We start from the raw sequence: 64,854 nt of genomic DNA on the forward strand, positions 1-64,854 counted from the left end.
TCTGGAGTCCCCAGCCACAATCATACCTTAGAATCACAGAATTGTTAGGGTTGGAAAGGACCTTAAGATGATCTATTTCCAAACCCCCTGCCACGGGCAGGGACACCTCACACTAAATCGTGTCACCCAAGGCTCTGTCCGACCTGGCCCTCAACACCGCCAGGGATGGAGCATTCGCAACTTCCTTGGGCAACCCATGCCAGTGCCTCACCACCCTCACGGTAAAGAACTTCCTTCTTATATCCAATCTAAACTTCCCCTGTTTCAGTTTTAAACCGTCACCCCTTGTCCTGTCACTACAGTCCCTAATCAAGAGGCCTTCCTCAGCATCCCTATAGGCCCCCTTCAGGTACTGGAAGGCTGCTATGAGGTCTCCACGCAGCCTTCTCTTCTCCAGGCTGAACAGCCCCAACTTCCTCAGCCCGTCTTGATACGGGAGGTGCTCCAGTGCCCTGGTCATCCTCGTGGCCCTCCTCTGGACTCATTCCAACAGTTCCATGTCCTTTTGATGTTGAGGACACCAGAACTACACACAATACTCCAGGTGAGGTCTCACGAGAGCAGAGTAGAGGGGCAGGATCACCTCCTTCGACCTGCTGGTCACGCTCCTTTTGATGCAGCCCAGCATACGGTTGGCTCTCTGGGCTGCGAGCGCACACTGAAGCCGGCTCAAGTTCAGTTTCTCATCGACCAACACCCCCAAGTCCTTCTCCGCAGGGCTGCTCTGAATCTCTTCTCTGTCCAACCTGTGGCTGTGCCTGGGATTGCTCTGACCCAGGTGAAGGACCTTTACTTGGCATGGTTAAACTGCCTAAGGTTGGCATCAGTCCCCCTCACAAGCATGTCAAGGTCCCTCTGGATGGCATTCCTTCCCTCCAGCGTATCAACCGAACCACACAGCTTGGTGACATCGGCAAACTCGCTGAGGGCGTGCTCGATCCCACTGTCCATGTCAGCGACGAAGATGCTGAACAAGAAGATATCATCACTAGGCTGTTTCAAAGCCCTTGTTGTCATCTTTGTTCTGTTAGAGATCCTTCGATACTTAGTGAGATAGCCTTCCTGTCCAGTAGGGTCATGCCTTCACCCTGTGGCAGCATAACTTTGAGGTGATACCTGAATATTTGTCTCTTTAGCTCAGTCACCAATTAAGAAATTCATTTTCTAATTTGTGAGTTCTAGAGCATGTTGTCCTTTCTAGGTATCTGCAGCAGTGTTGCTGTGTATGTGGCAGCAGTTTTTCTTCAGTGGATCCTTAGGACTGCCCGAAGAGGAGAGAGAGTGCAGCGTAAGTGGGCAATGAGCTGTGATAACTGGGAAACGGCAAGCTTGATTGAAAGGAAATTTGCCAAGAAATAAACGTGGATTGATTTATTTTTTATATAATTCAGCATCCCATATAATAACGTGGGGACTCAGGGGCTGGTGTGCTTGAAACCAAAACTGCACGCTTAAAGGTGAGGAAGCAGAAAATTCCACACTCATTAAACCTTGGATTTTCTTGCCAGTGACTGCAGAAGTTCAGGCTGGGAACCTGGGGTAGGTGGAAAGAGGCTGGGCAGTATCTCCTCTAGGCACAGCATTTGGTTTCTAGCAGCCCAAAGCCGCTGTTGAAAATTGGCTTTAGTTGTGTGAGGTTTTACAGAAAGCTCCAATGAGAAATGAATACTCCAGAATTAGATATGTACTAGAATTGTATGAACCAGAATTATATTTCCCCATCTCCTCTTCCCCACCACCACCTCCACTGTATCTGAAGATCACACTGGAGCTAAGGGGATTCTCAGCTGCAGTCCTGGTGGGTGAGGTGTGAGTCCTGTTTTAACTCGAAAGGAAGGCCAAAACAGCCAAGCAGGTGAGGAACAGAAGAGTGTCGGGCAGACTCACTGAGTCTGTTTCAGCTCCTCCTCATAAGGCAGCTGCTTGTAAGTAGGTCCTGCCACGTGTTGTTATAACGCATGTCACAAGCAGCATTTAAGGTAGACTTGACGGTCACATGCCAGTATTAAAGGAAGAAAGGTGGAGAAGCCCAGAACTTTTCCTAGAGGAGAGCGCTGACGTACACGTTTGGCTTGATACGTGTACTCTGCAAGCGCAGGGTAACGGTCTGCAAAGTCAGATTTGCAGAAGGGCACGCCGATTCTTGCCATAATCTGTGTCTCTGCAAGCTCTTAAGCGCACAAGTTCAGGCTGGGAACCTGGGTTAGGTGGAAAGAGGCTGGGCAGTATTGTGTCCCCAGTCAGTACAGGCAGCAAAACGGTTACTTGGGCTTTCAAGTTGGAAACGACGGTGCAGTTTTGATTCCGAGTTCAGTGCTGTTTGATGGATCTCAAGTCTCCTGTAGGAAGTGGTATACTGAAGATCCATAAGCTCCACAGGTTCAGCTGCACCAAAATGAAATCATTCAGGCAGTATGTTTTGGTTCAGGATCTCGTGCCTGCGGCTCTTTGAGGAAAACGCAGAAGAATGTGGAGCTGTGTGTGGGAAGATTGAAAATGAGGCAGCTGAACGCATTGCACAAGGCGTGTTACGCTAACCTCCCATGGAACAGGCTGGAAGCTTGTTTTGGTTTGTGCACGGCTGATGGGGAGAAAGATCTAGAATTCTTGTTAATTCCTGTGCCTTTTGATACGGTATCCTTTTTGTGAAATAACAGCATTCCACTATTTATGTGTGCAGAGCCTGCCCCTGGAGACCAGTCGATCACCCACCAGCGCTGTAGGGGATCAGGCTATCGTGACGGAAAGCTTTCTTCAACAGGAACCTGACACAGGATTCGCCCTTTCCACAGAAAATCTTCAACCAAACATCACAGAAGACTGTGGAAGTGGCAGGGAATCTCAGAAATTGAGTTGCAGGGATCAGCTCTCACCAAGCAATCACCTGGTGAGTAGTTTCCAGCGTAGGGTTGAGCAAATCCTCTTGTTCAGCGCATGAGCAATTTGTGGAACTGGTAACTCGCACCGCATCAGAGATGTGTTCATTTATTGTGTTTTAGATTAACAGAGTGTATTTGACTGAGATGATTTAATACTGCACTCACAAGCTAAGGGGGTTACTCAGCAAAGCCTGCAGGAGCTGCAAGGGCTGCTATGAGGTCTCCACACAGCCTTCTCTTCTACAGGCTGAACAGCCCCAACTCTCTCAGCCTATCTTGGTCTGTTGTGGCCTCCTCTGCACTTGCTCCAACAACTCCATGTCCTTCTTCCGCTGAGGACAGGGGAACCGTGCACGGTGCTGCAAGTGAGGCCTCACAACCCTCCCCTTCTATTTTTGTGGGGTTCTGTTGTGGGGTTTTGTTTGCTTTGCTTTGGTTTTGGTTGGTTTTTGGTTTTTGGTTTTTTTTTGGGGGGGGTGTGGTTTGGTTTTGGTTGTTTTTTGTTGGTTTTTTGTTTTTTTGGGGGGGGGGTGTGGTTTGGTTTTGGTTGTTTTTTGTTGGTTTTTGGTTTTTCTTGGGGGGTGGGTGGTTTGGTTTTGGTTGTTTCTTGTTGTTTTTTGTTTTTTTTGGGGGGGTGTGTTTTGGTTTTGGTTGTTTCTTGTTGTTTTTTGGTTTTTTTTGGGGGGTGTGGTTTGGTTTTGGTTGGTTTTTGTTGTTTTTTGTTTTTTTTTGGGGGGGTGTGGTTTGGTTTTGGTTGGTTTTTGTTGTTTTTTTGGGGGGGTGTGGTTTGGTTTTGGTTGGTTTTTATTTTTTTTTTTGGGGGGGGGGTAGTTTGGGGTTTGGTTTGTTTTTGTTGTTTCTGTGGTTTGCTTTTCTCATCCAGTTCCCAAGGAATTTAAAAATGGCTTCGAAGCGCTCGCAGGCTCAGTTCTGCACTACTGCCCCTTAGCACGTTCTGGAACCCCCGGGCACGCCGCGGCGCGACGGAGCTCCCATTGTTAGCTCACGTTATTCGCTCCCCCTGCGGCGGTGCGGGGCGGCTTATCCGCATCAGGCCGGAGCGCCGAAGCGCGGCCAGCAGCGGCGTCACGGAGGTGCACGTTAAGGCGGACGGGAGCAGCTTCCCGGCGCCTGCCTGCAGCTGCCGGGGACAACCCGCGGGGAAGGGCGGGCCGGGGCCAGCAGCCGTTGGTGCTCCCCGCAGCCCGTCGCGGTCGTCGCGCGGCGACGTGAGCTCTGCCACCTCCCGTTGTGTAAGTTAATAACGGAACAGTTGCTTTAGAGCAAGACGGGAGCTCCTGACTGAATTAACCAGCTAGGCCAGAAGCCGTCGGGGAGGAAAGCTTGGGTTTACATACACAGCTTGTTTGCAGAAAGTAAAAGCAAAGGCGTTTGTACCTTGTTGAAATAGGTTACAGTAGTAATGCCCGTGCACCCTCAAATGGATGCTGCATCAGTACGGTTGAAAAGCTGGCCCTGTCAAAGGCACCTGCAAACCCTGGATTGTTCAGGGAAATGTAGATTTTACTGCTGGCCGCTCACATGCTTCATAGCCCTGTCAAGGATAAGTTGGTGACAGAGCAGGCTTCCCCAGCAGCCTGTTTAGTCAAACATGGGCATGCATCTCTCTGCATATGTTACTACCCTGTGACATCCGTGCAGTGGCTGAACGTTTGGAGACCAGGAATGTAGAATTAAAGAAACAGGAGTTAAAAAGAAGTTGGAATTCTTTCAGTATGTGCTTCCTGCTTCTCCTGCCTTTGTTTATTTTTAAATTCAAGTGGACCTCTTGTTCTTTTAAGGCTGTTTATTTACCAGCAAAAGTGACATTTTTCATGGTTCTGAGGAGGGAACAAATATTAAGGGTTGGTTTGCTTTCAGATCTGTAAACTTAGTGTGCACATCTACTACTTAGTCTCGCTAGCTGCAGGTTGAGGTGGGATTAAAACCATGACCCAGAGATCAGCTCCTTCATCTAGTCATCAAAGCATCTGTGCTCCTGTTGACTGTCACTTGCTCTAAGTGGGTTCACAAGGTTTCACATCATGCTAGTGTGGCCTCTTCCCCAGCCGTAAATCATTTTGCTCACTCAGGAGTGTGAGATGCTGCAAATGAATGTCACAAACTGAAACAGGAATGTTTTTAGTCGCATTTCTTCCTGTTGGAGATTTGTTGCTTCTACTGAGGTGTTCCTGCGCTTTAATCTAGGCTTGCTCTCCATGTCTTTGTGTTTCCAGGCTTGTTTCTTTTCTTCTGCTGTTACAGGGATGGGAGGGGGTCGCTCTCTTGCGGTAATTGATGCAACGTCCTTCCCCTTGTTTTCTCCTTGCTTCCTCAACTCTGCTGCTTTGAATTTGTATTTGGAGTTACCTTTTAATCTGTAGCTGTATTTTTAATGCTTGGTTTTTTTCTCTCCACTCCTTCCCCTTTTCACAGCTGTTTCCATTCATCACAGGGCTATCTGGCTGTCTGAAGGGAGTGCCCTGATGGCATATTTGAAGTTGAACTAACTGTAGTGGAGCCTATAGCCTGGCTTGTCATACTCTTGGCCAAGCCTGTAGTTCTCTTTAAGAGCTGCCCTGAAATGCAGCATCACTGCTGGGGGAAGGGGAAAATGGGTATCTTGGTTCTCCCATTCATCCTGGAATTCCTGGGATGCCAGTGGGACAGCTCAGGCTCTGTGCATAGCTCCCTGGAGATCTTGACCCAGACCCCTTGCTTTAGGCAGGTATTCAGAACAGCTGCCATGTAGCTCGCTGGGTTGAATGATGAAGGGCTCAGCAGAGATTGGCACAGATGCTGGCTTCGGTAGCTGCTAGTCCTTTGGGAAACCTGCCGTGAGAGCCAGCGTCACGTGGGGGCTCCTGCTGCCTTGCTGTTCCAGGCAGGTGAATACTGAACATATTTTGTTGTTCCTAAACATCTAAGGCCAATCTCTGCAAACACTCGTTACAATATAGTGATGAGTGCTTGTGGCTTGTTTGTGGCTCTAACAGGTCTCTCTGAAACCAGCAGAGGTGTTTACGGGAGCATTCCCAGCATTTACGAGCTTTTCCAGAAGTCGGTGTCTTGAACTGTAGGTGTGTTTGATGCAGAGATTGTGCCTCAGCCTGCCAATATTGAGGATTGTGCAGAAATCTGTCAAACTAGTGAACCTCAGAAATTCAAAGGATTTGTTGTCTTGCGGAAGAAATCTGTTCTTTAGGTTACATCTAACCTTCCTGTTGTGTAGTATTTCACACCATCGTCCTGAACGTAACTGAAAGACGATTTAGGCTGCTGGGGAGAATTGAGGGATTCACACAGCTCTGAAATACCTGCAGGAGAGTGCAGAGGGGTGAGTCTTAAATTTTGCAGTGAAAAATAACTTTGGAGACTGTGTGCACCGAAACACACAGACAAAGGAAATTAACAGTTGGGGTTTATGTTTTGTTTGCTGTAACAGGCATTCTGGCCATCACTGTACTGTAATGAGTCGCTGCTCTGGAGACCCAAGATTTTTCACGTTTGCTCGTTTGACTTTCTCTTTTTTCTCTCTGCTGACTCTGAGGAAGGACGTTCCTGGGTTGGCCTTTGTGACCCTTGAAGCACAGCTTGAGTGACATCTTGATATCTTTTTTTCGTCTTCCAGTTGAAGATACTCCATTAGTATTGACGTGACTCACCTGAAGGCGTCATAATGGACAAGAGCAGCAGCGACAGGTATGGATAATTTGATGTATTCGTGGCTTCCCAGGTGCTGTGACAAATTCTGAGAGGTTTGAAAACAATAGTCCCCCCATCAATGCAAGCATCATAATGACTGAGTGGGAGAGGAGGAGTCTCATATCTAACATTCTGTCTTTACGAAAGGCATCAGCTCTTTGGTAAACCAGAATCTGCTGCAAAACGGACAGTGATTAACACTGGATATCAACGTGACCCTCGTGTAGATGTAGCGCTTAGGGACACCTTTCAGTGGTGGACATGGTAGTGCTAGCTAATGGATGGGCTGCATGATCTTCATGTCCTTTTCCAACCTAAATGATTCTGTGATTCTCACGGATGAGAGCAGTCCCTTGTCCCATGGAAACTACTCATCGCAGGGAGGTGAGGTGTTTGTTTACAACATACCTTGCCTTGATACTTCCTGCACCAGCCCCACTGCTTCGCATCCTGTCCTTTTCACAGCCTCAGCGTAGCAGGGGGCAATGTTGCCATCCCAGTGATCTGTGTGAAGCAAGCCAGCCTTTAAAGTAAGGATTTCTGCACTCATTTGGATTTCTGCACGCATTTGGATTGAGAAAAGCAGTGCTGGTTCATATGGTTATGGAATATTTTATGGCATTCGGAACGATAAGTGGATAATGCCAAGGAAGATGATGCAAATTGCTCCTGATGGCTGTCAAAAGCTTGTAGGGCGCAGCCTCTGCTGCGGTCTGGTTCCTGGGAGAAGGTGATTTCTCTTTGAAATCTATTTTCATCAATTTAAATATTGAAGGAGAAAGGGTTGTTTCAATTTCTTTTCTCAGAAGTGTTCGATTCCTAACATCTGTAAAGCAGTTTCTTTCGTAACAGGCTGCATCCAACTTAGTCTTCTGTTGTTGTTAAAGTCGTTGGGTTTTTTTTTTTGATTCTCTCAGGTATTTTACTCAGTTTCTTCCCTTTGGCCTGCTGCTGCTCTAGCCTCACCGTAGCTATGCTGTGTGGTGAAATCTAACTGCTTTTCATGATTTGCCCAGCAAGGATGTGCTGCTGGCAGTCAGCTTTGGCTCTGGAAAGTGCCAAGTTTAAGAAGGTGCTATAAAGCAAGGCTATGTAAAAGTGCTTTGCTGATTCAGGGTCAGCAGAGAATTTTGCTGCCTCAGCCTTCTTCAGACTTGCCACTGCTTACAGCACACATCTTCATTCACCTTGTTAAGCTGGTTTTTGTGTATGCTTCCACGTATGGGTTTCTGAATTTTTCTTGCCTTCCAAGTGTATTTGGAAGCAGAAGTTCGGGGATCAGGTGAATCTATTTCTCCAGGTACATGGAGCCCTTAAAATTGTGTGGTTTATGGTTTATAACCTGTGCTTTACAGTAGCACAGGCTGCATGGCTATTCCTGGACTACTGGTGGAGAAAGACGCAAGATGTTCTACTTTACAGCAAAGGGATTTTAGGAAAGCTTACTAGCCATGCATTTAATGATTTTAATATCGCTTGGTATCTATTCCTTCTTCATTGGTACTCTGCTTGATTGTTTCACAATACTTAAGCTTCTGGGATTTGTGCCAGAAACTTAATGGGTTATCATATCTTTATTAGTGTAATGTCACACTGCATTTTTTCTTGAGGTAAGGGATGCTGTATTCCCCTTTGAACAGTCCCTGATTCGGTTTTGTTGGAATCTTGCAACCAACGCTAGGTACTGATTGCTACTGTTAAGTTTTTCTTTCTGTTGGTGTTTGTTTTATTTAATGCTTCTTGAAAACACAATGTGCAAAGATTTATTTCGTAATATTACCCCCATGCGTGCCCACCCAGCCAGCCCCCTAAGTAGCATTGTAACAGAAGAGACCCAGGAGCAAGGAAATTTCACAGCAGGTGAAAATTACTGACTTCCCCAAGCTCTGGGGACATGTGGAAAACTCTCAGGTGCTTCAGGAGGACTCAGTTGAACAGAGGAACAAGGGAAGAGATTTGAAAATCCATGGGTGTGTGAGGTGAGTAGGACTGAACCAACACTCAGGGCAGACACTGTTAAATGGAGAGCAAAGAGATGCCACACTTCCGTCTGGAAGTACTGGGTTGGGCAATGTATCAGCACCTGCACTTTGTATGGAAACATTGTCACTTTAGGCTTTAAACCTCTGAGTCGTGTTTTTTGTTTTGTTTTTTTTCTTTCTCCCATGTAAAATTGTAAGTATATGGCCAGGTAAGATGGTGCTGTGTACATAAAATACATCTAATGTTCCCACCACCTGTGCTTCATCGCTGATGCCTGAGGTCAGTAGCGCGGCATTTTCAGGAATTCAGAATTGAGAAACAACGGCATCCAGTTTGCCTGCACACCTTTGCTTGTTCTCTTGGATTTGAATTTCTATGCAGTGTTTATTTAAATGAGAGGCTTTCTCTGGAGACCCCCACTTTTATTCAGTGCATAAGTAGGTAAGAATGGATCTTCTAAAATTCACATGCTCATAAACAGCTTAAATACATTTGGAATTAGGATCACCAGTAGGAAGCTTGTCCTGTTAGGTTTTTCAGAAGTATTACTCTGGTAATCCTCTTCACCTCAGAAGTGCCCTTTTGAGTTAAGGATAAGCTGCAGAGTACAAGAAGCTTATGTTATCGATTTGTTTTGTTTGCATTGTACCTAATGGGGTCAGTTTCCTTCACTTGCAACACATCTGTCAGAGACAAGGACCTGAAAAAGGGGACACTTCTATCCCTGATCAGTGAATAAAAACACAGGTGGGAAAAGCTGCAGTGTGCTAATGTTGAAAAGAGAAGCAAGGTGGGGGGGGGGTCTACAGGTTACAGGGTATGTTCTGGCAGGAAGCTTTCTTCAGGGAAACGCTCATTTATCAGACTTGAAATGTTCCCCAGGAACTTAGCGTTTTTCATCAAGTCTTGCAATGAAAATGGCGTTCATTTTGTTGTTGGGGCAATGACAGCACTGGGGTAGAGGCTCGAGGAGCAAGACCCAAAGAGCTTGTTACGAACACTGACTCCCCTTCTCTTGTAAGCAGGTATTCACTGCCAGGATAGGTTTGTCCTGAAGACTACCAGTGGTTCATGGTCATGTCTTGGTCAGTGCCTGGGTGTCAGTGATTCTAACATTTCTTAAGTGCCCTTTTCATCACAGTGTATCTGTTTAAGGAATATGTTCAAAAAAAGGCCAGCAGGTACCTCTGTGCCACAGTTCTATTGGGTCATCCTCTTGATTATTTGCAGGTTTGCAGTCTCTTCAGAGCCTCAGCAGAAGTCTGTGCTCTGTGCTTTGAAGAAATGGATGGTAGGCAGCGTGAAGCAGGGTTAGGTTTTTTAACTGTCTCGCAGGGTTTCATAGGCATTAGTGAGACAAGCACTGAAATACAGAAGTTGAATTATGGCATGGAGAAATAAGAAATGTAACTGCATTCAGTATCATAGTGAAAAGCCTTCTTTTCAATGGCTTCTTCCATGACTACAAGACTGATTATGCAGGAAAACATTAAAGCATTGACCCGTTAAGAAAATGCGTGTTTAAACCTCATACCGCAGAGCAAATGCAAGACTGCTGCCTACATCTGGGGGGGGGGTGTAGATACAGTTGGCTCGCTGCGGTGCAGCGCATTTCTTCCATGCTGTGATATTGGATAGTGTACGTTATGTCCACATCTAGCATTGGAACCTGCTGCAAGCCATATGACTGACATATGCTGCAAGCCGTATGACATATGCTGCAAGCCATATGACAAGTCACACCCCTTGAAATTCCCTAAGCAGGGGGTCTGTGTAGCCTGCACAGGCAAAAGCTTTGCTGAGTTGTATTGGGGTGGTGCCTGCAGGGGTGGCTTCGGTGAGAAGCTGCCAGGAGCTTCCCCCGTGTGCAGTGTAGTCAATGCCAGCTGGCTCCAAGACAGACCCGCCAAGGCCAAGCCCATCAGCAACAGCGGTAGCGCCTCTGGGATAATGTATGTAAGAAGGGGAAAAAGAAAATCCTGGCCCCTTCCGTAACCTTCGAGTTTGCTGGCAGGACTTGTGACCCTATGGGGGCCCCACGCTGAAGCAGAGTGTTCCTGAAGGACTGCACCCCATGGAAGGGGCTGATGCTGGAGCCATTCCTGAAGAACTGCCACCTCTGGGGAGGATTCACATTGGACTGTGTGCCCTGGGAGGGAGCCCACGCTGGAGCAGGGGAAGAGCATGAGGAGTCCTCCCCTGAGGGATCTTTCCTTTCGGGACAAAGATGTGGAATGGGAAGAACCCAACCGTTTTCTGGTTGTTTTTACATTTTTAAACTATGCACTTAAAATTATGTAGCTTTATGTAGAAGCTTTCTGTAAATGGCCTCTAAAATTGTAATTTACTATTTGCTATAAATGGGGTATAAACTGTTCCCTGGTTATCTGCCCAGTGCTTTGATGGGAGTTGTGCCCTGAACCAGAAAATGAGGAGTGTAACCTTGTTTCAGTGTTGGTTTAAATCTCAGCTGTTCTGAAAGAAGTTGGGTAAATGTTTGGTTAATTACTGGAGGAAAGGAGTTGCAGGCGCAGTTTGGTTTTATCATTGTGCACGCAGAGCAAAGGCCAGCAGAGCTGCTTTCGAGGGAGTCTACAAACCGCCAGCAGGCCTAGAGCCCAGCAGAATTTGGGTGAGAGGCTTTATTTTCCCCAAGTTTCTTAGCCTGCAATTTCAAGCATGGGTACTTGCAAGTTTAGCAGCAGCAGCAGCAGCCGCCTCGGCTTTCCATTCGCTACACCTGCGTAGCCACGTGCGTCCTGTACTTGCTTTTGAAAACGCTAAAAGCCACGCGAGCCTCTTTTCCTCTACAAAAGCAAGCAAACGTTGCACACCCATACGCACACGCGCAAGCCGCTGGGAGGGATGCGGCAGCGGGCAGGGAGCCGCCGCTCGCAGCGCTACGCCCGCTGTCCACAGAGCGCCGGCTGCAAGCGGCCAGGTTGAAGAGACTCGTGCGCGGCGGCGGCGGCAGAGCCCGCCCACCCGCCCGCTCCTGTCCAATCGCGCCGCTCTGCTGCGCTGACTGACAGAACCGCCTGCCCAATTTAGGAGGTTGGGTCGTACCATGACAGCGCTGCTAAAAAGGGTGGTGGGCGCACCACAGTGCGGGTACTCGTGGGGGCAGTGAGCTGCTGCCAGACCCGCTCCCCATAAAGCGACAGAGGACTAAAAGAGCAGCGGGCCGCGGTTGATGTTGGCACGCTGCGAGCCAGATCTTGTTTTTTCACAGAGGGCCGTGTGGTCAGGTCCGGTCCCCCCCGTGAGTTCCCCCCTCCCAGCTGAAAGTGCCGAGGCCCGCATCGTCCTCCTCGTCGCCGGCCGGGCATGACTGGCGCCGGAGGAGGGCGCGGCTGCCCGGATGTCTGTCAAGATGAGTGTGAGGCAGGCCGGGCTCGGGGCGCCGGGCTGCGGGGAGCGAGGGCTGCGGTGCGGTGGCCGCTTGGAGCCGCACGCTGACGGGCGTCCGGAGGAGGGCGACGCGGCACCGCCACATGGACGAGGAGGCGTTGGCAGCCGGGTAGAGCCTGGGTAGCTGGGGAGAGAACTCATGGAGAGAAGACACTTGGGGCGTTAAACTTGGCGACGGCTGCCCAGTCGAGGTAGGGCGTTAAAGAGCTTGTGTCGCTGTTGGTGTGGTAATGATGCCTTCGCTCCTTGCCGGGCAGAGTTTGCTGTTGGTGCGGTGTGTGTGGAGAGGCGTCCTGGCTGGATTCCGTTGATGCGTTTCGCTCACTGAGGCGCCGCTGCCTCAGCTCAGCATAAAGCTGCTTTTAGCTGGATACCCAGAGTCCTAATTCTCGCTGTCAAACCCCTCCCCAGCAAGTTAACAACACTGGGAAACTGATTTTCTCCTCCCCTGGGGGCTTGTCCGTATCTCTTTTGGTGGTTTTCTCTTGTAGCCAGCCCAGCCTAAACAGGTTTCTGTGGTTGCCCGCAGCGCTGTTTGAAGGGGTGGTAAATGGTTTCTGTTCTATTGGGTTGGAGAACTGGCAGTGTAAATGGGAGGTTGCGTCTGCCTGTGTGCAGGTCTGCTGGATAGGTGGGAAATGGTTGTAGAGAAGAGTACGGAAACGAAGGGTCCGATGTCGTTGCTGTCAGGCAGTAGAATTCAAGCGAATGCAGCAGTGGCGGTTAAATCGTTTTCGGGTGACTGTGTTCTGGCTGCTGGGGGGCGGGGGGCATCCTGTCTAAAGTCAACTTCACCCTCGGCATGGGGGAGGCAGCTTTTCTGAAGTCACGGTGTTTGATGACGCAGTGCTGTTTAAGGTACCCGTTAAATGCCTTGTTAGCTTTTAGCTTTTAGGATGCTTTAACGAGCATGTCAGAAATGCCAAGGGGAGAAACTCCTCTCGTTGCTCTTTAGCCCCCCCCCCCCCCCCCCCCGCTCCCCTGTGCTTCAGGCGAGGGATGATTACAAGGAATTAAAACTGGTGGTATATCCTGCACAGAAGTTTGGCGCTCCGCAGTGTGTTTTCACAGTGGTGCTTTTCGACAGGCTTGAAGCCAAGAGGTGGCTTTACGTTGCAGACTGCAAGATGACAGAGCCCTGAGCTTCGGGGAAGCAGGACGGGAAGGTTGGCTGCTTCGTTAACAGCTGACCTCTTCTCTAGCTCTGACTACCTGCTCTCTCTGCATGTGGGGAGACTGGGAGCACTTCAAGTGGCAAAGGCTTAAGTTTGCGGCATCCTTTCCCTTTCCTTTGTATGATGACTTACTGGCATGATTTACTGGCCTGCTGTATCAGCCCGTTGCTTTAATAGGCTGCGTGCTAAGAGGGGCTACAGCATAAGTGTTAGTGCACTGGCTGGCTGTGAAGCTTGGCTTGGCTCCAAGGCTAGGGACACGCTTGATGTCTTGGAGGTCACACAGCTGTTTTCTTGGGTGGCAGGAGGGCACATGGGAGCAGGGCCTAGCAGGAAGCTTGCCATCAGACAGCAGTTTTCCATAGCTCACATTGTGTCAGGAAGCCACTTCTGCAGGAATTGGACCTCTTGATTAACTGTTTCAGGAAAGCCAGGCCTCTAGCTTGACCTTCAGTAGGGGATCATCGGTGTGGTATTTGAGAAAATGTCAGTGGTGGGGAAGGCAAGGCTCTTCCCTTCCAAACTGGGACGCTCGAGAAGTTGAGTGTACTAAGAAGAATATAGGAATTGCATGTATGCAGTAGACTGTGCGGTAGGGTAGAAAGAGGAGGGAAGAGAGAAAAATAATGCATCCACATAGTGTGCCTGTGAGTAGAGTAGAAGCAGGAGAGGAGGCCAATGCCTGCATCCACATACTGTGCTGCTGCTTGACAAATGTCCATTAATAGTCCCAGATTTTGCAGGAGTATTTCACAGAGATGGTGTAGTTTAAAGTATCTGGCTTTCCGTGAAGTTATTCTGCTGCGCATGTGACGCAGCTTTATTGCTGTTTTGATGTGGGGCTGGCGGAATTGAGTGTATGCGTATGTGGTTGAGGAGGAACAGGGGGATTTGACCTGGTGCTTTCCAGATTTCTGAGACCACCACTTTAAATACATTTGCACGATTGCTTTAAATGGAACTGCATGGTTTGGCAGGTAAGCAAGCAGCTTTCTGACTGCCAATTTAAAGTAAAGACTAAGTTTTCAAGCCTCTTTATAAAGCTGGCAAAGTTCAGTCTCTGAAAGTGGCAACACCTTCAAAATAGTAGATTCTTTTTTACCCTCAGGTGAAGAGTTAGACAGAATCACAGAACCGTGAGGGTTGGAAGGGACCTCTGGAGATCATACAGCCCACCCGCCCTGGCAAGGCGGGGCCACCTAGAGCAGATGACACAGGAAGGTGCCCAGGCAGGTTTGGAATGTCTCCAGAGAGGGGGCCACCACTACTCTCCTGGGCAGCTTGTTCCAGTGCTCTGCCACCCTTGATGTAAAGAAGTTCTTCCTCACGTTGGGGTGAAGCTTCTTGACTTTTAGTTTGTGGCCATTGGTCCTCATCCTGCCGTTGAGCACCACTGAAAAGAGTCTGGAACCAGTGTTTGACGATTCAATGGACGGATAGTTTTTCCCTTCCCACCTTTCTTGATGTATGGTATCAAGAGTAGAAAGCCCCGAGAAGGATGCTTGCTGTACCTTGTATGTATTATAGCACCATGCGGTGACATGACGTAACTGATTTGCCAACTGTAAGCATCCTGTTCAAAATGACTTTCATGCTGGACATGCACTGTTGTCTGAGAAGCACAGTAGGTACTCGTTGGTAACAGTGGTGTAAAGCGTTAACCATCCTTTCTTTCTCTCTTTCCTAAAGCTTATGCAATGAGGACAGAAACCTGCTGCATGCTAGAGAGAGAGAGAGACGAATTGGGGAGGCTCAGCAGGAGAAAAACAAGCTCCCTGAGAAGCCTCCCGTCTTTGCAGCACCCTACAAGGTAATGGGGGGGGGGGCGGTGTGGTGGAGGGAGAGGAGGAAAGATGGTTGGAGCGTAAGAGCAGAGCTGTGGCTTCTGCATATGGTGTAGCAGAGTTGAGTGTGACACGTGCAGAACCAGCATCTTCCCATCTGCTTAACTTAAGCTCATCAGAGTATGTGTTTAAAGCTCTGAAGATGGTGCAAGCGCAGTAAGGTCTTTGGGCTGGGCAGATTCATTTGGAGGCTACTTCCTGTAGTTTGGGAATTTGAGGGAGAGCACCCAAGAGCAGCTTGGCTGCCTGTCTGTGTGCAGCTGTGATAGAAACAAACGGGTCTGCTGTTAGTGTTCCTGAAGACTGCAGGCACACCTAAAAGTTTGGCTCAGAAGAACTAAGAGTGAGCAGAGCAGTCCCACTTGCTTTGGAGGGACTGCACTGCAGGATCAAGATGAGCTTGCCTAACTTTGCTTGTGGTGATACACGGTGATGCAATTAAGGTCCTGACGAATCTCTCTTACAGAGCTGAGTCTCCTGAAGTTGAGGGTCCGTGCTTTTTCCATTTCTGCCTCTGTTCTTCTGTTGCAGACTCATAAAGGAGATGACTTGTCAAACCAAATTCGGAACGTGCTGGGCAATTATGAGGATGTCATGGGGCTCATCAACTCCAAAACCCAATGGAATTTCTTAGGGCTTCAGGAAGTCCTTCCTCCGGTCTCACCTGAAGCACCTCATTTCCCACACTCCCTTGATGAAAATACCAGCCCTACATCATCACCTTCATTCCACGACACAGCCCACCATCCACCCACTACGGCTGTAAGTGCTCCTCCTGCTCACCGCTCAAGTCCCTGCGAAAAGGCACAATCAAGGACAAAACCGCATTCAGGTTTGCACGTGCAGAGCGGCAGCTCATCCAACGGTCAGAGCCAAAGTCGCAAACGCAGTTGTGGTGACAAGGAAAGTCACGAAGGTCTTCATCGCAAGGGAAGTGACAGGCGTGCGGCTGGTGAAGGTCGTGCTCATGATCTGGACTACTCCATTTTCTCATTTTCTTCATTTCTGACACCTTTGCCTCCTCCACTGGAACCTCTGTCACCTCTGCGTTCCGACCTGCACGTCAGTTCCAAGTCAGAAAAGAGCAGCAAAAGCCAGGAGCTGACCTACAGTCAAAGAAAATCGTTTCAGGACCTAGTGACAGGATCAGAGGAAGAGGAAAGTCAGGACGGCTCAGACATTGACCTGAGCAGCAACACTCGGCCTTCCTCTCGGACGGTTCCTACAGCTTTGCCATCAAAGCCCAGCGCGATGCAGCAGAAACCAACTGCCTGTGTGAGACCAATGGATGTCCAAGATCAGGCGCGAGAGGAATCGCCAGATCTCAAACCTCTCCTGGAGGAATACCATAGAGAGCCCTTTGAAAAGATCTCAGATCTGAAGGTGAATGCCAGAGCCAGACTATTCAAATCAGAAATCCCTTCTGAGCCCGTAAAGGTGAGTTAGGAGACTCTGTTGCTGGCAGGGTAAGCTCAGCTATGGGAGGACAGGTCACCAAAGGGCAGAGACTACGAGCAGCATTGATGGCTGTGCACACTTTATCACTTTTAGAAGGTGTATTTTAAGAGTGCCTTTTGCCAGTACATCTGGGGGAGATACCTGGATGGTGAAAATGCAGCACTCGCCATGATTCCGTGTCTGTTTTATCAGTGAGGCTGCAGCAGGCCTTATGGTTAGAGCGACTGCTTCTGTTGCTGTGACTTTTGTCTTGCCTGTAAAGATTGTTGAAAAGAAGAAGGGGGGAAATGATACGCTGAGAGGTCAGGGGGTGATGTACCTACAGTCAGTGCATGCAGAGCGTTGGTACTCGGTCTGAGTGCTGGTGAGTAGAAGTCCCATATGTTTGCTGAGTACTGGGACAGCTGACTGTGCAGGGAGTTCTATGGTCACCTGGTAGGATGAAGGTTTTTGGGCTTTTTGGGGTTTTGGGTAGTTGTCTGTGAACACCACAGGGCTCTCCTAAGTGAGTTTGTACGATGTAACTGTAGACCCTCAGGGAAGTATCGATGTAAACAAAAAATATCCTGAAGATTTCTACCAGATGGACTTAGCCCTTGGGAAGCACGAGACCATTCTGTTTCCCGCTCCATGGAATGTTTTTTGAGCAGTTTCTCGAAGGAAATTTAGTGCAGAAGTGGGATTGTAAATCATAAGCAAGACCCTGAAAGCCCTCTAAAATTCTGCATTCAGGGAAAGACTGTAGGCTCTTTCTTGTCCCCCAGCTATGAGCAAAAGGAGCAGAGCTCTTTTGTTTGTTGTTGTCAGCAGAAGGCATCCTGGGCAGCAAGCTCGAGCATATCTTAGTTCTGGTCACTGCACTTGTCCTTTCTCTGCCAAGGACTGAGACCTAAGGCAGCTGGGCAAGGAGAGAGGTGGAGAGAGTTTTAAGATTGTGTTTTGCCTTTGTAGGAGAAAGGGAGAGTGTGGGTGCCTTCTGCCTTTTGTGGAAGAGGGTGTTGATCAGCTGCAAACGGCTGTAGGCAATTTCTTGTGGAAAAGGAGAGGAAACTGGCAAAATGACATTGATGAGAAGTTAACAGGTACCTTAATGCCCAGGTTTGAAAAGAAACAAGTAATAGACACAGACTAAACCCAACCAAACAGTAGCTATGCTGGGTTTGGATCTAAGTGACTAGAATTTTGTTGCAAAATGCCTTTTAGCTTTTAATAGCCTGATTCCTGCTGACCTCCAGCAGTACATAAACCCTCAAGTGGTTAAATGGCTTTAGGAAGTAAAGCTAGAGCTTCTGAGAAACTTGAAACCTTCAGGCAAAGGAAGGCAAACCTGTGATTTTTTTTCTTTTTCTCCGAAGCTCTTTGGACACAAGAAAGAGGTCCATGCATTTAGTTTGAGATTGAGCAAAATAATCCATCTTGGAGTTAGAAAAGCATGTAATATCTTTGAGGACTGTTTTATTTCCTCCAGGCAGCCAGGCAGGAACAGGACAGTGCACCCATTGTTTACTGAGCATTTTGATGTAAAATGCTTCCATTGCCAGGAGCCTTCATTGTCAGCTGAAGAAAGCAAGAGTAGAAGTTGATGGAAACGGTTTGGTTTGTTTTCAAACCTGCAGCAAGGGTGGTGGCAGGCTGGAGCTGCTGTCTTGTCTTGTCTTGTCTTGTCTTGTCTTGTCTGTGAGTGGGGCTTCTGGGTTGACCCTGGGACAGAAGCAGGAGAGTGCCTGGAGGTATGGCATTGTTTCAGTGACTCAACTTTAGGTTGCCTTGGAAAGGAGAGGAGTGGACTTGAATGGGTTAAGCGCGCTTGTGAAATCGTCCACAGGGGACTTGGCTGCATGCAACCTGCTGGTTAAACTGGGGCTCACAGAGGACCTGAAATAGCACCCAGATAAATTATTTTAGAAGGCTCCTGTGGACTTTGAGCCTGGTGGCTTTGATTTGTAGTCTGCCATGAAGTCGCGGGTGTCAAAACCAAGCGAGCAGCGTAAACACAAATACGAGAACAAGTAGATTTTGATGTAACTTTGAAGATTTCTGTCTCGCTGGATGAGGCAGAGCCATTCTGTACATTTCTGTGGTGCCTCAGTATTGCTTTAGTGTGCATAAAGCAAAAAGTATAGCATGGTTTTTGTTTTTCATGAAATGTAGAAGTGAAACTTAACGCTGGGAGCAATGGCAAGCAGATGGACTTTAGCTTTGCTTTGCTGGAATTACAAGAGTCTTGCTCCATTACGGTCAAGAACTAAGCTGGTGAGAGGGGAGATGTAGGATGCGTTGCTTGTTTCTGCTCCTCCTGCACTGCTAAACCCACCCAGCTGGCTACCTGAAGCTAGAAGAAAACTTGAACAAGTGCATCCCCAAACGTACATTTTACAGCTGCTGCAGTGTGAGGTGCCTTGTTAGTGCAGCACTGGAACCAAGTTTCTTCTCTTTCCACAAGGACAGTCGGATAGGAAGGTTTTTGAAAGTTGGGTTTCCGTTTCAGTTTTCTTTGAGTTGCATTTTGCCTTTCCTTCTCTCTTCCACCTTTTGTCTTGTTTGTTGTGGCCATTGTGTTTTTGATGAAATGAAGTGAATTTTCTGCGCTAAAAACGGTGCGTCTTGCGGTAATTATTAACCCTCTGTGAAAATTAATCCTAGCCTTAGGCAATCTGCTCAGAAAATTGCCTTCTCTGCTCATGGGTTTGTCGTTCTCTGACTGCAGCTTCCCGAATTTCGTAGAACAGCTCGAGCTGCTGCTACGGGGACTCGGCTGCCAAACAGTATCTGAACGTTATTTTGCAGTAGCAACGAACCCTCAGGCAATTTCCACGTAACAAAATGGCCTTTAAAGTCTGTAGCTATAATTCATGGAGCAGTCATGAAAGACATATTTAGCTCTGTGCAATCTGAGAATTTAAACAAATTATATCAACCAAGATTTTGTGACTAGATAACAAAAGTCCCTTTTTGAGCTTCTGATTTGAATGGTTTTGAGCCAATACAAAAATAGCACCAAGGGAAACCTAAGGGTGTGCAAGTATTCCCACGCTGAAGTCAGGGAAGGGATACTCATCCTTAAAATACAGCTTGTTTCGAAGTCTGCGCACACTTTATCTGGTTTGTTATTGGCTTAGTGCAAAGCCCACAGGCAACAGTGCGAAGACACCTCGGTAAGCTTCAGCTCAAGTTCCATATTTTTCCTTATAAAAAGGCTAATAACTCTTTTTGTGTGAACTTTAAAACAGAAACAAATATAAAAAACAACCCCTACAATTCCTGAACCTGAAAGAAGTCAGAAGAAAATCTTGTGTTAACTACCTGCCTGTACCTCCCGTACTTGATGCGGTTTTGCTGCTTTTGTTTGCTCGACACCAGTGTTGCGGTTTCCCCTGTGTAGCCAGTTCTCCTGTGGCTTGCAGGGGCCTTTTTTACTGCAGCAGCTGCCAGTTTTGTTTGCCCTCTTAAGAAAGGGTAGACGTTCCCCATGCGTCAAACACTTGTGGGAATCGGTGAGCGGATGAAAGAAAGAGATCTGTTGAACAAGTGCACTGTGTCTGCAGCAAGCGATAAACATCCCTTAAAAACATGCTTAAGGACCACCCATGCTGATAGTTTGCTTGCAGGATGGTGCCTGCCTGACTAGAAATTATTTTAATCACAGGTATATTCACACAGTCTTCGTATTTGTTCCAATAAACGCTCTCCTGAATAGGTAACTAGGAACGGTTGCTTCAGCTTTCCCCAAAAGCAGCTTTGTCACCACATCCTCTAAAACCAGGTGGATGGAGTAAGCCATGCTTCAGATCGTTGGACCTGGCTTTGTATCAGAGATGTATTATAATCTCTTTAGTGGTAAATCTTTGGCAGAGCATCTGCTTTGGTGTCTGGTGTTCCTTAAGATAGCCTGCAAAAACCTGTATGGATTTCTGTGTTTACGTGTTTGTTTTCATCAAGTTGATTGTAGCTTCAAGTTTTGGCAGGCTTTTTCAGTACACAGCAGCACATTATTGCATCCCTAATCAAGATGATTAGAGGCTTGGTTAAAATACATACAGTCTCTTTTGTTGGCTGGGTCATTTTGGAAGCGTGCCCTATGTGTGTGCATCTTGCATCTATCTATAGTATTAGAGGGTAGATTCTTAACACAGAAATGCAGGTGGAAAATCACTTTGAAGAGTAAGTTAGTGTGTTATTCCTAGCGTGACTTGTGTGTGAACAGAGAGTGCATTTAATATGCAAGATCTCCTCCCGCTCTGAGCTAGCGAAGCACGTACAGATGAAGTGAGGACAGGGTGGTAGGTTTTGGTCTGATCTTGCCCCGCCTGTTCTATTCAAACTAAGTCTTCATTCATGCATATGCAGTTTTGTGATCCCCATTGCATTCAAGGGGCAAAAGCCCATGCGGTTGACATGGAAAAATAAATTTGTAACCAAATATTTCTATTAAAATATAGTATTAAATTGGAAGCAGCTGTAAATGTGAAACTTTTTCAGCAGCCTGAAGAGGTGACCTTCTCTGCTGATAATTGATAGCTGCAGTGGCAAAGCTCTCATTAGGAAACAAAGAAAACTGCCAGCACAGTGAAGGGCATGGAACTCAAATTGGCTTTTCTGATCCTGCTCGCTCGGGTTTTCTCAGCACTAATAATTTAGCCTGAAACCAGGCAAAGAGCAGTAGCTGGTATTCTTGAGCCACACACACACACACACACGTTGCGAGTCCATTTCAATTAGGAGGAGATAGCAGGCAACATAGGAAATGCCTGCGTGCTCTAGCTCTTCTTGACCTACGCTGCTTGCATATCTACAGGCACCAGTTTCACCTGAGGTGAAAGGGACTGAGAAGCAGCACAGGGCTGATTGGTGTCAGAGGGGCAGCTCTACGTGGGCTGTGACGACAGAGCCATACAGATAAGCAGGTGGAAATTACTGAAATGAGAAGGAGCAGAAAGGTCTTTAGGCGAGGCAGGCTGTTTACAAATCAGGGAGCAAGCTTCAGCCCCCTACTTCCACATGCGAGAGCTGTGTGGTCCTTCAGCTCCATTTGGCACACCTTGGCAGAGTGGAATAAAAATGTGTGCTGTAATTTCTAATGGAATACCTTTGATAAAAAGCAGCAGCCTTAAAAGCTCTTCAGCCATTACCCCAAACCAGCGCTGCTTATTCCTTGTAGTATCTGTGGCAAAACCTTCTTTTCAAAAAGATGCCCACTTTCTGAGTTTCCCAGCTTTGGCGAGCGTTGACTGCATTGTGCAGAGAGGAGAAAGCTGGGCTTTTGCCACTATTCTGTCAATGCTTCTCGTGCTTTGCCCTTCCGCCTCCAGCTATCACACCGAGACCAAGGAGCAGGCTACTGGTGCCTCCTGCTGTGAGGCTGTAACTGAGTCTGCCACAAAAGACGGCAGTGCCGGGCAGGCTGATGCCGTCCCTGTCTTGAGTTACTGCCTGGTTGGGGCACTGCACTGCTTCTGGTTGATGGCTGGGTGTCTGGCCCACACATCATGGCCAGTGGACATCTCCTTTGTGTACCAGGTGGTTCCTCAAGCAATTTAGTTTGCTTTGGGGTGATTCTTATTATCCCGAGTTCCTTGTTCATCTCTCTCTAGTATGTCTAAGAGATCTCTGTAAGCCTCAGGGCATGTGCTTATGGAAGTGTGTGGGTTTTTTGGAATTGCCGGTGAAAAGAGGACTTGGAGGTATTTCGGAGAGTTTTGTCACACAGTTGCTGTGCAGCTTGAACAGAATGCCTGTGCATTTCTTAAATTGTTTTCTGCATGAAAATCTCCCTCCCTTCTTTTGCGGGTGTGTGCACCTGTGCATTTGTGCAAGCCTGTTGTAGTGAAGGCAGACTAGTTCCTCCCCGTGTTGCTCTAACCCGGCGGTGCATTCAAGGTTTTATCCTGAACTGCACAAGTTAGTCATACTGCTTTTCAACTTTTCTAATCACAGTTGGTGTTCCCTTGAGTCCAAGAGCTGGCATTTAAGAGTCCGGTGGGTTATTCTTCCACTTACAGCCACCTTTACTTTGCCTGCTCCCAGTTTAGGGCTTTATACTGGCTTCTTATTCTGCTGAGTGCACGTGGGTGCACAGAAGGACACCAGTTAGGAAGCAGGGGGAATCCTGTCAGCTGGACAAGCACCACTGTTTAATGAACTCTCTTTCACTTTGGTTCTTTCTCATCTTTATTGGAATATATCTTCTACTAAAGACTTGAAAACAACAGGCTTTGTAGAATAAAGTGCCCTTCTGATGGGGCTTTTTAGTCTTTTCTTATTAAGGGACTCCCGTGGCCTTTGTAGAACTGTTGGTAAGCAAACGTTTGATGAGTGCCTCTGTTTATCTCAGTCAGCTGGTAAAGGAACAAAGAAACTCATGCTGCTTCCTTCTTTTTATTTGCTTGTAGCAAACCTTCCGCTGGGATGCCCAAGCCGTTAAGGAAATTTTGAAGGTAGGTGCTCTTAAATAATAGATCGACGTGTTTGTGTTTTGTATACATTGAAGTAGTGGTGGGGGGAGGAGGAGGAATATCACCGCGTGCATGGCACTGCTGCTGGACTGGGCTTCTCTGTCCCTGTAATTATGGTACATTTGCGCCAATCTGAGCCAGCTCTTAATGCAAAACTGCCTCTGCAACCTGTGTCAGAGATGGCTTTGTGGGCAGCGCACAGGCTGCCAGTACTCAGCTGGGTCTGAGTACATGGGACCCTTTCACCGAGCACAGAGTGCAAATAAGATAAGTGTTCCAGGAGAGGCAGTGAGGGTGGCAGGCCATATGAGTTCCTTTATTTCTGGGAGGGAGTATTACACTCTTCAGGATTTAAACTTAATAGGGAGACAAGAAAAGTCTGTCTTGTGTGATTTCAACAGAGTGGTTCTGAATTTCTGAGCCCCAGCTTCCCCAAAGGTTTTGTCTAGATTGACCCCCATTAAGGTGTTTTAGCGTATGTTCAAGACAAAGATCGTTGTCTGTGCTAGGCTGTTCACGTGTTTGTTGCAGTGCAAGCCAAAGCTTTAGCCCAGTCCTCTGTGTCCAGCTGTGGTGCCAGAAGAGGCAGGTTGGAGGTTGATCCCTATCTCCTGGCTGCGGTCTGTGTGCTGTGCTCTTAGCCGGACCATGGCTTAGCCCAACTAGCTGGTCCCTGGGTGAGAGTTAGGGCAGGGCAACAGGGCAGAAAGGCTCCTAAAGACATAGCCCATCAGGCAGTCGCTCTCTTTGGTTTGAAACCACGTCTTGGAGCTCTGCAGCAAAGGCATCTTGGCCAGTCAGAGCAAAAGGCAGTGTTTCAGGTAGAATAGCATGAGGAATGGCTGGCAGTCAGAGCTCCCTAGCTGACCCCCTTGAGTTTTGAAAAGCCTTTCAGGGGGGTGTTGTTGCTGTAATAGGAACATAATAGGAAGTTCCTGAACTTTGAAAAAGTCCAAAGCTACTGGTAGACAGGTTTTATGTCCTTTTCCCTTTATTAACTGTGATAGCCTAATCCTGCAAACATAGGAAGTATTTAACTCTCTACAAGGTTCACCGAGGTTGCTGCTAATTGGGCAATGCAAGTATGCTTGGAGAAAAAGAGCAAGTGCTCATGACGGTCTGGCTCGCTGAGCTCAAAGAGGGCTTCTTGCTGTGGTATTGCCTCTTGGGTTTACGATGGGCTCAGCTTTTTATTGTACATGAATATAAATGTCTTTGAGGTACAACTTCAGTTGCCTGTATCAGCAAAAATACTGTAACCCACTTCTGTCATTTGCTTTCCAGGAAATGACCCAGTCATGGCCACCTCTTCTGACAGATATTCCTACTCCTCCTACTGCAGAGCCTTCCAAATTTCCATTACCAACAAAGGTAAACACCCTCTTTTTGCCAAGGCTTTTGATAAATTAGAAGAGAGCTTTCCAACTCTTGCACGTACTTTCATCTGATGAGCTTTCCAACTCTTGCACCTCCTTTCATAGGTAAAGGCTTTTAGGAGAAATTATCTTTAGAAGTCACAATGGATTTTGAATTGTGTGATGGTTACTTGCAATGCATCACTTCTGTCCGTGCTAAGCTACATCAGGCAAGCTTAGACTATTGGAGACTTCGGAGTTATTCTTTGTCACGTTGCTCAAAGTATCGATTAGAGTAACAAACACAAGGAAATCGGATCACTGATACGCTGCTATTGAGAGATGATGTATTTGATTCTCAACTTGCACCTTGTGCTTGCTTTCTAGGAGTCGCAGCCTGTTGGATGTGTAGCACAGAACCAGAGTAAGTAGAAATCCAAAGGAAAGCACACTGTTCTATGTGTATTGAGAGACGGTTTTGAGTGTCATACATTGAGAACATCAAATGTTTACCTTGATTAAGGGACGTGGTTTCCTGTGCTTTGTTAAACATTGATGAGTTTAGAAAATGCTGAAGAGACTGTATGCATTCCTTACCTAGAAATTAAGGCAGCAGTTCAGCAGAGAACAAACAGTATTTCATTAGGAAGCCCCATTTGGAGTGATAAATAATCTCAGTGGCAATCAGTTACGTCCTGGAAGAAAGTGACTTTCTAACCTGATGCTCAGAGACCATAGGGTAAAATACGCTACCGGTGAGGCAGATAAACCCCGCTGATTCTCTTTTGATTTACAGGACAGTACGATGGACCTTCGGATACGTTGCCTCGTTCTCAGACAACAGTATCGTAAGTAACCAGACTCAGTTGCCATCTCTTGGTTGAGATTGTAGAGTCTTGCACTCAAGCTCTGTCAGGTCTGTAAAACTCAACCCTTTTCGTGCTGTTCTGACATTCTGCAGAGGAGCCTCCCCTGGCTGGTAGTGTGGGATAGTGTCTTCCTGAGTAGTTAGCTGCTGCTTTAATCCATTCTTTCTTTTGCTGCTCCTTCTTCCACCCCAGCTTGCTCCTCCTGAAGGACTTCTGGGACTTTTCTTTGCGCTGTTAAACATACTCGTTTCAACTGCTGCAGGCTCTGCCTTCCTCCACAGACAATCTTTTTCAGCTCTTCTCAGCTGCCTGTAAAAATCCCTTTTGAGCTTGAGTCAGTTTTCCAGGCAGCAGAGAGAGAAGAGACTTTTACTGTAGACAAGAATCTGAAAATACGCCTTTCTTAGCGCAGAGGTCCAGAATTGTAACTTCGGCATGGTACGTACCTCTGTCCTTCGCCAACATCCCCTCTCTGCTCAGCGTCCGTGCGGGCTCTTCAGAGCCAGTGTACCCACAGTCAGCAAAGACAGCTGAAGTGGGAGGAAGAGGGTGGCTTAGGCTAATGTTCAAAATGGAGTCAAGAAGGATTTCCCCAGGGACTTCCTCTGCACCTGTCCCTTGAACCGATGCATCCCTTCCTCTTTGTTTTTCTGTTTTCACTCGCACAACAGGGCTTGCTTTCTTTGCTGTTTAAAGCACACGTGACTGAAAATCCAGCTGCCTGGAGTAGCTTGCCTTACCAAGTGTAGCTGGCTGAAAACAAACAGCGCTTGTGCTGCTTAATTTGAAGCAGCCCTGAAATCCCAGGGTGCTCGTGTGCCCAAATTAAGCATTCGGCTTTACAGAGCGTGCAAGGGTTTCCCAGACGGCTTTAATTCTTGAATACAGCCTGAAGTTAGCACCTGGCAGTGCTGGAATGGAAGAGCCCTTCTTTTAAAAGGGGAAATGTCTCACTCATTTGTGGTGATGCATCTTTAGCCCAGCTGGCGGGGAAGGACCAGCCTTTGCTTTCAAGCGATGCTGATTTTAGTGCTCCTTCTCTCACTAACAGAGCTTTTCTATAGCTTTGGAGGGAGATTGATGGTGTGTATCTAAGCTGGAAAAGAACAGGTCCTGCAAATGAAAACCTGGCGTCTGTTAAGGCATGAGCTAATTAAGGCAGCCACAGGGCAATGGCACGGGCCAAATGCAAAGAGAGCGCGGTAGGCCTTTGGGTGTAATCAAAGTCTGTGTGCGCAGAGAACCTCTTGTGCATCAGGGTAAGGTACTCGGGGACTGTGGGGTTGGTACCTTTTCAACAGGCATCATCTGTGTGGCAAGGGTTGGCTCTGTACTGGTAGACACAGGAGACCTTTGGGGTTTCTTCGCGCCGTCCTGCTCAGTGGACAAGAGTGGATTTGTCACATCTGATTTGTGGAATTGTTTGTTGGGAGTCCGTGGTCAGCTTTGGCAGTAAATGTGGTCCTGTTTCAAGGAGAGTATCTCCGTGCATGGCAGCTGCTTTGGTGTGACTGTAAAATAGCGTGTCTCTTTTGTGGGAACTGTGCTTAAAGGAGGGAATCACTTTTTTGACTCAAGGTTTTCACTCCTCCGATGTCGCAGAATTAGGAAAGCAAAGGTCACCTCAGGGTCATCAGAGGTGACCTCCAGAGCTGTAAATGGTTTTTGCTTTGTTCATAATCGGACATGAAGGCGTGAAAGAACGTGAAGTTTTGTGTCGTTTTCCTTTTCCCCACAAGTATCAGGAACACAAACTCTGCCCCCACTTTTCAAGGTGGATGTGGTTTCCTGGGAATCTTTCTTACTTGTTTTCCTGCTCTAAAATGTCTTGTCCTGAGGGGTTGGAGGCTTACTTTTCTTATTTGGGCATGAGAGAAATTTCTCACAGAAAGCCCTTAGTTGGAAATGAGGTTGAAATAAACACAGCTTTGACCTGATTGATCAAAATCCCTGTGTCAGTGGCCAAGCTTTCATCCCGTTTTGAAATGACACTTGTGTAATTCTCTGGGTTGAGGAGCTGGTCTCCAGCTAGTTTCAGGATTTGAATCACTGTACTTTCGAACAGCAGGAGTTTTGCCTGTCTGTTTTCCAGCTCCTTTTGAATATGCCTGTGTGATTTCCAGAGGAGAATAACACCTGGGGGAAGGCTGGGTCCCCGCCCACAGATCCTTCCCTTCCAGCCTCTCGAGGCCTTCAGTAATACATTGAAATAGCAAGCAGTAGTTACCACCTGCAGGCAGAGGACGAAATGATGCTTCTAGAAACATTTGCAGGCAGCCTGCTCTCTAGCAATAGTAAAAGAGAGTTTGCGACTCCCCACTTGTAAGCTGCTTGGAGTGTCTGAACTGCTTGATTTACAGTTATTGCTGAGATGTGCAGGAGCATCAAATTCATTGTGTAGAGAAGAAAGAGGAGGGAGGCTTGCCCTTGGCATTTACTTACGTATGTACGGTAGAACACTTGAGCAGCAAAAAGAGAACCCTTGTGACAGAAAAACATTTGCAGCCCCTGAGAGCAGAGAGCATGAGCGCACGCAGCTTCTGGTGCACAGATGATGCTTTCTGTCCCTTGGGGACTCAGTGCAGCCCAATAGCACGCCACTCTCTTAATGTACAAGGATCAGAGTTCTTCCACCCTGTGCTGCTGCGTTAGTGCGCTGGACAAACTTAAGCGAGGAGCATTCCCCTCACAGAGCTTCATCTTTGTTGTGTGTAGATGGCAGCCAATGATACTGACATCCTTTTCAAAATGTCCTGAGATTAGTTGAAAAGTACAATATAATGTTCCTAGATTGTGTGTTATCGTTTTATCATTCATTAACGACAGGGTTTAGCAGATAGAGAATGCCAAACATTCCTAAAGAATGTGGGAGGTTGGTTTCTTTTGGCAAGCACACACAAACCAAGTCGTTTTCAGTGTCTGGTACTTGAAAGTACGTCTGCCTTGGCTGATACTTATCTTCTGGTTGTCTTTCAGAGTGCTGCTCCAGGAAGACCTGCAAGTCAGTGATAGCGAAGACAGCGATGACAACCAAGTCGGTTTTAGATGTTTTATATGCTGGGCGCGCAGACATGCCTTTAAATCATCAGGCCTTGTTGCGTTGTTCCAAATGCCTTAAGCTAACCTTTACTCTCATTCTCCTCCTTCTTTTTTGTGAACAAAACAGGTTGCTGACAATCCACTTGCTCCTCCAAGGTACAGCTTTGTTCTTGAACTAACAGCTAGACTAAATAAGAAGGGAAAAACAAACTACGTCTTAATATATGGGGTGCATGGGTAAGGGGTTCCTTGTTTCTCCTGTAGCTACAGGATTTGGTTTCTAGCTGCCCGAAGCTGCTGTTGAAAATTGGCGTTAGTTGTATGGGGTTTTACAGAAAGCTCCAATGAGAAATGAATAATCCAGGCATGCTGGATTTTTCTTATCAACCAGAATTATATTTCCCCAAGTTCTCTTGCCCTCCACCAGAGTATCTGAAGATCACCCTGGAGCCAAGGGGGTTCTCAGTTGTAGTAGTGCTGGGTGAGGTGTGAGTCAAGTTTTAGTTTAGAAGGAAGCCCAAAACAGCCAAGCAGGCGAAGAACGGAAAAGCGTTGGGTAGACTCACGGAGGCTGTTTCGGCTCCTCCTGATAAGGCAGCTCCTTATAAGTAGTTCCTGCCATGTATTGTTAGTCAGAAGCAATATTTAGGGTAGACGTAACGGCCACCTGCCAGTATTACAAGAAGTTGAGAAGCACAGAATTTTCAAGATTTTCAAGAAACTTGCCTCCAATCCATACAAATGTGTTGATTCTGACGTATGGAACAAGTTTCAAAGAGAAAAAAAAATATTCACAAGCCCATTTCGAAACAAAGGACTGCATCCAAGTCATGGCTCTTCCTCAGTTCCATTCACTCCTGTTGCCAGTGCTGGAGGAAAACACTCCTGAAGAGAGGAGAGTCTTGCAAAAACTGCTGGTGCTTGACGTGGTTGTTAAAGAAGCAGTTCCAGCACCTTGCCCAAGTAACACAGATGAATTGAAAACTTTATGGGAAGAATATAGAAAAGAGAAACCATCCTAGAGTGGATGTTTCTGTGTCATTAGCCTTTATGGCACCCTTTTCTTTTGAGGGATGAGGCTTTCAGAAGAGCACTTGCCAGTTTTGGTTCCTTTTTAAACTTCGGTTGGCTAAATGCAGCTGCAGACTGCAGCAGTCCTGCTCAGAGATTTCTCTGACCTGGTTATAGAGTTGGAGGTTTTATTACTTCTAGAGGTTTTTTATTCCGGTGCTTTATCTTTTGAGCATGGCACTGTATTCCTTGGCCTTATCCTTTCTCATCTCAGTACCAAAACAGGGGTTTCAGTTTTAGTTTTGAATCTTGTCATGTCAATATAATAAGAAACTTCACCTATGCTGCTTTCTAATTTTATCTCATGGTGGCCTTGCAGTGTCCAACAGTCCCAGGCCAAGACTGTAGCATCAGCACATTCCAGCAGCTCGGAGTCAAGGAGCACCAGTGGCTCAGGGAGCACCAGTGACTCAGGGAGCACCAGTGACTCAGACAGCTCTTCAGACTCAGAGACAAGTGGCAGTGAAGCCAAGGAACCTTTGAGAGCGTCAGCGCCTGAGGTGAATGCAGATAAAATGCAGAGGCTGCTTAATACAGCCTCTTGCCTCAGCCTCCCCGCTGTCTGAATGCAGCCAGGACAGGAGACCTGAAATCCTCTCATGGCTCAGGTGTCCCTGTGACGTCTATGCTGCATCATCAGACTTTTCCTGCCCTTTGCTCCCCTTCTAGAATTGATCAATTCTATAACCCTTGTTAACAGCATAATTAGAGTTTTACCTGCTTAACCTTGAAGTGTTTGTCTAGCACTCCTTGAGGAATTAGTGACTTCACTGGCAAAACATAAGGAAGGCGCAGATGAGCAGCACAGCTCGTCTGGGGGTGTCTGGGACCCACCTCTGCTCACGGGGCTTTTCTGGGTGCTAAAGCTATGGACTGCTTCAGGATAAGACCACTTTCCTGATAGGTTAAGAGGAGCCCCTCTCTCAGTGCAGCTCCTGTGCACAAGTGACAGATTGAGCTTCTCCCAGATTGCAGCTGAAGTGATCAGACCTGCAGGAAGGGCTGGAATGTGCTTAGACTTGCTTCTGTTGGATTTGGCTCAGATAGTGCTGCACTGGCAATTCTGAGGCTTTTATTGGGAAAAGCAGACAAACAGAATGTGGTGCCTTAAGGTTTCATTACTGAGAGCATGCATTTTCTAAAAGTCTGCTGCGGAAGTGCTCGTGTCCCATGGTTTCAGACAGTTCCTCCAGCTTGCAAAACGTTCTCAGGCCAGTGGGAAGGGAAGCGCATGCCTATATCCTATGGACCACAGCTGATGTAAGCAGTCTGCTGACAGTTTTGAGGTGCTCTCACAAACCCCAGAAACCCTATAATTTATTTCTTCCCCCTCCGCCAGCCCTAGCTTTCCTGTCTTCTACCTGAGAAGCACCTCAACGGGGAAAATTTTATGTGCAGAAAACAGACTTTGAAAAGGAGTATCTTTCTCATCTTGCATCTACGTGCTTTACCATCCAGCAGTTCAGTTACAGACTTTGCCCTTTGCAACGTGGTGTCTTTGGAAGGAAGCAGATGTTATGTGCTTCTCTTCTTTTACCAAATGCTGCCTGCTTTGTCCTGAGAACCCTCCATTGAAAGACCCTTCTTGCTCCAGTGAAGTTATTTGCCACTGTTTGCCAATGATCAGCTATTTGCCACTGATGGTTTATCCTTGTTTTATACAGCAAACTGTTCATCCATGATGCTCGAGGAGCAAGTTAGTGCACACGGCCTGTTTGTTTATAGTTAGTTCTTCCCATGCAAAAGCACAGACTTTGACCTACAGGCCATAGTTCCTTCTTCTTCTTAAACAGAAGTCTAGTGTTTGGAAAACCTAATGAAAACCCCAAAACCCATGGGGAAACAAACTGGGTTTTAAACCGGTTTTCTAGGTAGTTTCACTCAAAGAAAGTTGAGGACATGTCTTGTTTATCGACGTGTTCTACAGCGAGTTGAATGTGGATAGAGAAGAAAATCACAGCGGAAGGGACCCAGGAGTCTCGGTAAACCTTTCATGTAGTAGAGGCTGTCTTTTTGGAGAAGAACTGTGGTTCCTCTTGGAAGCAGAGTTGTGACTGAGGAGAACTGATGTGGGCAAGAGCATAGCTGTGCTCTGGTGTCCAGACAATGAGCTACACATTTGAGTGATGCTGACACACACATGGTAGTTTCAGCATGGGTCCCAGAGAATTGTGTCTGATTTGCAGCTTCTGTTGTCTGGTTTAGGGTTAGTTGGCTTTACTGTAATATGTCAGACTGCTATTAGATTAGGCAGGGCTTGTAGCAATCCCATTCTGTTATCTGACTGACTCCAGAGGCCTTCAGACCTCGGTCATTGCTTATGCCTTGCTTGATGCGGAGGGAAGCGTGTGTTGGGCTGTGTAGGCAGAGGAGTGGGAAGAGGCCGGACTTGATGTGCTATACAATTCTGGTAAATGGTTTTCTCATGGTTAAACCACAGGAGCCTGACAGCCGACCTGTCAGACTGCAGAGAGGTGTGACAGCTGGCACAGGTTCTTGTCGCTTTGAAAGCAGTGCTGCGTGCAGGAAGTTTTGCGCAAGCGTTGCGAGGACAGCACCTAATCTGTTTTTACAGTTGACGCTCTTTATAGATGTTGTCTCAGTTTGCAGCAGGGTTGGTTAGTGGCAAACAAAGATGAAGCTTTCATGTAGACTGGTGTCTTAGTGAGTGACAGGCAGGGCTAGCAGTGATCCAGGAGTGCTGTGCAAGACGTTTGACTGATCCTGTGGAGAAATGGGGTCTGTGTTTCTGAAGCAGATGTCGATGTGCACATGCTAGAGCATCCCCACGGTCTCATGGTCTCTCAAGCTCTTTCAAACAGTTGAAAGAGGAAATTTTCCTGGGTTCTAGTAAGCTGTGCTAGAAGGAAAATAGCTCATGAAGACCTCAGTCTTTCATCTCTCCTTTCTCTTTTTGCCTGCAGCCTGACCCACCAACTTCCAGTAAGTGGCAGCCTGGCAACTGCCTAACCAAGGTAAGCCCACCCTTCTCCCTGCAACCCATTTAAAAGCAGCACAGTATCTGAAATGCCTGCTAGAGTGTGCAGTCATTTGTGCTACCCGTTTAATGTCTGTTGTGGGAGAGCACCTTGTCTGCAGTTTGGGGGGGTGCCCCGAAGAACTAACCCAGCCATCCCAGTTTGTGCTTTTCAGTTTTGTCCATGGGTGCCCCTTCTGCTGCCATTAGCCAAGTAAGCTCAGTCTGAGTAGCATAGCCTTTTCCTGTGTGGAGTAGTCTGAAACAGTTGTGATTGCTTGCTTACACAAAGAGAAAGGAATTCTGCAGGCTTGAACTGTGTTATTCCTTAGGGGCGATGGTAGAAGCTTCGTGCCTTTTGCTTTTCCATAAATGCAGGCTTTTAACTGAAGCAGGTTCACTGACAGTAACAACCATCCCTAAACCCTGCTTTGGATCTCAGTGCTTGGATAAATACATAGAAGGTTTCTTTGGCTTTCCCTGGAGCTGTCGTGGTTCTAGCAGTGAACAGACATACGTGAAAAGACACGTATGTCCAGTAAGGGGCTTTCCAGACACATCCTTGCAGAGTCCTTCTGCTGTAATAGTTGCTTTCCTTTGAATTAAAGGCAGCCCTTTATTTAGCAAAGATAGTAATTGCTCACAAGTGGTTTTTGGAAAGCTATCTATCTCCCAAAGGGGACTGTGAATAAGCTTCCAGGCAGGCACAGAGAAAGTTGGCTGCAAGCCTTATGGTGGATGGGTATTCGCTATGGATATTTCTGTGCCTGTATACCTTTTTGGTGGTCCGCACCAAGCGGGTAGCTTAGCATGTGTAGGTGAATAAGCCTGGTTCCCATGTGGGTTTAGTTTAGTCTTGGCATTTTCTGAACTTCCCATAGTTGTAGGGGAGAATTCAGGAGGGTGGGGAAATCGTGAAGAAATTTGAGAGACCCCAGCAGTCCCCCTTGTGCAGAGCAGTGGGGGAAAGGTGAAGAGGCAGTAAATCTGTCACTTCTCCTGCTGCCTCAGAAGACCCAAGGCAGGAGCTGTTTGATCTTAGACATGTCCTGCCTGGCAGTCTGAGCGTCTGACTTCAGGACCCCCCCCCTCAGAGCCTCACTGTCTGTATTATGTAAGCATGCATCTGTCCTTGGAGGCTCATCACAGCCAGCTAGGTCAGTACAGCTGTCAGACATCTTTTGCAGCAGTGTGGAGCTCAACCTGAGAGACAGTTGAAGGTCATGATCTGGAGCCTTGCCCTGAGCACACTGCCAAAGGTAGACTCGGTGCTGCACGCAGCCCACTGAGCTCTGTGATAGTGACATAAACCTGGATGTACTCTTGGGAGGGACACAAAGTCCTAGCATGCTGTTGGCTATTGACAGCCAGTGGATAACGCTGACTGATAAGTGCAGGTTCTTTTACATTTTCTTGGCTTGTAGCAAAGTATTCTGAAGATTTTCATTCATGTGAGCTGATGATTTTTGATATCTTGTACTTTTCCATCCAGGGAGTGTAATTGAAAAGTAGTATTTATTACCTCTCTACCTTAATGGTTCCTGTTGGAAGACAGTGGCAGCAATTTTAACTGACTCTTAAAATTTCATCTAGATCATAGTTTTGTTAATAAACCCAAAAACCCCTGCACATCTGAATGCAGCGTTTTCCTTCCCTTTGATAAGACTTATCAAAACCCCCAACTGTCTGCTGTTCATGACTACATCAGGAGGAATCTTAATACATTTCTGTATAATTCATACCAAGTAGAAGAAAAAAAGCCCAGCCAGAACAGATGCAATGCTTATTTTGAGCAATGGAAGTGCCTTAATTTTGATTACTATTAGCCGCAAGAGGTTGAGCAGTTCCATCTCTGCCACTACAAAATATCCAAGCAGAAGGAGATAAAATGTCATCTTAGGATACTGCTCAGTGAACCTGAAATCTGTATCTGCTGTGGTCTGGGTTTCCACTTTGTTGGTTCCACTATCTTTTCAATACTTCTAACAAGAATTGATCAAACTTAGCTGCATTGGTTTATACTTTACGTGAACTTTAAAAACCTGAGTGATTTGGTTTTCTTTCTTCCTGTTAGAGGAAAGCGGTGGACGAAGAGACGAATAGGAAGAAATTGAAATCAGAGAAAGAAAAAAAATCACTGAACTCTTCACCTAAGAAAGACTCCAAGAAACTGAAGTGAGTATACGGTGGTGGAATGGCAGAAAGATGCACGAAAGTGAGTGTGTCTTAAACAAGGAACTGTATCTTCTGTCCTCACACATTTGCTTATAACGTAATGTGCCTCCTGAGGCTTCATCTGCTGAAGACTTGTCTTTAACTCCTGGAACCCACCAGGTGGCTGTGGGAATGGAATTTATTCACCTTATTATTTGTTGCAGGTGTGAAGTGATACTTGGGTGTCACCTGTTTCCGATCCCTTCTTAATGCTGAGGATTATGGTTCTAACCATTCAAGAATAAGCTGATGTTTCAGTGGCCGATCGTCCTCCCATTCTTGCTGTTCGCTGCTGCACAAGCGTTGAATGTTGTGGCATTTGTCCAGATTTCTAACCGTCGAGATGGACATGATTTTAAACGCTTCCCATCCTGCAGCTTCCGTTGCCGTCTGCTCTGTTCCATGTATTGCGCATAGCTCGGGATATCTCTTTACGCTGCAGGAAATGTAATTGCCAGTTGTGCCCATATTGCTTGTCCTTTTAAGCTGGTAGGCAACTATTTGCGCTGCTGCCTTTTGGACCAGATGCAGGAAACACATTTGTGCCAACCAGATTTGTTGGTTGAGTTCCATACAGTGCGGTAGACTGCCTGCCTGCTGGGATGCAGGAGTCATTCCCCTTCTCCAAACCTCCGTGGAGGCGATCTGTCAGCAGGTGATTGCTCTAGGTGGTCTGGGGGGTGTTAGCTGTTCTATGGGGAGTGGCGTCTGCTTGTTCTGCATGATAGTTGAGGTGTTTCAGGGGATGGCAAGAGAACTTGCTGTCTAGCTGAAGATGCCCCTGCTCATTGCAGAGGAGTTGAACTAGACAGGTGTTAAAGGTCCCTTCCAAACCAAACTACGATTCTATTCTGTGATGTTTGAACTCTCAGAGAGTCCATTATTTCTGCTTTCATGAGAAACAGAAGTAGCCTTAAAATGCTTTCTAGGCAGGTGGAGAGCATTTCCCTTCTCCACTGAAATCATCTTGTTGGTTTTGTCTTTTTGTGTCTGTGACTTAATGGGCAGACAAGCGTGTGTTTTGAATCATGACTCTGTCTGGAATTTCAGGGGGCCTTTATGGCCGGGAATTTCTCCTTTATTCCAGCATAGCGTTTGCAGTGCTTCAAATGGATGTACTGAGATTTCCCCTATATAATTTGCGTAATTTGTGCTGCCAGTATTTTGGCTAGATCTTTGCTAGAGCAAATGCTTCCAGGCGCATGTCTTCAAATGGGAGGCTTGCGCATCAGTCATGGGCTACTGAATTAAATTCTTGCTGTGACTTGAATTTGAGGCATTGGTATAGCGTTGAGACTTGAATTTGAGGGATTGGTATAGCGTTGAGGTTTGTGGCCTGAAAATACGAGTAAACTGCTTTTCTGCCGAGAAAATAGAGATGTACTCTTGAAACGCTGAAACGCTGGGCTAACGTTTAGTTGGGTCGTATTTCAGCTGGTGTCATAACGGAGGGGCTTTGACACTGGGGTTCATTCCTCCCTTTTTCTCAGTGAAGGCAAACCCCATGCTCCGGCTTTGGGAGTGAAAGGAGAATATGTATTTTGGAGGAGAGAGGGCACTGGATCAGGTCAGAGGGTGCTGCTGTGCTATAATCCTCTCTGGAGCTGTAACAAGGCAGTGAAGTGAGGGAGCACGAGTGCAGTGAGTAGGGACTGTGCCATGGGAAAAGTGGGTTGTGGAACAGGGGAGAGGACTGTCCCATGCACAGCAGAAGGAAGCCAGATGTGCAACGTTACACTTCAGTCTTTTCTCTGGGTTTAGCTTAATTTCCTCCTTGTGATGTTGCAGTCCCTGAGTTGGAATGCCCTGTTGGCTGATTTCTCACAGAGAACTGACTGTCTCTGTCTTTAAGTAAAAAGGGGCTGTGTTGGAGGGATGTCTTTTTTGCAATATCCTGCTATCCTGGTTATAAATTTTTATTCCAGGGACAAGTCCTGGGGCTTAATTCTACTTGAAAAGCAACTCGCTTGTCTGTTGTCAGCAGCTGAAGATGTGGTATCTAATGCACACTGAAATTTCATTTTTCTTTTGTTGGATTCTTAATGTCATCTTCACTTCCAGAGAGATTTCAGCATCATCAGTATATGATGCAACGAATTTTGTAAAAATTCACTACATTATTGATGCACCATATTCATCCCAATTGCTGAATGCTCTTCCCGTCTCCAGAGCATCAAACTCCAAAGCTTCATTTGAATACTGGAAGAATGATTTTCAACCTCCACCACTGCCACCACTGTGTCCTATACCTCCTGCACCAGAGTCAACAAAGGTGGCCCAGAAGAGACGCAGAAGCCAGAACGACGAGCTGTCTGCCATCGCCAACACAACCAAGACTGAGAGCAACAACAAGGATCCTTTGATCTGCAAGCACCGCAAAGTGCAGAGTAATGAAGCTGAACTATCAAAGGATATCAAAGTAGGTATCTGTTATAACTAACAGGAAGTTCCCTGCAACCCGTGGGTGCTGCGTGATTCTCTTTAGAAACATGCTCTGAGGATATAGAAAAGGAAAGAAGATAAACCAGCCACCAGAGAAAGCTCTCTGAGGCATTTTGCCCCTTTCACGGCTATCTGTAACCGTACGTCACTAGCCCAGAAGCCTACACTGTAACTTCTCTGCTGACTTGCCATCGTTTGTTTTCATCTCATTTAGTGGAGCTTAGTGAGAAGAGGTGCCCGTGTAAAAACCAAAGGCATCGTGTTGATGGCAGTAACTGTTTCTGACTGTAGGCAACTGCAAGTACAATACTGGTGTAAAATAAGGGTGTTTACAAAAGGGAAAAGTGGGCTGCTTAAAAATAAGAAACATACAACCCGCGTGTAAGGTTTTCATAGTATCATAGAATGGTTTGGGATGAGATGGAGCATTTACCACTTCTTTGGGCAACCTGTTTCAGTGCCTCACCATCCTCACAATTTGCTTATGAAATTGTTAGTGATCCTTGCAGCTGGATCTTTGCATTTTTGGGTTGTAAAATTCAGTTGTCTTCCTATTTACTAGTGACTGGGTGGGTGTGCTCTAGTATGTTGTGTGAGTCAAGCCCGACTGTGCTCGCTCTCTCAGCTGGCTTCTAACTGCTTGCTTTTTCCTTATAATGTAGTTGGTAATGGAGAATCAACGATTTTGTGGTTAAGCTGGAAATAAGTGTGAATGGATATTACCTCTTGCTGCCTTGGTTAGTGAAAGGTTTCCTGAAAAATGTGCTGCTTGCAGCCTTACTGCTATCTTAGCCATTGTGCAAGGAAAGCTGCTACTTAATTTCCCCATGCTTGGGAAAAGTATTAATGATGTGAATGGTATTAAGCCTTTCTACTAGCAGTCAGGTAAGAAGCCAGGTTTTCATTTCCATTATTGGAGGAGGTGCTGGGGAAGTAGGTTAGAAGACAGGTAGAGCCTGGGAGATAGACTATGCCTGGGACAACAAAATATTTCCTATTGAAATTCAGGAAAGGCAAGCTTTGGAATCGTTTTCGACATCTCTCTAAGCAGATTTATCTGTATTCTGTGATTTGTCAGGGATCTGCCGGACACGTCACAAAACTTTTCCCAGTGCCTTCTTTGCCAAATGGTACCTCCCAGCCAAAGAGACCTCAACTCAAGTTTGAAAGGTAAGGTTTTGTCTTACACCCGTCATCTGTACTTTGTAAAGCCACCAGGCCAGCCTGGCCCTGCAGCTACCCTGGCTTCTGCCTTAATAGGCATTTCTCTGGGGAGGAAAGAGAGAAGGAGAGGTGTCGGTGACTTGCCCTGTACTGTCTTCTCATGTCTGGGACTTACCCCACCTACCCCAAAGCAAAGGTCTAATTACAGCATTTCTTGGACTAGAAGCACTACTCTAGAAATTAGTTACTTTTTCACTCTGAGAGGAGGTACCTCTTGTGCCTGCCTACAAATGATAGGTTTTGATTTGCCTCCTTCTTGGCAAGTGGTAAACTACTCTGTGACAAGGTGCTGGGCAGGCAGGTAACTTTTTCTGAGAGGGCATGACTCTTTACTTGCTCGTTTTGTTAGTGCACGACTGGTTGTGTGCCATTTGCACGGTGAATAGTTTATCCCACTGCCTTTTCCCTGTTTTCTGTTTTTCCTCTCTGTGTCCCAAATTCAGACATCTGAAGTATCCAGCAGAATACTACGCAGAAGAGGCCAGGAGGCTGAAACACAAAGCTGATGCAATGGTAAGTTTTGGCTCTGTGCTAGAAATGTAAAGCAGCTCATGCATTGGGAGCCAGTATTTGTGTTCATGTGCATAAGGATTCACCAGCTAAAATGACTTCCCATACTCCAAACTTGGAGTCTGTTCAAGTCATATGTGGGGATGCTGTCTTTGTTTCCCAAAATGTTCAGACATTTCCCTTTGTTATAAACACATCTAGAGAATATGCCTCAAGAACAGGATTTAGAGCAGATGTTGTCTGAGGTTAGCAGGCCACTTTGCTTTGCAGAGCTATGACAAAGCCCTTGTCAGAACAGTTATAGGACAGTTTACCCTGAAATGTCACGATCCTGACAGTAATTGTGTTGCTGGTGGACAAGACTTGGAAGTGCCCTTTGCAGATGTAAGCAGCTCTCTTCTTTATGTGCAGTTTAGCAGTGTACATGAAGTAGTGTAGTTTTTGCTAGTTAGGCCTCAGTCAGATAAGTTACATATGCTACTTGCCATTTACCTGTGAAAATGAAGTGAGGGAACCTGCCTTTCACGAGGCAGGCCTCCAAGACCAGACAGTAATATCCAAAAACTGTACAGATAATAAATACTTGGGGAAACCATTGGTCAAGAGGAAGAGCTACAAACAGCCAGAGCACACCCAGACCACATTAACTGTCACCTGGAGGCCTGGCCCGCATCTTTTTCTTCCTTCAACTCCTGACTTACTAGGGAGAAAAAGGGAATGTGGGTACACTTGAGACATTTGGGTACACTAAGCCATTTTTGTCGTAGTCTAAAAAGGAGAATATTCTTCCCAATAGACTGACAAGATTGCGAAGGCCTTTCAGTACCTAGAATCTGCCCTTTTCTTCATCGAGTACGGAATTGCCTTGGAAGCGAATGCACAGAATTTCGCCTACAAAATATTCCAGGACACCACAGATTTCATCAAGTAAGCAGTTTTCAAAGCAGCATGTTTGGAGGGGAAGGGTTAGTTGCATTGCTTGTTTGCACCTGTGGCAGCTGTGGGTTCCCACCATGGAGCAGAGTTCAGGTTGCTGTACAAGCACAGGACAGGCCATGCAAAGGCACCAGAGACAAATCCTTTGAAATGGTTCAGCATTGCTTATCGGAAGAAGTAGGCGCCATGTCCTCTTGAGCATTTGAGCCTTGCAGCTGAGGTACACCAGAGAACACCGGTTCTGACAAGAAAGGGCATGAAGGGATTTTTCCTTTATCCAGACCTGAAGTTGCTTTTGCATGCGAGCTCAGTAGCATTTCAGTTTTAAAAAGCAAAGCAGCAATACAGCATGTGAAAGAGCAGTCAGTGCCCCAGAGGTCTTGCAACTTGATTGAGGGCAGACTTTACTGGTTTCTGCCATGTGTTTTTCTACCAGTACGCTTTATTGGGGCTTCTTTTAGCAACCTTCCCCATTTAGTTTCAGAGCCATAGTAGATATATGCAGGTAGTATGACATACACGGGCCGTGTGACATGTACAGGCAGCACAACCTGAGGAACCATGTATTGGATAGGAGGGAGACAGGTATCAGTTTATTCCTATTGAAATGAGGGGATGTATGAGTGTGTTTGAGAGTTGATTTGATGCCTTGCCTCACAGCTGAAACAGCTGTCAGGTTTTTCTGTCATAGCCTGCAAACTTTTAAAAGGAATTGTTTGCTTTCTGCTCTTGAAGGACTGTATTTCCCAGCTGCTGCTGTTGCTTTGCTTTGCTTTCAGAAAGCAGAGTTGCTTGGCTGTGTTTTACCAAGCGACGCATTTCCTCTAAGATGTCTGCCCCAGGCCATTAGGTGGCCCATGGGGAACATCTACTTGAAGGGGTGCTGCCTGTTAATCGTGTAAGAGGAGAGTGAGTCACATAAGAGGCCGTTATCTGTTCCTGTGGCATGGAAAACAAGGCGTTTTGAGACAGTCCTCTGCACAAGGTCATAAAAGCACTTGGTGCCAGGACTAAGACCTCAGGGCATGTTCCCTGACTTTTGGACCAGCCTTTGAGATAATGGCATGCACTGTTTTCTCCTATAAAGAGCGGGCCATCAGATCACTGACGGCTGACAAGGTTCTCCTTCTTTTGTTTCCTTAGATTCATCATGACGCTAAAATACTGTATGAGCCCCTCAGCACCTTCACATGAAGAAATCTTTACCGTGTTATGGTGCGTAACTCTTTTTCTGTGCCTTCGTACTTTTTAGACTTGATCGAGTGAACGACTCATTACTTTCAGGGGAAAAGGAATGAGTGAAATGGGAATCAGGGTTCTGCAAGGAAGAAATCCTCACACTTGAAAATCCAGACTGAACTGGAACACCTCTAGTGTGAGCCAACATATCACAAGGGACCACACGTGGAAGGCACAGGCTCTAAAATCTGATATTCTGGTAACTCGAGAGCACCTAAGGGCTTTCACCTAAGGTGAAAGAATGCAATTTGGCTGCTCATGTTGGAGCCACCTCACTGAAGCTGTAGCTTGAACGTAGCTGAGGCACGTGGCTGCAGGGGGGCTTACTCAGCCTGTGGCACCTGTAAGAGGCTGGGCACCTGTTTATATGAAAGACCAGACCCCGCCCTCGTTTGGTTTCTTTCCCCTTGTGATTATTTCACAGTGACTTTTTTAAAGATAGGCAGAAGGAGGAGAAATCCCGAGCTTTCTGGACTTTGCAGCAGAGCTGAGGCATGCCTGCCTGCGTCCCGCAAGGCTGGTGACTGCTGAGCAGGCAGCAGCAAGCGTGAATATTGACCAAGCTTGGGTGTGTTTCTGTTGACAGCATGCGCTGCCTGTCCCTTCTGAACATGGCCCTGTTCCGTGGCAAAAAAGAGACTGCAGCAAAGTATTCCAGCATTCTGAACGACCACTTCAAGGTAGGGCACGCGTAACTGAGCTGCCAGATGCATGGCTGCGCTAGTTACTGATGGCAGCTGAGCAGCCCAAATCTAACAAGAGTTCTTTTCTTGCTGCAGAGATTTCCCACAAAAGCACCTTCTCCGTCTGTTGCAAGGTAAGATTTGAAAATACATGGGTTGTAATGTGCCCATAAGGGTGTGAGTGAAAACAGCAGCTGGAGTATTTGAGTTGCAAGCTGCATGTGAGAGTGCCTTTCCATTGGCTCTTTCTTGCCACCTGAAATCTATTGTTAGGGGCCATGAGTATGTTTCTGCTCTCTCTTTCCCACCTCTTCTTGTTGGGAAGGGGTTTTCTTTGTTACGAGGTCCAGAGTTACCGTGTATCAGGCGGAGCAGGTCTTTACCAAAGAAGTGGTCAGAGGAGCAAAGAAGGTATCATCACTAGGCTGTTTCAAAGCCCTTGTTGTCATCTTTGTTCTGTTAGAGATCCTTTGATACTTAGTGAGATACCCTTCCTGTCTTCCTGGCCACTGTCCGGTAGGGTCGTGCCTTCACCCTGTGGCAGCATAACTTTGAGGTGATACCTGAATATTTGTCTCTTTAGCTCAGTCACCAATTAAGAAACTCATTTTCTAATTTGTGAGTTCTAGAGCATGTTGTCCTTTCTAGGTATCTGCAGCAGTGTTGCTGTGTATGTGGCAGCGAAAGTTAAATGTTCATGATGGTGTTTCTTTCTCCTGCAGGAGCACAGGCATGCCTTCTCCATCGTTTCCAATGCCGTCTCCTACCACTTCTCAGCGGGGAGCTGGCAACTGCAGTGGCAACAGTATGTGCTCTTCAACCGCCGTCTCCTCCGATATCCCAGACATCACCTATTCCTACGTCAACATCACTTCCTATGTTCTCTCTGCGCTTAATAATTGGGAGCGAGCTGATGCACTGATCCTGAAGAATCAGGGTAAGCTTTTGCCCTCTGGCTTTTCTGTCTTTTGTGTTGTGTTTGTACGTATGTGCATGCCTAAATTCTAACAGTGTAGCAAGCACCATACCTAAAGATCAAAGCATTACATACAGACAGCTATGGCATGTTGGCAGAGATGCCAGATGATGATATATTGATGAGTGTTGCCATTTAAAGGTTGGCTCGGCATCCTCAAATGTCTAAGAGCTAAGGGGTGAGCGTATCAAGTGCAGGGAACCAGCCAACTCGCATTTCCTGGTAACACAAGAGGCATAAGGAGTTTTTTGCTCTTTACTTTTCCCTTTGGGATGCTTAGGTTTGCTGAGTGGGTTCACTTTTACTAGAAACATTTTGGCCTGCAGCCCTGTGCTTTTGTTGGTCAATCTTCCAGGTAGTTTTGTCTTGAGAGCAGTGGGGCTGGCATCACCCTGTAACAGAGAGGCTGAGCTGCCCTTGAACTGGAGTTCTTCTGGGGCACATGATCAGTATTTGCCGGTAGCATCTCCTGACATTGCTGCTACTTTTTGTGTTTTACAGTTTTGTTGTTAAAAAGATTGTACTGTCCTGTGGTGCCGCGACAGGTACAAGCAGCGGTGAATGCTCAAAAGCCCTAGATTGGGTGCCTTCAGTGTGTAACCTGCTATTCCACGTGGCATTTGCAGCCATTGCAGTCATTTTCCATAAACCACAGCTTTCTGAGCTGCTGTGGGTGAAGGGGTGTAGTGTCACAATCTGTTGGCAAACTCAGAAAAACCCAAAAAGACCAATGTGCCTGGCTCAGTTGCTGGAAGGTTGTAAAAATTCGCTAACGAGGCAGTGGCTGGAATTCAGAGAATACTCCCGAAATGTTCCTTACACAGCTGAGCAGAAATTTTCAGCCTCCAATCTTTGTGTGTAAAAAACGAGAGCCGAAAGGTACTCTGCAACATGATTGAGACTGGAGGGACTAAGGGACTGGGAAAAGCCCATGTCACTGGAAGGCAGGTCCTACAGGAACGTCTCAGAAAGGTGACCGGAAAGGAACAGGTGGGCTGATTTCCCATAACTTGCTGTCACCTGCAGAGAAGATTGCCAGTACAGAGCAGGGTGTGCGGCCTGACGGCACCTCCCAGCAGCCTCAGATAGGCTACAAGAGCCGTCTCCTACCTGTGCAGGAGAAGGAGCATGGTGCCTGAAGTTGGTGGGAGGATAGGAGCACTACCTTAACCCTGCCTCAAGTGCCCAGCTAAAAGCAACTCAAATTAGAGCTGTATAGCCTGTCAAGCCTTAGAAATGTTTAAACCTGTTCAGTTGAGAAATCGTGATGGCTCCAGGGTTTGAGGATGGATGAAAGGAAAGGGCTGTTCTGACAGCTGTGTGTGCTTCTGGGCATCCTTCAGAAAGACGGTCAAATCTGGCCGGTTCAACATCTGGAGGAGCATGTGGCAGGGACTGGGGTGTGAACACCCAGACTTCTGCCCCCTGCCGTGGAGTCTCAATGTCCTTTTACAGGCACTGGGGGAGGTGGTTCAGTGTGTATGCACACGCGAGTGCCTTTTCCTCTCGTATGCCCTGCCGTGCGTGCTTGTTAACACTTCCCAGCCTTCTAATACCGCTGAGCTGTCTGTATTAACCACGTGTTTAACGGGACTTCCCAAGTGACAGTGTGCTGCTGTTGTTCCTCCGTGCCTCTTGTGTGAAACCAACCAAATGTTTTCTCTCTTTTTTTTTCCAGAGTTTTTTGGGGAACTCGGCGCAGCATCGGAGGAGCTGTCACTGACCAGCAGCTTGATCAGACTAGTCCGCTATGTTAGACAGGGTTTACACTGGCTGAGACTGGAAAACAACATGCCTTAACTGGTGCTCAAGTTACTTAAGTTGGTTGTTCTTCTTCTTCTTAAGTAGATGGAACAACTTCTTCTTCTTAGGTACCTCGACCAACTTCTTGGGTACCTCGACCAACTTCTTAGGTACCTAGGTACCTGCAACAATTTCTTAGGTACCTGCAACCACTTCTTAGGTGCATGCAACAACTTCTTTGGTACCTGCAACAACTTCTTTGGTACCTGCAACAACTTCTTAGGTACCTGAAACCTCTTCTTAGGTGCCTGCAACCACTTCTTAGGTGCCTGCAACCACTTCTTAGGTGCCTGCAACCACTTCTTAGGTGCCTGAAACGACTTCTTAGGTGCCTGCAACCACTTCTTAGGTGCCTGCAACCTCTTCTTAGGTACCTGAAACCTCTTCTTAGGTGCCTGAAACCACTTCTTAGGTACCTCCAACAACTTCTTAGGTACCTCCAACAACTTCTTAACTGCCAGGAACAACTTCTTAGGCACGTGGAACAACTTCTTAGGTACCTCAAAGAACTTCTTAGGTACCAGGAACAACTTCTTAGGTACCTCCAACAACTTCTTAGGTACCTTGGAGAACATCTTAGGTACCTGGAAGAACTTCTTAGGTACCTGGAAGAACTTTTTAGGTACCTGGAACAGCGTCGTAGGTACCTGGAAGAACGTCGTAGGTACGTGGAACAACTTTTTCTTCTGAAGTACCTGGAACTTCTTTTTCTTACTATCATTCTTATTTCTATTATTATTATTTCTTTATTTTTGTTTTCTGCCCTTGGGGTTTTGTTTGTTCTTTGCACTTTCAAAGTCTCAGCCTCTCTTTATTGAATTCTTAGATTGTTCAGGTGTTGAACTGTGGAACTGTCAGCTACAAAGCGCCTGCAGAGGAAGAGGAATCATCGTGGGATAGATCTGGGTATACTGGAAAAACATTGAACTGTTTTGGGGAGGAAAGCCACAGCGTTGATGGCACCTTCCTTTAAAACAACGAAGCGCAATGAAGTGTCTGAATGGCTCAATGTATTGATGGTCTACAAACATTTCTATAAATAACCAGTGGAACAATAATTATACATTAAGAAGTGCCGTCAAGAAGGACATCTTCCTCCTGAGGTTATTATGCAACATCCCAGTATTTGCAACAGCTGTTTGAACAGAAGACATCTGAGAGAAGTGTTATTGCAAGCACAGGTGCAGTCTTTGTTGTCTTTACCTCTGCATTGGCAAGTAACACCCTCACCAGCGCCGGGCAGCGTTACGTTCTAATAAAAGCCACAAAAATTACTGCCTTGCCTGTGTCCGACCTCACCCTTTGGCATTTGTCAGCCACCCGCTGTCCTGAGAACTGGGGGAAAGCCACCGCCTTCAGTGCTGCAAGTTCACTCCAGTCATCGCTGCTTTGGTCCTTCTGGCCACGCACACATGCTCTTAGCACTTGAACTGTGTTACTTAGGGTCTTGTTTGGCTTAAACCTTGTAAGCCAAACACAGTTGGGGTGGCAAAATGACGAAGTGTGGTTGGAAAGAGCTCTGCCTCTGCTGTGGTGAAGGGACATCACTGACACTGAGGACTCCTTGTCCTGTTGCTTTTTGCCATTTTGACTAGTGGGGGTACTCGGCTTGTACTGGGTCACTGTGGTTGTTTGGACGCTGTTCTGGGTCTGAGAGCTTACACGGGGAGGAATCGCTTCTCTCTAAGGAGGGGCTGAGTGGTTGAATGTGGAACACAAGACAAATTTTGTGTTTGGGTATTTGCCTGTAACCGTTGTTGGTGTCAATGACTATGTAAAAGCAGGGTTTGGTAGCAAAGTAGGACCTCCTTCGTGTGGGAGGTAACTCATGTGCTCTCTCTGAACCAAACTATAGGATGGGCCCAGCAACTTAGGAATTTGTCAAGGGGACACCCGAGGGAATAATGAGCTGTTTGCAAGCAATTTTTTCCTTGTTGGGGGCTGCGTTTTGAAAATGTGATTTTGCAGGTGACAGTAACTGTGAGGGCAGCATCTGCGGCACTTGTGTGTTCAGTAGGGGGACACCGTTCTCTACCCAAAGATTTCCTGTTGTGTGGCAGCAGCATCCTGCCCTCCTCATATCTCACAGTGTGCCTTAGCCCTCTGGTCCCCTCTGGCACCCCTTGCCCTGTCTCGGACAGACCTGTGGGAGTGGTGAAGAGAATGGTGTCCTAAAATAGCTGTACTTACAGGAAAGGATGAGCTCCGTTTTCCCCATGATTTCAGGATGGAGGAACAGGTCTGCGTGTGTGCAGCAGTATTGTGTAAATTACCTGCTAGTAGTCTGGATGGTCACGAAAGTGGAGAGCAAAAGGTGTGCGTGCCTTAGTGCCTTTCAGGGATAAGCTGTCCTAACCAGTGGAAGGAAGGTCCATGTGTCCCCCTCGCTCTTTTACCTATCAAACTTCACTTGCGCTCCTTCTCCCTGGGCTGCTCTGGGTGAGCCAGGGACAGAGAGGGGCTCAGCTTTAAGTGTTTTGTTCTCGGGAAGCATGGGGATGGCCAGCCAGCCTGAAGGCTTGACATGCACTTTGGAGCTCGATTCCATACTAGTGGGTTGATGCCGCCTTGCGACTGTCTTCAAAGCAATTTAGCAATTTTTAGGCTCACCGGCTGAGGAAGAGGAAGGAAGCTTTATTGAATCTGAAAACCACTGTGGGAGTCTGCAAGAGCCTTGGCAGAGTGTTAGTTATGGGTAAGCATAAGGTGAAGCAGGGACGCAGGTCCCCTCGGGACTCTAATTTTGCATACACCCCTCTCACTCCCTGCTGCCAGACCGTGTTCCCATTGGAGAGCCACTTGCCCACCCCTGCTGTAAGCTGTGGGTGCACCAGGTCCTGTCCTTGCCGGCCCTTTAGGCACTTTGCTGCCCAGATGGCAATCATCTGCTGCCCTGGAAAGCTCATGCAAGTGCATTATGTGAGCAGAGTTGGTAAGAAGACGCCTGGGCAAGGCAGATGTACTGGCATTTGCCTCATTACAGCTGGGAAAGGGCACATGTGCTCTGCTACTGTGTGGCAGTGGTCATGCAAGGACTGCTCCCACTCCCAAAGCAAACTCCCCTGGAACTGGAGGAAATGGGATCCTGGGCAGTTCATGTCACAGGTGTGCAAGGCGGTATTTGGGGGCTTTTGTTTCAAAAGCAATCTGAGGAAGCATTGGTACCAAGCTACATAGGAAGTTGTGCTTTGTTGCAGGTCATGGAGGAGACTGTTTCAATAATAGTTAATTTTTTAAAAGCCATCATGTTTCCACCTCGAGCCAGCTCAGAGGCCTGTGAAGGGTTAGGCAAGATGCTCATCATTTGCACTTGGGCCTGTATCAGGTCTTAACAAGTGCGAATGAAGGAATGAAGGAATGACTAAAACCAAAACACGTAATAGTGGAGGAAATAACATTTGCCATTGAGGAACAAAATCATGAATCCAAGGGAAACGGGTGATGGTGAAGTCCTGTAAGGAAAGGAGGCAGCTGTGGTAGCAAAGCGAAACCATTTCCATGCCCTATTTATTTAGGAGAAATAATGCACGTGTTGAAACTGTCAAATGATCTATTTTTAAGATGCCATTTATTCAATAGTTGAAACCCCCCAGAGATCTCTTCTGTAAATTAAGGTCAAAGTCTGACTGCGATGTCCTTGGTTTTGTTTTCTCCTCTCCCTTCCCTCTTGGTTCCCATTCTAAATCTATACGCCTGAAACTTATTTTGGGGACACAGGTTCGTCTTGTAAATGATGTTTTGTGCCCTGTGTGTGATGGAGTTTCTGAGATGGCCGATTCATTTATGTGGGGAAATAAACAATAAATGAAATAGCCCATTTGTTATGAGTTGTTGCAAGCGTCTTCGTGCTTCTTGTAGAGAAGTTGCGGGTTGCCTTTTCTCTCTGACTGGTCTTAGCGTTTCCCTTCTGAATGAGGTTTAAGTATGAATTTATGTACAAGAAGTCTCCGTTTCAATTGCTCCCCTGTTTGTCACCCCTTGCCCTTTCCTTTGGGAACAAGAATGTGTGCAAATCTAGGTGCTCAGAGTGGCAGGAGGGTCATGATTCAAGGCATCAGCCTCTTCTCCTCCTGAAATGGATTCAGAGAAGACTGTGCCAGAGTCCGCCGCCGGCAGCCACCAGAGCCTGGCTCTGAGCACTCGCTGACAGGGAAATCCCGTTGCCTCAGGGAATCCCACAGGGTTCCATGCCCCGTGGTAGCTCTGCTTCTCGTGGGTTGTGTGAGGTGAGCTCTTTGCAACGGCCTTAACAGTTCTTGTTTGGGGCTTTTCCCATTATTTGGTTTTATGTTGGGCAGTGTGACTGTGCCTTGGAAGAATGATTTCTGCATGTCTCTATGCACTATTGTGATACAGTTCGTGCATTATTCAGGTCCTTTCTGCATCAGACACTACGCCAAAGGCGTCTGCTAAGCATGGATGTGGTTTTCTAACGTAGTCTGTAAACTGTAGAGGATTCTGAAGCCTGTTGTAATACCCACCAGACACTTTCCTGTTACAGACGTAGAGAAAAGGTACACTTTTGGGGGGGGCTCAGTTCGCTTTTTTTGCTGCACACGTAAAGCCCCAGTGGCAAAACTGGTACTGAAGAAAGAGTAAAGGAAAGAAGTATCTCATTAGTAAAATAACCCAGATGTGAAACATCCCCATGTGAGCATCTGGTGGGAATTTTAGTTACAGGCTTAGACAGGAGGAGCTTGGTGGTGCCTTTGCTCAGGCAAGGTGGGACTGGGACTCAGTTCACTGCCATCAACCAGTGTTTCAAGTGGTGTGACAGCAGGTCTCCCCCAGGCCGGCTGCAAGATGCATGGAAGGTAAGAAGAGGAGCATGGGAAGGCAGCTCGTGGTTGTGGCCATACATGTGTGGATCTTGCTGTGGTTCTGGTGGGGAGCGAGGGTGAGTTGAACACAAGCTGCCCTCTCTGCTGGCCAGGGTGCAGCTGCACCTGTGTCACTCGCATCCTCTGTTCCATCATTTCCCTACCCCTCGCACCCCAAAAGGTTTGTTTCCTACAATCCTTGCTTGGGGCTAAAGGGAGGAGGGTTCATTTTGGAGGTGGGATGGAGATGGGGAGCGGAAGAGGAGGGACGCAGCAGGAGGAGGAGGTGTGACGTGCCAGCAGGGAGGTCATCTCAAAGCCAGGGAGGGCAAAGGGGGAGCAGGAGGCCGTGGGGCTGCAGCAAGCATCCATGGCCCTACTCAGCTCTGTGCCCAAGGCAGTGGCCCCATCCCCAGCTAAAGCAGCCAAAACTACGTTGGGGTTGCTTTGCAATCAGATTTTGTTTGTTTGTTTATTGAGCCTTTCTTGACTAAATCTCATTTTGCAACTGTGTTTAATCTCTTTTGAGATTTGTTACGTACCATAAACTGTCTGGCTTTGTCGCTTCGGCTTGGCTTATCCTTTTCAAAGCCAAATGTTACATTTGGCAAAGCAGCTGCGTTCAAGTTGACTGCGGTTTCTCAGCCCCGTGCTGCTCTCCAAACACTAAAATAGCCTGCTGGCAGCCTCTGCTTTCTGTATGCTAATGGCACTTTTAGTAACCCATCACTACCTGAAATCAGCAGTGCTCTTGGGCCACCATTTTCTGTAACCTTTATGCTCCTGCAGTGAGGACTTGGGCACAAGGCATGTCAAACACAAGCGACGTGTTCAGTCAAGGTACGGGATTCCTGGGATTCCCACTGGTTTTTCTCCTCTCCTACTCCGTATCGCTGAGGTTAATGTTTCCTTGGGTCCAGCGTTCCGTACTGTAACGATACGGCAATGTTGTCCGCTGTCACCCAGGACAGGCAGCCTGGGAGGAATACTGAGGAAAAGTCAGAGCAGCCAGGGATCAGGTTAGGAAAGGTAAAAGCCCTGGCAGAACCAAATCTGGCCAAGGACGTTAGGGGCAACAAGAAAAACTCCTACAGGTGTGTCAATGATAAAAGGAAGCCGAGGGAAAGTGTGGCCCCCTTGCAGAAGGAAATGAAAGACCAAGTTACCTGGGGCATGGAGAAGGGACACTGAGGTACTCAGGGACAGTTTTTTGCTTCGGTCTTCACCCGCCGGAGCTCCAGCCAACTGCCCAAGTCACAGAAGGCAAAGGCAGGGACTGGCAGAACTGTGCCCATGGGATGCTGTGGTCCACGCCCCGTCCTCGGAGACGTTCAAGGCCAGGGTGGATGTGGGTCTGTCTGGGCAGCCTGATGTAGCTGATGTCGCTGCTCATTGCGGGGGGATTGGACTGGATGGGCTTTGAAGGTCCCTTCCAACCCAACCCAATCCAATCTGTGATTCAGAAGCCAGGCAGGCAGCCGCAGGCACACGTGCGTTCTCTTCAGCGCAGCCCAGTGCCCGTGTGTCTGATCTCTGTGAGGACACTGCTGCCCCACCTACCATAGGTTGTGTGCACTCACTGGAAGCCCGAGTCACCGGTCTGGTGGCAAACTGAGGGCAGGTATGGATTGGCATGGGCTTTTGGCCTGGAGCGATGGAGCGCCACAACCCCTGCACACCAGGCAAGTCAGATGGCAGGAACCACACAGCTTCCTGGTGGCTTTTCTTGTGCTGGAACAGCTCGGAAATGCAACAGTCTGGAATCCAAGGAGCTGTGCTGGAATGCCACGAAGTGGCAGCAACACCACCAACCTTGCTGCTAGAGCCAGGAAGGAACTGCAGATCTAAGTGTCATCTCTTGGCTAGAAGCGCTTTATTTGCTGCCGGCTCCAGTCGAGAGAACATGCAAAGGTTCAGAAAACAAATACAGATGTGGTAACAGCAGGCCAGCAAACAATTCAGGTGGAGCATCTGGAATAAAGTACTTGGGTTTGCACAACTCTGCACTGCAGCAGTGCTGAGAACAGTTTTGGAAGCAGTTTCAGCCTAATTCAAGATAGAAAGCCCCATTTAATGGTGGGAGTCATCTGGAGTCCCCAGCCACAATCATACCTTAGAATCACAGAATTGTTAGGGTTGGAAAGGACCTTAAGATGATCTATTTCCAAAGCCCCTGCCACGGGCAGGGACACCTCACACTAAATCGTGTCACCAAGGCTCTGTCCGACCTGGCCCTCAACACCGCCAGGGATGGAGCATTCGCAACTTCCTTGGGCAACCCATGCCAGTGCCTCACCACCCTCACGGTAAAGAACTTCCTTCTTATATCCAATCTAAACTTCCCCTGTTTCAGTTTTAAACCGTCACCCCTTGTCCTGTCACTACAGTCCCTAATCAAGAGGCCTTCCTCAGCATCCCTATAGGCCCCCTTCAGGTACTGGAAGGCTGCTATGAGGTCTCCACGCAGCCTTCTCTTCTCCAGGCTGAACAGCCCCAACTTCCTCAGCCCGTCTTGATACGGGAGGTGCTCCAGTGCCCTGGTCATCCTCGTGGCCCTCCTCTGGACTCATTCCAACAGTTCCATGTCCTTTTGATGTTGAGGACACCAGAACTGCACACAATACTCCAGGTGAGGTCTCACGAGAGCAGAGTAGAGGGGCAGGATCACCTCCTTCGACCTGCTGGTCACGCTCCTTTTGATGCAGCCCAGCATACGGTTGGCTCTCTGGGCTGCGAGCGCACACTGAAGCCGGCTCAAGTTCAGTTTCTCATCGACCAACACCCCCAAGTCCTTCTCCGCAGGGCTGCTCTGAATCTCTTCTCTGTCCAACCTGTAGCTGTGCCTGGGATTGCTCTGACCCAGGTGAAGGACCTTTACTTGGCATGGTTAAACTTCCTAAGGTTGGCATCAGTCCCCCTTGCAAGCGTGTCAAGGTCCCTCTGGATGGCATTCCTTCCCTCCAGCATATCAACCGAACCACACAGCTTGGTGACATCGGCAAACTCGCTGAGGGCGCGCTCGATCCCACTGTCCATGTCAGCGACGAAGATGCTGAACAAGACTGGTCCCAGCACTGATCCTTCAGGGACATCACTCATGACTGGTCTCCAGCTGGACACTGAGCTATTGACCACAACTCCTCTCGTGCGGCCATCCAACCAGTTTTTTATCCACCAAGCGTTCTGTGGGTGATGGGATAAAAATAGTTAACAAAATGGATCCAGGCGTTATCGCCCTGGTCCGGCTTAAGCCTTTGGGAATGGTAAAGAAAATACCAGGTGCTGTTGCCCTGATGAGGCCTAAGCCTTGGGAACTGTAAAGAGAACAATGAAGGGTAAACATTGGTTAGCAAAACAAAGCAGGCAGTTTGCAAGATAAAGCAGGATGTGCATCTCAAAGACAGACCAAAGAGTGTGAATATTTGTAACCCCTAGCAGTTTTGCTAAATGGGGATGATAAGGGAGTAAAAGTGTGAAAGTTACTGCTTAGCACTTAGGAAACTCTAAAAGGGATGCGAGAGGCGAAATAAAGGTCTTCAGATTTCACCAGAGCTGGAGTCCATCTTTGATACGCCACAAACGGTGCCCAAACAGGAGGAACTCGGTCCAATCTTTCGGAGTCGGCGGCCGGTGGCATAGCTCTGCTGAACTCAGAGGAGTCCGGTGGGGGAGCACCGAAGTGATCCAGACACGGACCTGTCACCTGGCAGAGGTGAGGAGGCTGCTGGGGTAGCACTGAAGAGGTCTGGACATGCGATCACCTGGAAAAGGTGAGCAATCGGGAACGGGACTATGGGGGGGAATATTACTAAGGAAGAAGCCTCCGTTTTACGGATGTTTTCAGTCCTGCCCCTCCTCAGGGCAGGTTCCCTGACTTTTGGACCAGCCTTTGAGATAATGGCATGCACTGTTTTCTCCTATAAAGAGCGGGCCATCAGATCACTGACGGCTGACAAGGTTCTCCTTCTTTTGTTTCCTTAGATTCATCATGACGCTAAAATACTGTATGAGCCCCTCAGCACCTTCACATGAAGAAATCTTTACCGTGTTATGGTGCGTAACTCTTTTTCTGTGCCTTCGTACTTTTTAGACTTGATCGAGTGAACGACTCATTACTTTCAGGGGAAAAGGAATGAGTGAAATGGGAATCAGGGTTCTGCAAGGAAGAAATCCTCACACTTGAAAATCCAGACTGAACTGGAACACCTCTAGTGTGAGCCAACATATCACAAGGGACCACACGTGGAAGGCACAGGCTCTAAAATCTGATAACTCGAGAGCACCTAAGGGCTTTCACCTAAGGTGAAAGAATGCAATTTGGCTGCTCATGTTGGAGCCACCTCACTGAAGCTGTAGCTTGAACGTAGCTGAGGCACGTGGCTGCAGGGGGGCTTACTCAGCCTGTGGCACCTGTAAGAGGCTGGGCACCTGTTTATATGAAAGACCAGACCCCGCCCTCGTTTGGTTTCTTTCCCCTTGTGATTATTTCACAGTGACTTTTTTAAAGATAGGCAGAAGGAGGAGAAATCCCAAGCTTTCTGGACTTTGCAGCAGAGCTGAGGCATGCCTGCCTGCGTCCCGCAAGGCTGGTGACTGCTGAGCAGGCAGCAGCAAGCGTGAATATTGACCAAGCTTGGGTGTGTTTCTGTTGACAGCATGCGCTGCCTGTCCCTTCTGAACATGGCCCTGTTCCGTGGCAAAAAAGAGACTGCAGCAAAGTATTCCAGCATTCTGAACGACCACTTCAAGGTAGGGCACGCGTAACTGAGCTGCCAGATGCATGGCTGCGCTAGTTACTGATGGCAGCTGAGCAGCCCAAATCTAACAAGAGTTCTTTTCTTGCTGCAGAGATTTCCCACAAAAGCACCTTCTCCGTCTGTTGCAAGGTAAGATTTGAAAATACATGGTTGTAATGTGCCCATAAGGGTGTGAGTGAAAACAGCAGCTGGAGTATTTGAGTTGCAAGCTGCATGTGAGAGTGCCTTTCCATTGGCTCTTGCCACCTGAAATCTACTGTTAGGGGCCATGAGTATGTTTCTGTTCTCTCTTTCCCACCTCTTCTTGTTGGGAAGGGGTTTTCTTTGTTACGAGGTCCAGAGTTACCGTGTATCAGGCGGAGCTGGTCTTTACCAAAGAAGTGGTCAGAGGAGCAAAGAAGGTATCATCACTAGGCTGTTTCAAAGCCCTTGTTGTCATCTTTGTTCTGTTAGAGATCCTTTGATACTTAGTGAGATAGCCTTCCTGTCCAGTAGGGTCGTGCCTTCACCCTGTGGCAGCATAACTTTGAGGTGATACCTGAATATTTGTCTCTTTAGCTCAGTCGCCAATTAAGAAACTCATTTTCTAATTTGTGAGTTCTAGAGCATGTTGTCCTTTCTAGGTATCTGCAGCAGTGTTGCTGTGTATGTGGCAGCAGTTTTTCTTCAGTGGATCCTTAGGACTGCCCGAAGAGGAGAGAGAGTGCAGCGTAAGTGGGCAATGAGCTGTGATAACTGGGAAACGGCAAGCTTGATTGAAAGGAAATTTGCCAAGAAATAAACGTGGATTGATTTATTTTTTATATAATTCAGCATCCCATATAATAACGTGGGGACTCAGGGGCTGGTGTGCTTGAAACCAAAACTGCACGCTTAAAGGTGAGGAAGCAGAAAATTCCACACTCATTAAACCTTGGATTTTCTTGCCAGTGACTGCAGAAGTTCAGGCTGGGAACCTGGGGTAGGTGGAAAGAGGCTGGGCAGTATCTCCTCTAGGCACAGCATTTGGTTTCTAGCAGCCCAAAGCCGCTGTTGAAAATTGGCTTTAGTTGTGTGAGGTTTTACAGAAAGCTCCAATGAGAAATGAATACTCCAGAATTAGATATGTACTAGAATTGTATGAACCAGAATTATATTTCCCCATCTCCTCTTCCCCACCACCACCTCCACTGTATCTGAAGATCACACTGGAGCTAAGGGGATTCTCAGCTGCAGTCCTGGTGGGTGAGGTGTGAGTCCTGTTTTAACTCGAAAGGAAGGCCAAAACAGCCAAGCAGGTGAGGAACAGAAGAGTGTCGGGCAGACTCACTGAGTCTGTTTCAGCTCCTCCTCATAAGGCAGCTGCTTGTAAGTAGGTCCTGCCACGTGTTGTTATAACGCATGTCACAAGCAGCATTTAAGGTAGACTTGACGGTCACATGCCAGTATTAAAGGAGGAAAGGTGGAGAAGCCCAGAACTTTTCCTAGAGGAGAGCGCTGACGTACACGTTTGGCTTGATACGTGTACTCTGCAAGCGCAGGGTAACGGTCTGCAAAGTCAGATTTGCAGAAGGGCACGCCGATTCTTGCCATAATCTGTGTCTCTGCAAGCTCTTAAGCGCACAAGTTCAGGCTGGGAACCTGGGTTAGGTGGAAAGAGGCTGGGCAGTATTGTGTCCCCAGTCAGTACAGGCAGCAAAACGGTTACTTGGGCTTTCAAGTTGGAAACGACGGTGCAGTTTTGATTCCGAGTTCAGTGCTGTTTGATGGATCTCAAGTCTCCTGTAGGAAGTGGTATACTGAAGATCCATAAGCTCCACAGGTTCAGCTGCACCAAAATGAAATCATTCAGGCAGTATGTTTTGGTTCAGGATCTCGTGCCTGCGGCTCTTTGAGGAAAACGCAGAAGAATGTGGAGCTGTGTGTGGGAAGATTGAAAATGAGGCAGCTGAACGCATTGCACAAGGCGTGTTACGCTAACCTCCCATGGAACAGGCTGGAAGCTTGTTTTGGTTTGTGCACGGCTGATGGGGAGAAAGATCTAGAATTCTTGTTAATTCCTGTGCCTTTTGATACGGTATCCTTTTTGTGAAATAACAGCATTCCACTATTTATGTGTGCAGAGCCTGCCCCTGGAGACCAGTCGATCACCCACCAGCGCTGTAGGGGATCAGGCTATCGTGACGGAAAGCTTTCTTCAACAGGAACCTGACACAGGATTCGCCCTTTCCACAGAAAATCTTCAACCAAACATCACAGAAGACTGTGGAAGTGGCAGGGAATCTCAGAAATTGAGTTGCAGGGATCAGCTCTCACCAAGCAATCACCTGGCGAGTAGTTTCCAGCATAGGGTTGAGCAAATCCTCTTGTTCAGCGCATGAGCAATTTGTGGAACTGGTAACTCGCACCGCATCAGAGATGTGTTCATTTATTGTGTTTTAGATTAACAGAGTGTATTTGACTGAGATGATTTAATACTGCACTCACAAGCTAAGGGGGTTACTCAGCAAAGCCTGCAGGAGCTGCAAGGGCTGCTATGAGGTCTCCACACAGCCTTCTCTTCTACAGGCTGAACAGCCCCAACTCTCTCAGCCTATCTTGGTCTGTTGTGGCCTCCTCTGCACTTGCTCCAACAACTCCATGTCCTTCTTCCGCTGAGGACAGGGGAACCGTGCACGGTGCTGCAAGTGAGGCCTCACAACCCTCCCCTTCTATTTTTGTGGGGTTCTGTTGTGGGGTTTTGTTTGCTTTGCTTTGGTTTTGGTTGGTTTTTGGTTTTTGGTTTTTTTTTGGGGGGGTGTGGTTTGGTTTTGGTTGTTTTTTGTTGGTTTTTGGTTTTTTTGGGGGGGTGGGTGGTTTGGTTTTGGTTGTTTCTTGTTGTTTTTTGTTTTTTTTGGGGGGGTGTGTTTTGGTTTTGGTTGTTTCTTGTTGTTTTTTGGTTTTTTTTGGGGGGTGTGGTTTGGTTTTGGTTGGTTTTTGTTGTTTTTTGTTTTTTTGCGGGGGGGGTGTGGTTTGGTTTTGGTTGGTTTTTGTTGTTTTTTTGGGGGGGTGTGGTTTGGTTTTGGTTGGTTTTTATTTTTTTTTTTGGGGGGGGGGTAGTTTGGGGTTTGGTTTGTTTTTGTTGTTTCTGTGGTTTGCTTTTCTCATCCAGTTCCCAAGGAATTTAAAAATGGCTTCGAAGCGCTCGCAGGCTCAGTTCTGCACTACTGCCCCTTAGCACGTTCTGGAACCCCCGGGCACGCCGCGGCGCGACGGAGCTCCCATTGTTAGCTCACGTTATTCGCTCCCCCTGCGGCGGTGCGGGGCGGCTTATCCGCATCAGGCCGGAGCGCCGAAGCGCGGCCAGCAGCGGCGTCACGGAGGTGCACGTTAAGGCGGACGGGAGCAGCTTCCCGGCGCCTGCCTGCAGCTGCCGGGGACAACCCGCGGGGAAGGGCGGGCCGGGGCCAGCAGCCGTTGGTGCTCCCCGCAGCCCGTCGCGGTCGTCGCGCGGCGACGTGAGCTCTGCCACCTCCCGTTGTGTAAGTTAATAACGGAACAGTTGCTTTAGAGCAAGACGGGAGCTCCTGACTGAATTAACCAGCTAGGCCAGAAGCCGTCGGGGAGGAAAGCTTGGGTTTACATATACAGCTTGTTTGCAGAAAGTAAAAGCAAAGGCGTTTGTACCTTGTTGAAATAGGTTACAGTAGTAATGCCCGTGCACCCTCAAATGGATGCTGCATCAGTACGGTTGAAAAGCTGGCCCTGTCAAAGGCACCTGCAAACCCTGGATTGTTCAGGGAAATGTAGATTTTACTGCTGGCCGCTCACATGCTTCATAGCCCTGTCAAGGATAAGTTGGTGACAGAGCAGGCTTCCCCAGCAGCCTGTTTAGTCAAACATGGGCATGCATCTCTCTGCATATGTTACTACCCTGTGACATCCGTGCAGTGGCTGAACGTTTGGAGACCAGGAATGTAGAATTAAAGAAACAGGAGTTAAAAAGAAGTTGGAATTCTTTCAGTATGTGCTTCCTGCTTCTCCTGCCTTTGTTTATTTTTAAATTCAAGTGGACCTCTTGTTCTTTTAAGGCTGTTTATTTACCAGCAAAAGTGACATTTTTCATGGTTCTGAGGAGGGAACAAATATTAAGGGTTGGTTTGCTTTCAGATCTGTAAACTTAGTGTGCACATCTACTACTTAGTCTCGCTAGCTGCAGGTTGAGGTGGGTGCCTGAGAGGCATCCCGTCTTTCCCATCCGTATCTTTGTATGGCTTGCAGAAGGGTTATCCCATGTTATCTTACCTGGGATTAAAACCATGACCCAGAGATCAGCTCCTTCATCTAATCATCAAAGCATCTGTGCTCCTGTTGACTGTCACTTGCTCTAAGTGGGTTCACAAGGTTTCACATCATGCTAGTGTGGCCTCTTCCCCAGCCGTAAATCATTTTGCTCACTCAGGAGTGTGAGATGCTGCAAATGAATGTCACAAACTGAAACAGGAATGTTTTCAGTCGTATTTCTTCCTGTTGGAGATTTGTTGCTTCTACTGAGGTGTTCCTGCGCTTTAATCTAGGCTTGCTCTCCATGTCTTTGTGTTTCCAGGCTTGTTTCTTTTCTTCTGCTGTTACAGGGATGGGAGGGGGTCGCTCTCTTGTGGTAATTGATGCAACGTCCTTCCCCTTGTTTTCTCCTTGCTTCCTCAACACTGCTGCTTTGAATTTGTATTTGGAGTTACCTTTTAATCTGTAGCTGTATTTTTAATGCTTGGTTTTTTTCTCTCCACTCCTTCCCCTTTTCACAGCTGTTTCCATTCATCACAGGGCTATCTGGCTGTCTGAAGGGAGTGCCCTGATGGCATATTTGAAGTTGAACTAACTGTAGTGGAGCCTATAGCCTGGCTTGTCATACTCTTGGCCAAGCCTGTAGTTCTCTTTAAGAGCTGCCCTGAAATGCAGCATCACTGCTGGGGGAAGGGGAAAATGGGTATCTTGGTTCTCCCATTCATCCTGGAATTCCTGGGATGCCAGTGGGACAGCTCAGGCTCTGTGCATAGCTCCCTGGAGATCTTGACCCAGACCCCTTGCTTTAGGCAGGTATTCAGAACAGCTGCCATGTAGCTCGCTGGGTTGAATGATGAAGGGCTCAGCAGAGATTGGCACAGATGCTGGCTTCGGTAGCTGCTAGTCCTTTGGGAAACCTGCCGTGAGAGCCAGCGTCACGTGGGGGCTCCTGCTGCCTTGCTGTTCCAGGCAGGTGAATACTGAACATATTTTGTTGTTCCTAAACATCTAAGGCCAATCTCTGCAAACACTCGTTACAATATAGTGATGAGTGCTTGTGGCTTGTTTGTGGCTCTAACAGGTCTCTCTGAAACCAGCAGAGGTGTTTACGGGAGCATTCCCAGCATTTACGAGCTTTTCCAGAAGTCGGTGTCTTGAACTGTAGGTGTGTTTGATGCAGAGATTGTGCCTCAGCCTGCCAATATTGAGGATTGTGCAGAAATCTGTCAAACTAGTGAACCTCAGAAATTCAAAGGATTTGTTGTCTTGCGGAAGAAATCTGTTCTTTAGGTTACATCTAACCTTCCTGTTGTGTAGTATTTCACACCATCGTCCTGAACGTAACTGAAAGACGATTTAGGCTGCTGGGGAGAATTGAGGGATTCACACAGCTCTGAAATACCTGCAGGAGAGTGCAGAGGGGTGAGTCTTAAATTTTGCAGTGAAAAAATAACTTTGGAGACTGTGTGCACCGAAACACACAGACAAAGGAAATTAACAGTTGGGGTTTATGTTTTGTTTGCTGTAACAGGCATTCTGGCCATCACTGTACTGTAATGAGTCGCTGCTCTGGAAACCCAAGATTTTTCACGCTTGCTCGTTTGACTTTCTCTTTTTTCTCTCTGCTGACTCTGAGGAAGGACGTTCCTGGGTTGGCCTTTGTGACCGTTGAAGCACAGCTTGAGTGACATCTACTGAGCACAATGCGTTGTTCTTTTGTAAAAAAGATGTTTGATATCTTTTTTTCGTCTTCCAGTTGAAGATACTCCATTAGTATTGACGTGACTCACCTGAAGGCGTCATAATGGACAAGAGCAGCAGCGACAGGTATGGATAATTTGATGTATCCGTGGCTTCCCAGGTGCTGTGACAAATTCTGAGAGGTTTGAAAACAATAGTCCCCCCATCAATGCAAGCATCATAATGACTGAGTGGGAGAGGAGGAGTCTCATATCTAACATTCTGTCTTTACGAAAGGCATCAGCTCTTTGGTAAACCAGAATCTGCTGCAAAACGGACAGTGATTAACACTGGATATCAACGTGACCCTCGTGTAGATGTAGCGCTTAGGGACACCTTTCAGTGGTGGACATGGTAGTGCTAGCTAATGGATGGGCTGCATGATCTTCATGTCCTTTTCCAACCTAAATGATTCTGTGATTCTCACGGATGAGAGCAGTCCCTTGTCCCATGGAAACTACTCATCGCAGGGAGGTGAGGTGTTTGTTTACAACATACCTTGCCTTGATACTTCCTGCACCAGCCCCACTGCTTCGCATCCTGTCCTTTTCACAGCCTCAGCGTAGCAGGGGGCAATGTTGCCATCCCAGTGATCTGTGTGAAGCAAGCCAGCCTTTAAAGTAAGGATTTCTGCACTCATTTGGATTTCTGCACGCATTTGGATTGAGAAAAGCAGTGCTGGTTCATATGGTTATGGAATATTTTATGGCATTCGGAACGATAAGTGGATAATGCCAAGGAAGATGATGCAAATTGCTCCTGATGGCTGTCAAAAGCTTGTAGGGCGCAGCCTCTGCTGCGGTCTGGTTCCTGGGAGAAGGTGATTTCTCTTTGAAATCTATTTTCATCAATTTAAATATTGAAGGAGAAAGGGTTGTTTCAATTTCTTTTCTCAGAAGTGTTCGATTCCTAACATCTGTAAAGCAGTTTCTTTCGTAACAGGCTGCATCCAACTTAGTCTTCTGTTGTTGTTAAAGTCGTTGGGTTTTTTTTTTTGATTCTCTCAGGTATTTTACTCAGTTTCTTCCCTTTGGCCTGCTGCTGCTCTAGCCTCACCGTAGCTATGCTGTGTGGTGAAATCTAACTGCTTTTCATGATTTGCCCAGCAAGGATGTGCTGCTGGCAGTCAGCTTTGGCTCTGGAAAGTGCCAAGTTTAAGAAGGTGCTATAAAGCAAGGCTATGTAAAAGTGCTTTGCTGATTCAGGGTCAGCAGAGAATTTTGCTGCCTCAGCCTTCTTCAGACTTGCCACTGCTTACAGCACACATCTTCATTCACCTTGTTAAGCTGGTTTTTGTGTATGCTTCCACGTATGGGTTTCTGAATTTTTCTTGCCTTCCAAGTGTATTTGGAAGCAGAAGTTCGGGGATCAGGTGAATCTATTTCTCCAGGTACATGGAGCCCTTAAAATTGTGTGGTTTATGGTTTATAACCTGTGCTTTACAGTAGCACAGGCTGCATGGCTATTCCTGGACTACTGGTGGAGAAAGACGCAAGATGTTCTACTTTACAGCAAAGGGATTTTAGGAAAGCTTACTAGCCATGCATTTAATGATTTTAATATCGCTTGGTATCTATTCCTTCTTCATTGGTACTCTGCTTGATTGTTTCACAATACTTAAGCTTCTGGGATTTGTGCCAGAAACTTAATGGGTTATCATATCTTTATTAGTGTAATGTCACACTGCATTTTTTCTTGAGGTAAGGGATGCTGTATTCCCCTTTGAACAGTCCCTGATTCGGTTTTGTTGGAATCTTGCAACCAACGCTAGGTACTGATTGCTACTGTTAAGTTTTTCTTTCTGTTGGTGTTTGTTTTATTTAATGCTTCTTGAAAACACAATGTGCAAAGATTTATTTCGTAATATTACCCCCATGCGTGCCCACCCAGCCAGCCCCCTAAGTAGCATTGTAACAGAAGAGACCCAGGAGCAAGGAAATTTCACAGCAGGTGAAAATTACTGACTTCCCCAAGCTCTGGGGACATGTGGAAAACTCTCAGGTGCTTCAGGAGGACTCAGTTGAACAGAGGAACAAGGGAAGAGATTTGAAAATCCATGGGTGTGTGAGGTGAGTAGGACTGAACCAACACTCAGGGCAGACACTGTTAAATGGAGAGCAAAGAGATGCCACACTTCCGTCTGGAAGTACTGGGTTGGGCAATGTATCAGCACCTGCACTTTGTATGGAAACGCTGTCACTTTAGGCTTGAAACCTCTGAGTCGTGTTGTGGATTTTTTTCTTTCTCCCATGTAAAATTGTAAGTATATGGCCAGGTAAGATGGTGCTGTGTACATAAAATACATCTAATGTTCCCACCACCTGTGCTTCATCGCTGATGCCTGAGGTCAGTAGCGCGGCATTTTCAGGAATTCAGAATTGAGAAACAACGGCATCCAGGTTGCCTGCACACCTTTGCTTGTTCTTCTCTTGGATTTGAATTTCTATGCAGTGTTTATTTAAATGAGAGGCTTTATCTCTGGAGACTCCCATTTTTATTCAGTGCATAAGTAGGTAAGAATGGATCTTCTAAAATTCACATGCTCATAAACAGCTTAAATACATTTGGAATTAGGATCACCAGTAGGAAGCTTGTCCTGTTAGGTTTTTCAGAAGTATTACTTTGGTAATCCTCTTCACCTCAGAAGTGCCCTTTTGAGTTAAGGATAAGCTGCAGAGTACAAGAAGCTTATGTTATCGATTTGTTTTGTTTGCATTGTACCTAATGGGGTCAGTTTCCTTCACTTGCAACACATCTGTCAGAGACAAGGACCTGAAAAAGGGGACACTTCTATCCCTGATCAGTGAATAAAAACACAGGTGGGAAAAGCTGCAGTGTGCTAATGTTGAAAAGAGAAGCAAGGGAGGGGGGGTCTACAGGTTACAGGGTATGTTCTGGCAGGAAGCTTTCTTCAGGGAAACGCTCATTTATCAGACTTGAAATGTTCCCCAGGAACTTAGCGTTTTTCATCAAGTCTTGCAATGAAAATGGCGTTCATTTTGTTGTTGGGGCAATGACAGCACTGGGGTAGAGGCTCGAGGAGCAAGACCCAAAGAGCTTGTTACGAACACTGACTCCCCTTCTCTTGTAAGCAGGTATTTCACTGCCAGGATAGGTTTGTCCTGAAGACTACCAGTGGTTCATGGTCATGTCTTGGTCAGTGCCTGGGTGTCAGTGATTCTAACATTTCTTAAGTGCCCTTTTCATCACAGTGTATCTGTTTAAGGAATATGTTCAAAAAAAGGCCAGCAGGTACCTCTGTGCCACAGTTCTATTGGGTCATCCTCTTGATTATTTGCAGGTTTGCAGTCTCTTCAGAGCCTCAGCAGAAGTCTGTGCTCTGTGCTTTGAAGAAATGGATGGTAGGCAGCGTGAAGCAGGGTTAGGTTTTTTAACTGTCTCGCAGGGTTTCATAGGCATTAGTGAGACAAGCACTGAAATACAGAAGTTGAATTATGGCATGGAGAAATAAGAAATGTAACTGCATTCAGTATCATAGTGAAAAGCCTTCTTTTCAATGGCTTCTTCCATGACTACAAGACTGATTATGCAGGAAAACATTAAAGCATTGACCCGTTAAGAAAATGCGTGTTTAAACCTCATACCGCAGAGCAAATGCAAGACTGCTGCCTACATCTAGGGGGGGTGTAGATACAGTTGGCTCGCTGCGGTGCAGCGCATTTCTTCAATGCTGTGATATTGGATAGTGTACGTTATGTCCACATCTAGCATTGGAACCTGCTGCAAGCCATATGACTGACATATGCTGCAAGCCGTATGACATATCCTGCAAGCCATATGACAAGTCACACCCCTTGAAATTCCCTAAGCAGGGGGTCTGTGTAGCCTGCACAGGCAAAGGCTTTGCTGAGTTGTATTGGGGTGGTGCCTGCAGGGGTGGCTTCGGTGAGAAGCTGCCAGGAGCTTCCCCCGTGTGCAGTGTAGTCAATGCCAGCTGGCTCCAAGACAGACCCGCCAAGGCCAAGCCCATCAGCAACAGCGGTAGCGCCTCTGGGATAATGTATGTAAGAAGGGGAAAAAGAAAATCCTGGCCCCTTCCGTAACCTTCGAGTTTGCTGGCAGGACTTGTGACCCTATGGGGGCCCCACGCTGAAGCAGAGTGTTCCTGAAGGACTGCACCCCATGGAAGGGGCTGATGCTGGAGCCATTCCTGAAGAACTGCCACCTCTGGGGAGGATTCACATTGGACTGTGTGCCCTGGGAGGGAGCCCACGCTGGAGCAGGGGAAGAGCGTGAGGAGTCCTCCCCTGAGGGATCTTTCCTTTCGGGACAAAGATGTGGAATGGGAAGAACCCAACCGTTTTCTGGTTGTTTTTACATTTTTAAACTATGCACTTAAAATTATGTAGCTTTATGTAGAAGCTTTCTGTAAATGGCCTCTAAAATTGTAATTTACTATTTGCTATAAATGGGGTATAAACTGTTCCCTGGTTATCTGCCCAGTGCTTTGATGGGAGTTGTGCCCTGAACCAGAAAATGAGGAGTGTAACCTTGCTTCAGTGTTGGTTTAAATCTGCTTTCGAGTGAGTCTACAAACCGCCACCAGAGGCTTTATTTTCCCCAAGTTTCTTAGCCTGCAATTTCAAGCATGGGCAGTTGCAACTTCAGCAGCAGCAGCAGCAGCCGCCTCGGCTTTCCATTCGCTACACCTGCGTAGCCACGTGCGTCCTGTACTTGCTTTTGAAAACGATAAAAGCCACGCGAGCCTCTTTTCCTCTACAAAAGCAAGCAAACGTTGCACACCCATACGCACACGCGCAAGCCGCTGGGAGGGATGCGGCAGCGGGCAGGGAGCCGCCGCTCGCAGCGCTACGCCCGCGGTCCACAGAGCGCCGGCTGCAAGCGGCCAGGCTGAAGAGACTCGTGCGCGGCGGCGGCGGCAGTGCCCGCCCACCCGCCCGCTCCTGTCCAATCGCGCCGCTCTGCTGCGCTGACTGACAGAACCGCCTGCCCAATTTAGGAGGTTGGGTCGTACCATGACAGCGCTGCTAAAAAGGGTGGTGGGCGCACCACAGTGCGGGTACTCGTG

The 64,854-nt window shown here is 47.3% G+C and overlaps 1 protein-coding gene across 1 annotated transcript; it reads left to right on the plus strand.

The window, feature by feature from the left end:
* The first annotated feature begins 14,694 nt into the window (after positions 1–14,694).
* On the plus strand, positions 14,695–43,581 carry LOC133274632 (AF4/FMR2 family member 1-like). The gene is made up of 20 exons (XM_061464131.1): positions 14,695–14,699; positions 14,843–14,963; positions 15,529–16,434; positions 22,845–22,889; positions 24,192–24,278; positions 24,650–24,686; positions 25,059–25,110; positions 28,108–28,165; positions 32,166–32,216; positions 34,293–34,393; positions 36,602–36,851; positions 37,953–38,044; positions 38,396–38,399; positions 38,552–38,611; positions 39,405–39,535; positions 40,688–40,759; positions 41,370–41,472; positions 41,563–41,600; positions 42,189–42,403; positions 43,469–43,581. The coding sequence occupies exons 1-20, from the start codon at positions 14,695–14,697 to the stop codon at positions 43,579–43,581; spliced, it is 2,541 nt and encodes an 846-aa protein (XP_061320115.1).
* Positions 43,582–64,854: the final 21,273 nt, after the last annotated feature.

This window comes from Pezoporus flaviventris, unplaced genomic scaffold (genome assembly GCF_033815535.1).
Source record: "Pezoporus flaviventris isolate CSIRO_AGI_PZ_B2104156 unplaced genomic scaffold, CSIRO_AGI_Pfla_v1 ptg000002l, whole genome shotgun sequence".
Lineage (NCBI taxonomy): Eukaryota > Metazoa > Chordata > Aves > Psittaciformes > Psittacidae > Pezoporus > Pezoporus flaviventris.

What these genes read in the sequence shown, in the direction of transcription:
- LOC133274632 (XM_061464131.1), top strand. An exon ending in ATGTGTAGCACAGAACCAGA is followed by an intron (nt 24,687 to 25,058) that starts GTAAGTAGAAAT and finishes TTTGATTTACAG; the next exon opens with GACAGTACGATGGACCTTCG. An exon ending in AAAGACTCCAAGAAACTGAA is followed by an intron (nt 34,394 to 36,601) that starts GTGAGTATACGG and finishes TCCCGTCTCCAG; the next exon opens with AGCATCAAACTCCAAAGCTT.